Source organism: Uloborus diversus, chromosome 4 (genome assembly GCF_026930045.1).
Source record: "Uloborus diversus isolate 005 chromosome 4, Udiv.v.3.1, whole genome shotgun sequence".
NCBI lineage: Eukaryota > Metazoa > Arthropoda > Arachnida > Araneae > Uloboridae > Uloborus > Uloborus diversus.
The window spans coordinates 86,312,087-86,384,175 of NC_072734.1; the positions used below are offsets into that span (position 1 = coordinate 86,312,087).

The 72,089-nt window shown below is 32.8% G+C and overlaps 2 protein-coding genes across 3 annotated transcripts in view; one reads left to right on the plus strand and one right to left on the minus strand.

The window, feature by feature from the left end:
* The first annotated feature begins 5,615 nt into the window (after positions 1 to 5,615).
* On the plus strand, positions 5,616 to 55,667 carry LOC129220361 (DNA repair protein complementing XP-C cells-like). Its single transcript, XM_054854768.1, has 7 exons — positions 5,616 to 5,733; positions 34,017 to 37,070; positions 43,617 to 43,839; positions 45,718 to 45,886; positions 47,889 to 47,982; positions 49,831 to 49,924; positions 55,276 to 55,667. Exons 2-7 carry the CDS (start codon positions 34,024 to 34,026, stop codon positions 55,363 to 55,365), a joined length of 3,717 nt encoding a protein of 1,238 aa, XP_054710743.1. The 5' UTR covers positions 5,616 to 5,733; positions 34,017 to 34,023; the 3' UTR covers positions 55,366 to 55,667.
* Positions 55,668 to 62,476: 6,809 nt separating this feature from the next.
* LOC129219648 (protein kinase C and casein kinase substrate in neurons protein 1-like) overlaps positions 62,477 to 72,089 on the minus strand; it is a 49,555-nt gene continuing 39,942 nt past the window's right edge. For both annotated transcript variants that reach the window (XM_054853919.1, XM_054853918.1), the window contains 2 exons: positions 69,977 to 70,134; positions 62,477 to 67,353 (listed from right to left, as the gene is read on the minus strand). In XM_054853919.1, the coding sequence (XP_054709894.1) occupies positions 67,241 to 67,353; positions 69,977 to 70,134 (271 nt within the window). In that variant the 3' untranslated portion in view covers positions 62,477 to 67,240. The remainder of the gene's footprint in view (positions 67,354 to 69,976; positions 70,135 to 72,089) is intronic.

Here is a 72,089-nt window from a genome sequence, read left to right on the forward strand (position 1 = left end):
AGTTTTAGAACAAAAAAAAGTTCTAAACTAATTTTCGAGGGATTATGATCGTATGTTTCGGGTGTTAAATTCCATGTTTCGATCAAAAGATACGATCAGATAGCGAAAATATCATTGTTCGATGGTCTATCGAAACCAAAAGTGATCTTCTGACAGGGGCATAGACTAAAAGCCTGAGATACAAATTCTTCGAACAAATTTTTAAAATTCTATAAAAGTTACATTTATTATTTTTGATTGTAAATATTGTCAGAAGAAACAACCTAAATAAGTGACATACCCAGAAATTACTTTTGCGGATACATATCATTACTGTGATTAAAAAAAAAAAAAAAAAAAAAAAAAAACCCACAATTTCCAGAACTATTCCACGGTAAAAACTAAAAAAAAACTTTTTATCCATTATTTTGTTATATCTAAAAGTCTGAGGGATTAATTTTTTCATGAAGTTAAAAATTTGCAAAGATAAATATAATTTAAAGAATTCTAAGGTACTACGACACAGAAACAAAAATTCTCACTAATCAAAATCGGTGAAATCTTCATTAGAATATTTTTAAAAAAAAACTTGTAACACTAATAAATAATTGTAAACACTGTTACGATGTTAAAAACAGTGCGAGTTTATTGAAAACAAAATTTTTTTGAACATTTAGACTTTATGAAGTTACATTTATTCTTCTTTTTTGCTTTCTCAAAATTAAGGGTTTTTTTTTTGTCACAGCTATGTTTTCATGCTAAAAAAATGCATGTGGAAGAGGGCACTCGAGCACCCCTCAAAATATTTGAGGTTCTGGGAAACTTTTTCATATCCATTTTTACGATTAAAAATTTTCCTTTTCACTTATTATTGTTAGAAAAAAGCACCAACAATATTTCATAGTTTTTCTGAAGTACTTTTACTAACATTTATCTGAACTATACAACGAACATTTTATTTAAACACATTTCAGGCGCACTGTTTCTCAACTTATTCCTCTGTTTCTAGTTCTCATAAAAGAAAATCTTCTAAATGCTACGCTGCAGAAGCCCTCCCCTACCTCCTAAAATTTTAAAAAGCCTTGCAACATTTGTTTTTAGAGAGCGATTTCCTGAAAATTCCCGGAAGAGAACCCATGACTGAATTACCTTGACCTCCACAATATGATAGATTATATAATATTCCCTTCAATTTCAAAACATTGCTATGCCTATAACATTAACAAATATGATCTATCTCGAATAATTTTCGGAGAGCGACACCCGAAACTCTTCTTTCTGATATCAAAAAAGAAGAATGAAAATTAAGTTTTTAAAACTACAATTTCTAAAACTTTAAGGAGAAGGAATCTTTTCCAATAACCTCATTGAGGAACGCTCTCTAAGACTTCAGTTTCTAAAAAATTCCAGAGAGCCCTAGAACCTCCCCCTTTCCCTGACATCATTCAAGACTGTCTTCAATTGCGTTTTTAGAACTTCAATTTTGAAATATTGGGAAAGAGATGTAAATCGATCGAGGACAATCCCTGAGTCATATCATTTTTCCTAACGTGATAAATATGGTCTGAATTCGCGTTTTAAAGACATAAATTCGAAAATTTTCCAGGGAGGGCATTCCAACTTTTTCTCTCCTTAACACTACCAAAGACCGTCTAAAACTACGTTTTTAGAACTAAGATTTCAGAAATTTTCTGGGGCTAAAGCCCCAGGGACCCCCCTATTGATACGTGCGCATCTTCGAGAACAGACTGACCCCCTTCCAAAAACCAGAAGTTTTATTACCTCATTCTCTCCATATACAATTGAGGCAGTGAGAAGCAAAAAGATGTAAGTGGCAAAATTAAAAATTTGGAGATAACCAGTTCAAACAGTAGAGGGACCTCTCCTCTGTCTTGGGGCAAGAGATTGTACTAATAGCCCTGGTAGGTGCTGCTGTACAGCATGATTTAGAAAAAAAATCAATGAAGGCTTACTTGATACGTTTTACTCAAAACTTGAAGTCCACTTACATCCCTTTGCTTCTGACTGCCTGAATTTATATATTAGATATGATTGGAAACATTACTGGAAAAGAGAGAGGAAGACGAAAGGATCGACAATCATTTCAAATAAGAAAATTTTTTTCAAGTGCTCCAACCCCAAAAAAAATCTGGTGGTGCTACTGCTTCTGTCCCTTGGATCCCTATCATGAGCCTCAGCTCCCCCTACTTTTATATAGTTCCTACGCCTCTGCCAGTCTATATCATGTTTCAATAATTCATCTGCGTGCCATTACAAGGAAATGTTTTAAAACTTCAAAGAATGATAGAAAACATGTTTTATGAAACTATAGGGCCATGAAAAATAAATAAATAAATAGATAACCATGCTGTAATTAATTGATAATTGCAAACAGCGGCGTAGCGTAATTTTCTGCCGCCCGTGGCAGGCACCAAATTTGCCGTCCCTCTTAAATTTCTTTGCTGAATGCCGCCCCCCCCCCCAAAAAAAAGACATTTTTAACATTTTATAGAACGAAAACAGGATTTTATTATCCAAAATACGTTTTCCATTTTAATATAATATTACGTCAAACAGGAAAAATTGTTGGTTGAAATATTTTTCAAAAATTATTGCATTATGAGCGATAATATTTTCCTTAAATTAAAACATTTAAAACGTGATCAAAAACTGTACATACTGGTATGCTGGTAGTAATTCTGAAACCTCTTATTGAAAAGAAAAAGAAACAAAAATATGATTACAAATTACCTGAGAGATACACATATTTATACTTGAAAATTTTTTTTCTTAACCTAAACTATTAATTTTCTACTTTTCATCAACGGAAAATCTTTAACAACACTATCAATGTCGATTATATCAGTATGTTCTGTAAAATGTTTTATGAAATGTCATTACATAAAATAACCCCTTTAATCCAAATATGACCACCGTTTCCCCCTACCCATCCCATTTTGGAGTTTTGGTGATAGTGATACTTCCTCCCCCTCCCAATTTTTTCTGTTTTTGACTGTTTTAAAACCGTTGTTATTATTTTGAGTGGGAGAGGGCATAGAGAAAAGAAAAGTGTAAAAACATGAACATTTGTCGCAGGGTGGGACCTTCAAGGTGGAACCCCCCCCCCCCCCAAATATTTAAAAAATCATCAAAACGATCTTTTTTCTTTTTTACCACAATTTTTTGTCGATTGTACTTCTCGATGAAAAATCAAAGTATCGGCTTAACTTCTATGAGCGCCATGTCTGAAAAAAATGTGCACGTTAAAAATAAATTAATAAAATAAAACAAATACATATTTAAAAAAAAAAAAAAAAATCTTGAAGCACCGTATCATGAGTCGCATCACAGATCTTTAGTCGCAAACCTTCCCAAATTATTTATATTTACTAAAGTTACAATCACACATATAATTAAGATTTCGAATGAAATTAAATCATGCCTATAATTCAGCATTAGTATCTTTATATAAATAAAACGCAAACTCTAAATTTATATGTATCCGGGGTAAACTCAGAAAATACCTGACCGATTTCGTTAAAATTTTTAGTTTGCCTAGGTTAGTGCCTGGAAGGTTTATAGACCTTTTCGAAAAAAAGTCAATGAATAATTCTTTTTTTATTCGAAATTGACGTTTTGAACCCAAAAACGGATATTTCTACCCCGTTTCTTTAAAATTATCGAAGATCATCTAAAATTGCGTTTTGAGTAGTGATGTTCCGGATATCGGTATCCGTATCCGTGGATATCCGATTGAAAATAAAAATCTGTATCCGTATCCGTTAGTTTTTTGACGGATCTAAAACGGATCTTTTCTATTCTAAAAATTCTTAAATATTTGAGTAAAAGACTTAAATTCCGTTCAAATTAGGTTATATTCCCTACATAAATTATAAGGTATCGTTTCAGAAGCCAATTAGTACCCCCCGTCGTGAAAAGGAAGGAGTAATATAAGTTTTAAAAGTGTGTTTCTGTGTGTCAATTTGTGGCATCGTAGCTCTGAAACATGTGAACCGATTTGGATATGTTCTTTTTTCGTTCAAGAACTGACTTTTTTGAAAGTGTTCTTAGCTTGGCCTCGATTTTTTCGAACTTTAATTACCGGAGATATTAATTAAAAACCGACTTAACGTTTTTCACAATTAGGGTTGTAAAAACTTACCCATACGTTAAAAATATTGGCATAATTGAAAGAACGAGTTTTCTGCGTTTAATATTAGTTTGGAACTTCCAAGTTATACAGTAAGGACCTACTATAATCTTGTTAAGTAAATTTTAAATGCAATTCTAAGTTTTTAAACGCGCGATTGGTAGCGATTTCATAGTCTGAAGATTAGGAGAAAAAGCTCAATGATTTAAAATTTCTATCTGCTATCAGTTCATATTTGTTAATAATGTGTGTTCTGACCCGCGAAATTTATCTTCATGTGAGGTTCTTTTTTATAATGTTTAATTTAATATTAGTTTTTTTATTGATTTGGGGTTTCTGTTATTCTTCATTTTGGTTTTTCTCAGCATCCTTCAAAAAAAGTGAGACTAAATACTCTATTTACTGTTAGTAATAGTAATAGTAGTTAGTAATAGTTTACAGTTAGTAAAGGTGTTCCTGTCTCTGTTATATCGTCGGTCGGAGTAAGTTGGGTGGAATGGGTCAGCACTGCATTTATGCTGATGCGATAAAATGCGAAAAATATTATTTCTAGCCTATCTAGTAGCAGCTTTACCACTCTTGTTCCTGTATCCTACATCTACCGAGCAAGCTAGAAATAATTTTCAGCATTCTATTTAAACATTAAAGCAGAACTGATCCATTCCTTCTAGCTCTCCCTCAGTTTTTGCGGAGATTTTTTTAAGGAGTAAATCATTGTCTTGACTATATTTTCGCCGTAACCGACATTTTTTGAAGAAACAGTGCCATTATTCTGACGGGAATACCTTTTGTAACGAATTTTACACTTGGATAGTTGAATTGTGTAAAAAAAATTTGAGATCCGTATCCGCGAATCTTGCCACTAATGATCCGGATCCGTATCCGCGGATCTACTTTTTTAACGATCCGGCACATCACTAGTTTTGAGAGCTTCGATATCCAAAAAAATTCTGAAGTCTTATATTTCACCCTCTTCCCTTGATATAACACCGTAAAAACTCATTTATGCACCACTTTCAATGCTGTTAAGGCAACAGATGAGGGGGTTTTCGAACTTTGCTCCGAAATCGAAGATTCAAAAAGGTAACTTGCTGCATAAACTGCAGAGTTCCTCGTGTACAATCCCTCTGAGACGCTCATCAACAAAATGTAGCCGTTTATTTCGTGGGCACACTACTCTTTCCTAGGCACTACAATGAAAACTTTCTACGAATCCTCAACGCTGATTCATCAAATCAACCAACCGGTTGCACTCTTCAAACATACCCATGCACTTGCCTTATCTTATAAGGTTGCGTTCGACGAAACTCACCGGTCGACCGGTAAGTAACTGGTTACTAACCGAATCGTTCTATGATCAACCGGTTACCACGATGGTTACCATTCTAAGCAGTTGATTGGTTGATTGGAGCACGTGATCATTAGCTGTCACGTGATTAACTAACCGGTCGCTCTCAGTCGAGCTCGTCGAACGCAACCTAAATATGCTTGTAACTGCAACTACGGTTCATGGAAAAGCGCGCGCAAAAGGATTACATCATTGTTTGCAACTTGGAGGGTCTTTAAAAAATTCTCACACATACTGTTTTCATAATTTTTTCTTGGTAAGTTGTAACAAAAGACATAAAATTTGGTTTGCAAATGAATTTCTTTTAAAATCATTTATGTATATTTATTATGTATCGTGTATTTATGTATATTTTATTTAGTTATATTCATGATAAATGTTAGTAGATGAATCAAACGAGTGTAATGCAATAATAAAACCCTGTTTTAATAATCGTAAGCAAAGGTGGGTGATTAGGACTGAAAAGTGGGTGGGGAGGGGGCAAAAAAAAAATGATAACTAAAAGCTTTAGGACTTTTAGTGGCTGCAAAAAATGTTTAAAAAGAGTAAAAAAGTTTGCTAGGGCTGGTTTTAAGAGTGGATTGATGTAAATCTAGCAACTTAACTCACGTTTTCATTAAGATTTTGATGAATTTTGTAAACAATTTTCCCTGAAGAAACACTAAGACATGAATTAGACTTACATTATTTACCCCAAAGTATTTTCACATGTCACAAAAACTTGGTAATAATTTCATTGAACAAGTATGGCTAGTTTTCAGGTGAAACAATTGAATTTACTGATAGCTTAACAATGAATACATAAACTAAAAGTTACTGATTGTACTAAATAATGTTTTGTAAACATATCCAGAGTAAAGCAAATAATTTATGTTCTGAAAATTTCAACCTTTCTGCTTTTTTTTATAATTTTCATTTTTGGTTTCAAATTTCGAAAATAAAATAAATAAATAAACCATAAATGCTCCCCCCCCCCCCCCCGAATCGCCGCCAATGATTGTAAATGAAAACCAAAACAAATGCAACAAAGTAGAAAGAGTTCATAAGGAAATTCATCAACAATTACTTTCAAGAATTTTGATTGGCTGCTTTGAATTTCTATTAGTGTGGTACTGGAGTACTTGGGCTGAGTTCAAATATCTTAGTTGCGATAAAAAAAAGAACTATTCTGCTGTCTGTGCAAAGCGCCGAAGGTGTTTCTGCATCTGAGTTCAAATTGAGAAATTGCTCTATAAAGTTGGTGTGCCTCCATGTATTTGATACAGATGGCAAGTTTTTCGAATTTTCTAAAACCAAATTTCACATTCACAAATTACTATAAAACATTGTATTTAGAAAAAATATGACAAAGAATCACTTTGTAATTATAACTTAATTTTGATAAAAAGTGACGACTTTTGTGCTGACTTTTGTGCTTATCACGGCAATATTTCATATGTATATATACTTGTGCTGTGAAGAATTTAGTACTAATTAGAGCATTAATGGATCTTGAGCATATATTAATTTTTTAAAATTAATTTTAATTAAGGACCCCTTAAAGAATTTAAGTCAATAGTTTAACAACAGTGATTCTCTTTTTTTTTCTTCTTTTTTTAAATATGGGAAAAAGTGCTGTAATCAAGGTGAATGATAAACTAATTTTTTGATTTACTATGCTTATTTCAAATATAAGCTGTTAGCCAGTCATGATTGATTTTTCTTTGTGATAAAAATTTTGAATAACATAAAAGTTTTATAGTTCTTACGTTACAAAGTTAAAAAAATAGTATAGTATTGTAAAATTAGCGACATGAACAATAACTAAAGGTATAAAGATGTGTAGAAACTAATAATATAATGAAATTAAGAGAAAAAGAGTACATATAGGCAAAATGCTTCCAAATGACACTAATTAATAATGTTGAGTTTAGTTTGAATGAAAAATTATGTTACCAACAAGATCCTTTTTTTGCCATAACTATTTCATTTACTGTTTGATTAGCACATTGTTTTGTTTTGAGTTTGTGGGTTGGTAGTACTAACTCAAAACAAACTGATATGCAAATCAAACCGAAAATTAAATCATTATGTCAAAGAAAGTATCATGTAGCGGACTCGACACATGGATTTTGTGAGTTTTTGCCGGTTTCTGCCGCAAATGTGGCAGAAAGTGGTTTTTGCCATGCCGGTTTTAACCGGTTTCTACCAGTGGTTTTACCCCCCTCGGCAGAAACTTGCCAACCCTGTCACTGCAACACATGTTTTAAGGGCAGGAGGAATCCTTTTTCCATTGTATGTAAACAAGTTTTGAATTTCAAGAGACTAAGCACAATACTGAAAGCTGATTTTTTTTTTCTTGATCAGCTGTATTTGGTGCTCTCCTATACTTGGCGCCCCAAGTGGCTGCTTGTGTTGCTTGCCTCTAGGACGATTTCTGGTCCCAATGCATGTAAAAACTCCCACTCTCTCTCACTTGTCAACAATAAAAGTTTTTTCTAATCTATCTGAGCTTCTTATTTTCAAAGTTCCAGGTTACATTTATCATGAAGAACTAGTATTTCCAATGCTCGTTGGAAGAGTCCAACTACTGTGTACATTGTGAACAGTAGCGGATTTTTTTTTTTTTGGGGGGGGGGGTGCCCCTCAAAAAGGATGAATTTATTTAACTATTTTATTCATTATTTTTAATTGACTTCTCTATGGCATTTTTTTAGTTAATTAAAAAGAATACAAAACACAGAGCGTATTTTAAATAAAAGCATTTTTGTTTGCTAAAGAATAATACTGGAGTCGGAGGCCCAGAGTGGCAGCATACATTTAATTCGCTGGTTTTGAATTCAAGGGAATGCAATATTGTGATTTGTTTATTAATACTTCTTTGATGGAATCAATGATTAACATTCTTCAAAAAATGTGTAGGCGTGCCTAAAAGACTTATTTTGTTCCAGGAAGCTATTTGCTAAATAATAAATTTATTTTTCAGCTTATAAAAAATGCAAAATGAATGAAATCACAGTAGTTTCTTGGGAAAACCATGATAATAATGGAAACGGCATGTTATATCACTATGTTATCTCAACTGTATCATGGCTTCAAGAACAAATTGCAACTGTTTTGAAATTCACACTGAGATAGTCCTGAGTTCTTCAATAAATCTTGTACGTTTAACAACTATGATTTTCTTAAATAATATTTTATAGTTAAAGTATAAAATAGGTAATTTATAAAAACTCAAATGAGGTATGGCTATATGGGTTTATTGAATAACCTTGCCGTCATGTTGTAATCATTACAACAATGTTCGTAATTAAAACCGCTCACCGTATAGCATTTCGGCGACATTATATTGGGTTTTAGTATTTAATTGGCTTGAAACATTAAAATGTTTTATGTCCACATTCAAAGTATAATAGTGCATAATATTTATGTACTTACAAGTAGATCATTGGTCTGAAAAATTTAAAATAAAGTAGTGAGATCTTTGTTATGAAACATCAAATGTGGCAGGGGGGTGCCATCCAATTTCCCAGGTCCCCTCCAAAAGGTTTTTCTGTATCTGTCCCTGATTACGAGTGTACTAAGTTTTGTTTCAATTTTGCTTTAGCTTTACCTTTAAAGCTTTTTTGATCATGTTTTGGAAATTACCATATTTTCCTGTGGATTATCTCTTTAAAACACTTAAAATTAACGAGGTGCAGATTCAGTGCCCAATACAGGCTGATTTTTGCTACCGTTTTTCGGTACCTTCACAAAAATCTTTTTTGAAGTAGGTACTTTCACAAAAATCAAGTAATAAAATCAGTAGCTTCACAAAAACATCGAAAATTTCACAAAAATTTTACATTTTAAAATATAAAACTTTTTTCTCTGTTTAAAACAAAATTTACTCATAAAATAAAATTCTAAGCAGGTTTATATGAACAATCGCTTAAATAGCAACCTTTTTGTAGTATTTTAACTAATTTTTAGCTGTTTCTCGCCAAAGTATTTATGCAATAATATCATCAATTTTTTTAACATATTTTGAGGCACCGTTTTTCTCATAATTTCCGATCATGGGTGCAAGACCTTCCGTCTCAGGACGGATTTCCGTCTTGGACAAAATTTGCGAGACGGAGGTCAGGACGGAAAGAAACTCGATTTTCTTTCAGTTTTACTTAAAAAAGAAAATTGAGTATTTGAAAAATATGCATTAATTACTTGACCGTTCCATAAGCACGAATTTACATTGTCACTCTCGGTTTCCCGCCATGGGCTTGTTTTGTTTGCAACGTGCTTTTGGAGGAATGGCTTTTCGACTCGGGCCATTTGACTTTTTTTAGTTATAACTCTGTTATTTCCAACTCACTGCATTGCAGATCGAGGAGTTGCTCGCTATTCTCCCTGATTTTTCGAAAAAATCGGCTCTAATTGAAAATTTAGCCTTTACTCATGGTATTTTCGATCATCCTATCGTTTTTTTCATTTCCGGGTGTTTTTTTTTTTTGTGCAAACTTTACACGCATAAATGAAAGTTATGTACGCTCTTAAAATGTCTTAAGAGTTGAATCTGAATCATCGATTGAGAGTGATTGCTGACAAGATGAAATGTTTTCTCCACAGCAAAGGGCGTCCACATACCAGGGAAAATGGAAACTATCAGGGAGTTTGAAGATTTCAATGAAAATGAGAATTTTTAGAAATAATTGAGGGAAAATTCCAAGCTGGTTGGAAACTCCAACGGGCAACCGTTCCTGTATTTTTTTTAAAGACTTGAAAAATCACTAAATTCCAATGTCACTGAATCTAACACTCGCTAGAATGGAAATATGGGGGGTGTGGGGGGGGGAGAAAGGAAAGGGAGAAAAATAACGACAGCACGAGTTTGCGAAAAAACGCTGCTCTTGCAAAGAAGGTAATCAGTCTGCAAATTCACCCACGATGAGGTCTTAAAACGTTGATATCTTGGACAATCTAAGAGGGGGGGGGGGGGTTACTCAAGGGGTTCTGATATAAAATATCGAGAAACTGAATTGAAAGCCATTTTTGAAGCTAGGAGTGGTTCGATATTTCTCCTCTGCAAACAATTAAACATTTTAAAAGTCAAAAAGTTTTAGGCTGTCTTTAATGATGTAAAAGTGGGGAGGGGGAAGTTTAAGAGAAAATCAAAAACTGAGTCTTAAAAACACTAATTTAGGCAATCTTTGGTGAACTTATGAGAGATGGTTTTGGTGTTTTAACATGAAAATGTTTTGTAGATGATGTATTAAAAACTATTTAAGGCTATAATTAAATGACTTGAGTGAGATGGCATTTGAGAACCTCTCCCGAAAAGTGTTTGTAATTAAAGTCTTAAAACTTTTAGGTTGTCTTTGGCAATGTCAAGAGGGAGGGAGGGGGCTCTCTTTAGGCGAAATTCCGAGACGGGTAACATAAAAGCGCAACTTTAGACCGTCTTGGGGTTCAGGGTTTCCCTTTCCCAAAAAATATTCAAAGCTGAAGCATTCAGAACTCAGCTTTAGGTAATCTTTAAAAGACGTAAGAAGACTGAATTCGAAGGCTTTCTCTCACTAAGTTTTAGAATTTAAATTCTTAAATCTTCGGTGATGAAAAGGCGAAACCGCGAAGTCCAAGGGGAAGTAGTTGGGGGGGGGGGGGCTCTCTCCCCGAAAAAATTTCTCCATGCTGAAGTATTGAAATGCTATTTTGGCTATTTTTGAGTGAGTTAAGAGTTCGGGAATTCAGGTGTCTTTCTCGAAACATTTTCGAAATTGAAGTCTTAAAACTTTGGATTGGCTTCGGCGTGTGGGGAGGGGAGTTGCTCTCTCAATAGAAAAATAAATCTTAAATAAAACTGCGTTTACTAAACACACTGAGAGAGGGGGGGGGGTATTCCGCACCCCAGTCCGAAATATTTTCATTTCTGAAATTTTAAGGGCTTTTTTTTGGGCTATCTTTGGATGACTTAAGGGGGAAGGGTGTAGGAAGGTTCTTTCAAAAAGTTTCTAAAATTAAAGTATTAAAACTTTTAGGCTGTCATAAGTCATATTTATAGGTAAGAGGGGTACTATTCCTACAAAACAATTTAGACTGAAGCCTTAAAAATTGAAATTTGGGACATTTGTGGTGAACCTATAGAAGAAGGGTTTCGGGAGTTTTCTTCCGAAAATGTTTTGATGCGGAAAATTTAAAGCGCCACTTTAGGCTATATTTGAGTGCCTTAAGAGGGATGTGATTCAGGAACTTTGCCTAGGGTTAGGATTCAGTTCGTCTATTTCTTTTTTTAATTAATGAATATTGGAAAGGATACCCTGTTTAAAAAATATATCTACTTCACTGAAGCGATGTTTTATTGCTAATTTCACCACCTGCTATCTTATAAAAGAATTCTTTTTCAAATGAAGACTGTAGGGGAATGGTGCCAGTTCATTATCATTAGTTGGCCCTACCCTTCCCCCACCTTTCCTTTTTTTCTAGTTTGTTGGCACTACCTTGGGTAGACTTTCGAATCAGAACTGATTTATGTTGCAAAAGTGAAAATCTTATGTCCTAATAGAGGTGTAGACTGGTATTTTTCTTTGGTAGCCAGTGGCTACCAACACCAAAAACTTTGGTAGCCACTTCAAATTTTTGGTAGCCAAACATACACCCACACATATACACACACACACACACACACATATATATATATATATATATATATATATATATATATATATATATACAGAAAAGCACCGTTTATACATTTCTCTTTGGTACGTTTTTTGAATTGGTCCCTGCAGAATCCAATACATTTTAATGCATACCTATTGTACGTTTTTCCCCTTATTACACTTTTTTCATACAGTCCCTTCAAAAACGTATAAACTCTGCTTCACTGTACATATATTTTATATATCTATGTATTAAAAATCTTAGCACAATAAAAATCAGTACCAGTGAAGATTGGTAAGTATTTTCCTTCTCTCATTGAAGAAATCTGAGAAAGATTTGGATTGAAATAGGATGGAGGAACACATTAAGTTAAAAATCTAATATTTGTTTGACCTACTTGTAGTGTCTTAATGCTATTAACTTTAACTGTGACTGTATGAGAATGTAAACTGGATCGAGATCTAACTGTAACTGGGAAAAAAGGGCTTTCACCGTTTTTTAAGATGTATGTAATTTTGTGTGCTTGTGCCAGTAAAGTATGTTGTTCGTAAGCGGTTTCGATGTTCGTTACTTAAGTAAACCCACGCACCACCTTCCAACTAAGATGGATAAGGAAGGATACAACAACTGGCGACGATGTTTGAGAGTATAAAGAGTGCGAAATCAAGTAAGGATTAGGTTTATTAAACTGAAGACAGCTCAAGGTAGGAATTATTAATTCTGATATATTTCTAATTGAGAAAAATCTGTCATGGAGCAACTAGTTCAGCAATTAATTGAGCAAAATAAAATGCTTATGGAAGCTTTACAAACGAAAGAACAACCAGATTCAAAATCGAAAGTAACTGGTGTTCAGTTTGATAAATATGACGAAACGTCAGAATCATTTGATTCATTTATTGAGCGCTTTAAAGCATTTTTAGATATTCAGAATGTTGCGGAAATTAAAAGAGGTAAAACCTTGATTTCTAGCCTATCGGCTAAGTTGTATAATTTGCTAAAAAATTTGCTTGCTCCAGAAAATCCTGCTGAAAAAGATTTCGATACTCTTATTGATATTCTTAAGGAACATCTAAATCCTAAACCGCTCATAATTCCAAGCAGACATATGTTCTTAAACAGAAAACAACAGGAAGAGGAAAGCATAAGTGCTTACATAGCGGAATTAAGATCGCTAGCGGTACCTTGTAATTATGATAAAAACATGTTAAATACAATGCTCCGAGACGTTTTCGTAAGTGGGTTACGGGATAGAACAACCTTAGATAGACTGTTCGAAGAAGATGATTTGGAATTATCTAAAACATTAGCTATTGCTTCGGCTATGGAAAAAGCTTCTCAAAGCTCAAATGCTATTATTGGTACGAAATTGAACGTAATACATTCAATTAAAAGTTATACGAAACAGCCCGTAAACAAAACGAAAGTTCAAAACTCGGCAGTGAAAATTGAAAAACCGTGCTATAGATGCCTTTCGAAGGATCATTCTCCGAATTTATGCAAATTTAAGACTGCAAAATGTCTTTTTTGTGGGAAAATAGGGCATATTAAAGTAGCTTGTTTTGCTGCCCAGAGAACACCAAAAACCAAAAAGAATTTTGTAAAACAGAAGCAAGTGGGGGAAAACAATATAAATAGCGTACCCATGTACGAAGTGACACTAAAGTCAAACTTAAAGGAGGAACCAAAACAACCTCCAATAATGATTTCGGTTTCCATTGATGATACACCAGTGCAGATGGAACTGGACACAGGGGGAACTGTATCAGTCATGAGCATAAAAAAATTCCGGAAAATTTCTGGAAAGGAACTTTCTCCTACTAATTTAGTTTTTAAGACGTACAATGGAAATTCTCTTGTACCTCTGGGATACGTAACAGTAGATGTTAAATATCATAATCAGCAACAAGAATTAAATCTTTACCTAGTAGAACAAGATTTAGACACGATCTTTGGTCGAGAATGGTTACACAAAATTAATATTGACTGGGCAGGCATCAAACATGTCAAAACAACTGGAGCTGAAAATGATCGTTTAAAATTACTTTTTAACAAGTATGCAGATATTTTTGATAATTCGAGTGTTGGGAAAATGAAGAATTATAAATGCAAATTAGAGCTGCAGCCGGATGCAAAACCTATTTTTTGCAGACAACGCGTTGTACCTTTCGCTCTTAAGAATAAAGTTGAAGAAGAAATCGATAGACTTGAGAGGGAAGGCATTATAGAAAAAACAGAAACAAGTGACTGGGCGACCCGAATAGTACCAATTGTTAAGGCAGATGTCAGCATACGATTATGTGCTGATTATTCAGTCACGCTGAATAAAAATCTTAAAGTCCAGCAATACCCCTTGCTGCGAGTAGAGGAAATTTTTTCATCACTCAGTGGGGGTAGAGTTTTTTCTAAAATTGACTTTAGTCAAGCTTATCTGCAGATGGAAATGCAGGAAGATAGTCAAAAACTCCTCACAATAAGCACTCACAAAGGCCTCTATATTTGTAAACGTTTAATGTATGGGGTGAATGCCGCACCAGCGGTATGGCAGCGCTACATTGAATCTGTATTTAAGGATTTAGATGGGGTAGAAGTATTTTTTGATGATGCTCGCATTGCTACGCCCAATATAGAAACCCATTGCCAAAAGTTAGAAAAATTCTTTGAAAGATGTCGGCTTCATGGCCTAAAGTTAAATAATAAAAAAAGCAAATTTTTTCAAAGTGAAATACAATTCCTCGGGTTCAAAATCAATGCTCAGGGCTTGTCAAAAACAGATGACAAAATTTTAGCTATTATGAAGGCAAAAACTCCCCAAAATGTTCAAGAGATTCAGTCGTTTATGAGACTTGTAAATTTTTATGGTCGATTTTCGAAAGATATTGCAACATTGGCATATCCGTTGCATCAGTTGACCCGTAAGGGGGTTCAATAGAATTGGGATGCGGAATGTTCTGAAGCATTCGATAAAATCAAGAAAGAAATATGTTCGGACAGAGTCCTTGCTCATTACGATCCTAGCTTATCAGTTATCTTGTCAACAGATGCTTCACCTGTTGGCTTAGGCGCCGTCCTTGCGCACCAATTTCCCGACGGATCTGAACATCCTATTGCATTTGCATCTCGAACATTGACCCCAACGGAGCAGCAATATTCTCAAATAGATAAGGAAGCCTTGGGAATTATTTGGGGAATAAAAAAATTTTATTTATACTTAAAAGGTAGAAGATTTACTCTGGTCACTGATCATAAACCTCTTGTTGCCATATTTAGTTGCAAAAAAGGTCTTCCTGTATTGTCAGCAACAAGATTATTGCATTATGCATTATTTTTACAAGCGTACCAATTTGACATTATATATCGGAACACTGCTGAGCATGGTAATGCAGACTTCTTATCACGACTTCCTTTAAAATCAGAAGATTTAGATCTGAGAGATGAAATATCTATGTTTCAAATGCGCCAAATTGAGACTTTGCCAATTACTTCAAAGGATCTTGCTAGAGAATCCAAGCTTGATGAAGAGCTAAAGCCCATCTATCATGCCTTAAAATCAGGGAAACATGTAAGAGGGAAGGGAGATGACACTGCCCAGTTTGCTGTAGAAGATGAATGCATCTTACGTGGATCCAGGGTGTGCATTCCAAAATGCTACCAAAGAAGAGTACTTGAAGATCTCCACACAGGCCATCTGGGTATGGTGAAAATGAAGGGCATAGCCCGCTCATACATCTATTGGAAGAATATTGACAAGGATATTGAAGAGATGGTAAGAAGCTGCACAGAATGTGCAAAGCATAAAGCTGATCCCCCAAAAGTTAAAACACACTACTGGGAATATCCAAGTGCACCCTGGGAGAGAATTCATATAGATTTTGCTGGCCCAATCTTCGAACACATGTTATTTATCGTAGTGGACGCGTACTCCAAATGGCTTGAAGTATTTCCTATGAAGAAAATTACTTCTGCAAACACCAACAAATGCCTAAGAGAGTGTTTTTCGAGATATGGGTTACCCATTACCCTTGTCAGTGATAATGGACCGCAGCTTAAATCAGAAGAGTTTGAAAAATTCCTGAAATGCAATGGTATTGTACATAAAACTTGTGCTCCTTATAAGCCATCTAGTAATGGTCAGGCAGAGAGGTATGTATATACCGTTAAACAATCGCTAAGGGCGATGTCTGACTTCCCAGGTTCCCTTCGTCAAAAAATAAACACATTTTTAATGCAATATCGCAAAGCTCCAAACATGACTACAAAACAAAGCCCATCATTCATGTTTATGAAGAGAGAGATAAGGACATTAATTGATCTGCTCATACCCGATGTTCGACACCAGATAGATCTAAGACGAAAAAAAGATATTTGTTTCAGAGATTGATTTTTCAATACCGGTGATCGAGTCGCTGTACGGAATTATCGCCAAGGAGATAGAAGGTGGAAATTCGGTACAGTCGTCAGTAGAGATGGTCACCTGCATTACACCATAGATGTTAACGGACAGTTATGGAAGAGACACATCGACTAGATACGCAACACTGCAGTATCCGAGTCCGAGACGTCACAGAGTACAGTCCCTAGATACAGGGTACAGGAATCGTCCACGGTTCAATCCGAGCCAAATAGGGAGTCCGTTTGCGAGGCTTCCCGAGATTCTGATGAACCCGCTAGCTCCAATGTTTGTCCAAACTCACCTGTGGTGTACCCCGATCCAAAAAGTCCATCCAGAAAGACAATAATGCCTACAGCTGCTCCAGATCCCAAGCCCTTGCCAGCTGCTGAACTAACTCCAGTGCTTCGATGGTCAACTCGAATCAGAAAGCCTCCAAAGAGACTTGATCTGTAGTTATAAGGACTTTGGGGGAGGGATGTAGTGTCTTAATGCTATTAACTTTAACTGTGACTGTATGAGAATGTAAACTGGATCGAGATCTAACTGTAACTGGGAAAAAAGGGCTTTCACCGTTTTTTAAGATGTATGTAATTTTGTGTGCTTGTGCCAGTAAAGTATGTTGTTCGTAAGCGGTTTCGATGTTCGTTACTTAAGTAAACCCACGCACCACCTTCCAACTAAGATGAATAAGGAAGGATACAACACTACTGGTTTCACTTTTCATAGAATCCCCCTTGCCAACATATTTGCAAATTTAAATTTGTAGGACCAAATTTTAAAATTCAAAACCACATAATAAAAACAAACTAGAAAAATATTTGTAGTTTGCGAACAAATGGTTATTTTAAAAGTCTGAATTAGAATTGAACTAATAATAAAGTAGATGTCCACTACTCTAGAAATCTGCCTCTCAACATACGACATTTAGTATCGTTTATAGAAATAATACATTTCAAATTCAACAGCAAAAAAAAAATATGTTTAGATTTAATATTTTAGGATAAATTAAATTGATTAAAATAAAGCCTGTAAAAATAAATATATGAACAGGATTTATTACTTTTTAGTTATTAAAATATAACTTTCAATTATCAAAACTTCTGAAGTATTCAAAAATGCAAAAAGATTAGCAAAACTGGTGTGCAATGTCGGCACGTTTCCCGAAAATAATTGCATTTATTATTTATTAAAATAAAACTTAAAATAAGCTGACAACTTCCAACTGCCAAAAAAATTAAAATATGTTGGTACAAGATGCAAAATGAAATCTAAAGCACAAGATGCAATTATCCTCAAAGTGCGATTCCAAAGTTAGCATGGCTCCAAAAATAAATTCTTTTATTAAAATGGAACATGAAACAAGCTAATCTAAGGTAGCACACATCAAAATAACTTTTGCTTATCAAAAATATGAAGACAATTGTACAAGATGCAAAAAGATTGAAAATTCAACCACGAGGTGCAGCTCCCCGAAGTGCGGTTACAAAGGAAGCATGGTTTCAAAAATAAATTCTTTTATAAAAATATAACATAAAACAACTAATATAAGGTTGCATTTGTCTAAATAACTTTCGTCTGTCAAAAATATTAAGATATGAATAAGATGCAAAAGGATTTAAAACTCAACCACGTGGTTATAGTTATACGCGAAGTACGATTACAAAGAAAGCACGATTCCAAAAATAAATCAAGTCTTTAAAATAAACAAAAAAATAAGCTAATTTAAGGCAGCCTGTGCCAAAATAACTTCCGATTATCAAAAATATTAAAATCTGTACAAGATCCAAAGGGATTGAAAATTCAATCATGAAGAGCAATTCCCCGCAAAGTACGATTACAAAGGAAGCGTGGCTTCAAAAATTAATTCTTTTATTAAAATGGAATATAGACCAAGCTAATCTAAGGTAGTATACGTCAAAATAACTTTCATTTGTCAAAAATATTAAGAAATGAACAAGATGCAAAGCTATTGAAAACTCAACCACGAGGTGCAGTTCCCCGCGAAGTACGATTACAAAGGAAGCATGGATCCAAAAATAAATCCATTCATTAAAATCGAACACGAAATAAGCTAATTAAATTTAGCCTGCGCAAAATAACTTCCGATTTTAAAAAATATTTTTAATATTTACAAGATGTAAAAGGATTGAAATCTAAATCACGAAGTGCAATTTTTCGCACGAAGTACGATTTCAAATTTAATATGGCTTCCTAAATAAAAAGTCATGAAAATTAAACATTAAATAAGCTAATTTAACGCTGCATCTGTCAAAATATTTTCAGATTGAAAAAAAATTATATTATATTAAAATATTCGCAAAAGATGTAAAAGGAACAAGGGAAGCAGATTTTCGCGAAGCAAGTCGTGAAAAGTTTCATGACACCCGGTGTAAGTCGGCCACTTTAAAGTAATTTGGAACTTCTAAAAATTGATTTTTAAATCGATAGCATATTATACAGCAGAAAAATAATGTATTTGGTGCCATGTTTAGTTTGTTACACACGTTACAGTAATCTTTCCAAAAAAAAAATTCTATAATAATGAAAAATGAACTGACTTGATGCTGGTTGTCTTCGTTTTGAAGAACTGAAATAAAGTCTTGGAAGATGTATCCAATTTTATTCTCTTTGAGCTACCTCTACTCGTCATTTTCAACCTTTTAAAAAGTTATCAGAATTAGCTACGCCGCCGTATTTACGTTTCCCCTCCTCAGGCACTGCAGATGCTGCGGTGTTGACCTTGATTGGGTTCAGGGATCATGTCTGCTGGACCGCGGGGAGGTTTCAGTTTTCACCCCCCCCCCCCCCTTCCCGAACAATGCTCTAAGCCCCGAACGCAGTGTAGGTGTAGCAAACGGGAAGTGGTCAACGAATCAGCGAGGAGAGGGGCAACATTTCAACTTTTCTTGAAGGTCAGTAAGTGACCTCGCGTCTAGACGAGTGACTACCACAGCATGAAAAACTGGATCCGAAAGCACAGTGCAATCGATAACTTCAACTTGGGGGGATTTTTTTTCCCCTTTGGTCACCTGGTGGCGATCGGCGCTGAAATCTTTGGTAGCCATTGAAAATTTTTGGTCGCCAATTGGCGAGTGGCGACCTCTAATCTGCACCTCTATGTCCTAAGCGATTTTATTGCAACAACAAAAATGTTTAGGATCGGCAAAAAAGTAATGGTAGGGTGCTGCAAACGCTTTTACCCTTTACATTATTCAACATCGTCTAAAATTGCGTTTTTAAAACTTCAATTTCGAAATATTGCCGAAGGAGGGTTCCTGAACTCCATCCCTTCAATAGTGCATTCAAAGAGCATATAAACGTTATGAAATTTAAATTACAATTTCGTTTTTAAATCTTCGATTTCGGGAAAGCCCATAGCGTCCCCTCCCCCCCCTTTTTCTTTAATATTTTTTGAAGGTTGCCCAATATTGTGATTTTGGGACTATCAGTTTAAAATAATTGATGTAAGAGTCCCTGAACCCCTCCTTTCCCTGAACTTAACCAAAATGGCCTACCACAGCGTTTTTTGGACTTCAATTTGAAAAAATTCCTGGGGGACCCCCAGACCCCCGCCCCCATTTATTGCCGGATTTTAGTTTTTTTGGAATTATGATGTCAAAACATTTAAATATTACAATTTTAAGGCTTAAAATTTAAATCAAACAGATTCCAAAACTGGCATTGTTAAAATCTGCAACATTTATGCATACAAATTTTTCTTTAATCCCACATGCGGGGGGGGGGGGGGCTGAAAATATTTTCCGTCTTGAACACATCACCAAACTTGCACCCATGTTTCCGATATTGTACACATTACATAGCCCATTAGGCTGAAATTACAATGGTATTTTTGGTACTTCTTAGGTTTTTAGCTCCCCTCCCCCCACCCAAAAAACGAAACCTGTTACAAATAACACTGGATGACATTTACACTTTTTGAACTAAAATTTCACTTGTTCTACTTCTCTTTTACAAAAATTAGGATGCCTCTAAAAGTTCACAAAAACAATGCTGATAAAAAAGAACATTCACAAAAATAGAATGATGCAATACTTTCACAAAAATAGGTAGCAAGATAAAAATCCTGGATAGGCCCCTGAGATTATACGCTGCCACGGATGATCTGTGTTTCACGTTTTTTTCTTCTTCAACACTGATGCATTGAACCTCAATATTTACAGCAGGATTCACCAAAACCATTACCCTGCCTGTATCTTACATAACTTGAACAGGATTGGGTTTTGGACTGTCTGAAACTGGTTCAGGGCAGGAAAGGTGGTTTTTACCGTCCAAAACTGCGTAAAAGTGTCCGAAAGTGTCTTAAACTCATACGTACAAATTGAAAATTTTTAAGAAAAATCAAACTGATACGTAACTAGATTAAAATCTGCTATATAAATTAGTTTACATATATATTTAACTTGAATGCTCACATTGAATAAATATTTTTAAAAAAACATAACTTTGACACATTTTGGTTTGTTTTTTGATATTTGCACACAAAATATGGTTTCTCAAAAAACAGTTTTGGACACAAGGGTTTTGAACAGGATGGTAAAAGCCTTGTTAACCCTACTTTCATTTGCACACATGCAAATATAAGAAAATTTCGTTACAATTATCAAAAGAAAAAGTTCAATTCTGCACACAAATTGAAATTTTTAATCAAGAATTCAACTTCTGTGCATCTTGATTAAAATCGGCTGCATAACTAAGTTGAATGTTCACATTGAATAAATGTTCAATGTAAAGCATTACATTGATACATTTTAGAATGTTTTTGATGTTTTCTCACAAAATACAATTTCCCCCAAAAATATAGTTTCACACAGTTTTGGAAACTAGGATTTTGAACAGGAGGGTAAAAACCAGGGTTTTTACCATGGTTTTTACTGTAGTGTCCAAAACCTTGCCAACCCTGAACTTGAATGTTCTTCTTTCGCAATTCAAGCTATGTAAAAAAAAAAACATACAGTAAAGGAAGAAGCCTTCATTTGCACAAGATTCAGTGGCATAACCTTGGGCGCGGAACCCCCACTCCCCCTATCAAAACGCATGTCAAAAAAACTTGCTCAGAAGGAGATAAAAATTCCAAAACTTTTTTTCCTGAAATTAAAAAAAGAAAGATTTTCCTCTGTACAATATGTTAAAATAATCCCTTCCCTCCTTCCCCTCCCACCGCCAACAACATCATTTAAGATTATCTAAATATTGTTTTGGGACATAAATGTCAAAAAAAAATTTATAAAGTTTCGGAGCACCATCTTATTTTGTAATGTTACCAAAAATGGCCAACAATCGCGTTTTAAGGACTTCAATTCAGAAAAATTTCCTCTGAGTGGCCCTTGAAACTCCACTCTAGACCAATCATTTGAGAAATCATTGCGGGTCAATTAACACCCCCCTCCTTTATTTTAAAAGTGTATCGTAGTTAAACAGCTTGCATGCATTTTGATGTTTTTTTCCTATAAAATACATCAAGTACATACACTTTGACCCCCCCCCCCCCTCCTGAAATTTTTTGAAATGACAGTCCTGCTCCCCTCTCCCCTAACATCATCAAACTATCCAGAATTGCCTTTTAGATCTAATTTTGAACATTTTTGGAAAATAATCACGACACTCCTTCCCCATTGCATCATCCAATACCATTGAAAATTGAACTTTTGGAAATTGTGTTTCAAAAAATTGCTGGGCAGTCTCTAAACACAGTAATTTTCCTTAACAGTTCCTAAAAGTCTACATTCGTACTTTGGAGATTTTAAATTCAACATTTCCGAGTGGAGAGCCCATTTAACTCTCGTTCCCCTAACATCACCAAGATTGTATAGAATTACATTTGTAGAGCTAGTTTGAGGAAAAAATTCTTGAAGAGAACTGCAAGCTCCTTAACATTGTTGAAGATCTCCTAAAATGGCGTTTTTGGAACTTCTATTTTGAAAAATGTCTGGAAAGAAAACCCTGGACACTTTTCTCAAATGTTACCAAAAATGGCCAACTATATAGTTCTAAAGACTTAATATTTTTTAGCATTTCTGAGAAGAGGGCCCTCGAACCCCTCCTTCTACTAATATCTAGAGTGTCTACTAACTGTTTTTAGAGCTATAATTTCAGAAAAATTGTAGAGGAGAACTCCGACGCTCCCCCTTTTTTTAAAAGCATTATTTCATATTGCTAATTCCTGTCTTTCTTTATGTGTAGAACTGTAGATATAGATCAATAGATAGATAATCCAGACTAAGAAGTTTTTCTGGTTATGGGAGGCATTAAAAGAAAAAGATATTTTATTCTTTTTGGAAAATTGCAAATAAGTATGAAATACAAAACTCAAACTAGCTCTGATAAAATTAAATAGATCAACTAATAATGTTTATAAATACTCAAAAATAATAGAAACACAACACAAGTTCCAGCTGCCCAAAAAATGCAGGAAATACAGAATTTATGATACGCAAATTTTCCAGATTGTTGAGTATGAAAGTTTGAGAGCATTTAAAAGCATTCTATGTAATAAGCTTACAAAAGCCTTAAAAGCAAAATGGTTTCATACTTATTTCAAAATAGAAGCAAAAATTAACAAAATCCCTATCACGAAATCGGCCCTTTTTGATAATCGCAGTTACAGCAAACCATTCTCATGTACGATAACAAATTATGTGTATGCCCGATCAAAAGTTGTTTCAAAACATTTTGTTTTCATGCTCTTCAAAATATTTATTTGCAACTTTTCTACCTTTGATTTTAAAAAAAATCTTTAAAATCATGTTCAGTTTCTTGAGATTTCCGGAAAACAGAAGTCCGGATTTTCCCATACATACATATTTGAAACACATGGGGGGGGGGGGGGGGGTAAAAAGGGTAGCCCCAAATCCCCCCCCCCCCCCATTCTCCCACGTTTTTAACTTCGTGATGACCCAAGGTGACTCCTAGCCAAAATGATCGGCTAGTTACGTCAGTGACAAAATTAGACTGTTTGCTCCTTTCTTGACTCTCTGTTTTTAAGTCATTAGCGCACTATAATGACAATTTAGAGAATTAATCATCATTTTTTAGATTAGTTTTGAATTTACCTTAAAAGTTATTGCTTCTTCATGTTTTTAATGTAGATGCTAAAATTGTATGTTAAATCAAAATTTCATTTTTTGTGTCGTACATTTGGACCCCAGCTTAACGAATCTCTAATTAACAAATTTTGCGATTTAGCGAATTTTTCTTTTTCTCCTACTAAAACGAAGGCAAAAACCCCTGTTTACCCAATAATAAACCCCGAAGTAACAAACTATTTTAACAGCCAAAAAAAAAAAAATTTTTTTTGCGGCCAATTTAAGTTAGAAAATATTGGATTGTTTTCCAAATGATACATCCATCGTGTCCGAAACACATAAAGACCATTTTTAGGATTATACCAGGATTACACGAAGATTTTTTTTTCAAGCCGATTTTAGTACCTGAGGATTATATGCCACTGCGGATAATACAAAGGGAAAATGCGGTACAATGTTTTTTGTCTTAACCAGGGGCGCACCCAGGATTAAACTAAAGTGGGGGGGCTAATTTCTGGCAATTTACGGACCTTATCCCTTTCATGTCCAGAGGTTATTGAATTAAATTTTAAAAATTGCGATTTTTCTCTAAAACTTCAGGATTTTTTTTTTTTTTTTTTCAGAAATTATATTATAAAGCTTTTTTGATTGTTTCAGGCTGGAAAACACAATGTCACTAAACGGAAAAAAATTGGGTAATAATCTTCAGGAAATAAATCACTTTAAAATTTTACTGAAATGAATTTTTGAAAATGCATCTTTCAAAACACCCAGGGTTTTATTTGAATAGGAGCTTCATTAAAATTTTATGTGAATTTGTGCATGTTATTGAAATTGTAATTATGACAGAAAATAAATGGTGAATACTATTGTACATTATGCTCCAGTGCTTTTGTTAGTAAGTTTTAAGCCCGACAGAAATATCCTAAAAGAAAATATTTCTATGTTATAGATACCAAATTATTGACACTCAGAATAGTCCAGGATTTATAAAGTAAACCAAAATCGATACTTTGCTCAATGATTTCATTTCATATAAAAGGCAAAAAGCAAGAAAAACAGTTACTAGAATTAAACTAGTAAGAATTTATTTTAAAGGTTTTATTGACCAATCACAGAAATAAACAACATTCTTATCTACTTTGATAAAAGCAACTAAAAGTGTTACTGTAATTGAAAAAAATACGTTTTTACACGGCTGTCAAATTAAAACAGAACAGAAATACTGAATAGCATCAATACTAATTTGTACATAATCTCAAAATTGCAAAACAAAATTAGGCTTATTCAGAAAAAAAAAAAAAAAAAATATATATATATATATATATATATATATATATATATATATATATATATATATATATATATATATATATATATATATATATATATATTTATTTATATATAAATGGCAAGTAAATTATTTAGCACAAAGGAAACAAGCAACAAAAGTTTGGAAGATTACGAATAATAGCAAAACTACAAAACAAAATCTAGCCTCCTAGAGGATTTTTTTAGAATCGAAATGACAGCTTTACTGTTGACATCAATTTCTCGATGAATGTTCAAGCTTGCCAAACCATTAAGTCTGTTTTCGCCCATCGTGTTTCTGAGATATGTTTTTACACGGCGCAGCGTAGAAAAAGATCCTTCGGCCGTACTTGTGGACACGGGAAGAGTAGAAAAAATTTTCAATAAAATATAAACATTAGGGAATAAAACCTCATCGCAAATGTTTAAAGCATCAATTGCGTTCTTGGGAGAAACAGACTTTGATTTAAAGCTGTCATACCAAAGCTGTATTTCAACCTTCAGCGCATTGCTGCTTTTGCTTTGAATATCATTTTTGTACAATTCACATAACTTAAGAAATTGTGCTTCTCTTTCACATTCCTGATCATTAGCATTTTCTCTTTCATTTAATCCGTTAGGGGGTAGCAAACATAGGAAACTTATTAAAATTTCTTTGTGTTTCATGAATCGATTTTTCTAATAAAGATCTAAAGGAGTCTATCCAGGGAATAAAAATTGCTCTTTTATAATATGCTTCCACCGTTTCTGCTGGTGGGTTGCTGCGATTTTTTTTGTCTGCACACTATTCTTGGCATTGTAATCGTTGTTTCCGGATGCTCAGCCGCTTTTGCAACTTCCTCAAACAATAATTTAAATTCTTCATCGACATTTTCTTGGAGCGATTTAATCCGATGAGTAACAAGCTCAGCAAAACTAATTGCTGAGAGCAAATCTTCATTGGTTCCCTGCAGCTTTTTACTTAATTGGATTGTGTATCCAAGCAACTTTTCTGAGGAATATAACGATATTAGGAAGTCACTTTGGCTAATAGTGTTCAAAAGAATTGCAGCTCCTGAAGAGGCTTCTTGGTCACTCCAGTGCTTTATGTCATCGAGAGCAACAGCTACAGGCTGAATCAGCTGCATCATAACAAGCACTGCATCATGTCTCTAAACCCATCTTGTTGGGCTAAGTTGCTGCAGTTTTTGCTTGCTTTGGTCACTCTCTAAGGCTTGAATTTTGTTCTGAAGAACATTTTGCCTCTTTGGTGTATTAAAAAAGCTCCATAGCTTTTCAATGACACCAAAACAGTTTCTGATCGAAGTTATCTCCGACGCATTCGTCAAAGCTAGATTCAAAGAGTGAGAAGCGCAGTGAACGTAGAGCGCTGTTGGATGAAGCTCTTGAATATAGGCTTGCACACCTTTGAATTTCCCGCTCATAGCAGCAGCTCCGTCGTAGCCTTGGCAACGTAGATTATTGATATTTATGGAGCTTTCTTCTAGACCTCTAATGAGTGTTTTTGCTAAGTCGTGCCCTGTCGTTGAGCTCAAGGGCATGAACTCCAAGAAATTCTCGCATATGGTGTGTTTTTTGGAACCCGTAACGGTTACATAGCGTAACATAATGAAAACTGCTCTGTAGTTGAGATCTCAGTTGTTTCATCTGCAAGGATGCTAAAAAACTTGGATTTATTTACTTGTTCAGCTATTGTTTTAGTAATTATTTCAGTGCATGCTTCCAATACCTGGTTTTGGAAATTCCAACTAATATAAGTTTCATTTTTTCCACAAGACAGGAAGTGATTTTTTAATACTTCATCTCCAGCTTCAATTCTGGCTCGAAGTAGTGCTCTAAAATTACCTTCATTTTCTAAAGGTCGTGAAACTGGATTAAATTCACCGTAATCCCTGTGGCCTCGAAGAGGGATATTTTGACGCCCGCATAAAATAATAGTATCAATTATGGGGATAATCTTTTCTGCATTATTCTTAGCTTGAACTTCTCTTCCTTTATCCAAAGCTCTCTCAATTGATTTGATTTTATCATCCATAACGCGTTTGAAGTTAATTATACTTATCGTAGCTTCTTTTGGATATTTTGTTTTCGCGTGGTAGTCGAACTTTTCTAGTACTTTCTTCCAGTTCAAAAAGCCTTCCTTAACCAGCTGCCCAGTTTGCTGACAGCTTCTACCAACTTCATCACTGGCAAAAAACATGCAATGCACACAATAAGCGTTCTTCTAGTTTAGAGTAAGCCAACCAGTTGTACTTTTCTAGCCAAGAAAACGAAAATTTTTGTTTTTGGTGTCCATACTTTTTGTAAGGAAAATCAAAATTACTCTTAGGAACCCACTTTTCATTTAACAAAGTCATCTTTTCATCGTCCGTTAAACGTTTAGCCTTAAATAGAGCTATATCCATATCACAAAATCGTCTTGCATTACATTCCGTACTATTTAAAGCAGAAGCTTGAGAGTTTGAATTTTCACCCAAAGTTTCACAAGTATATTCAGTATCAGGGTCGCAACCAGAATATTCCTGAAATGAGCAAGTTTCCCTAATATTTAAAGCAGAGGTTTGTGAGTTTGAGTTTTCATCCAAAGTTTCACAAATATATTCAAATACAAATACAAATACAAATGTGACGACCAGCAACAGGCTCTGGGCCCAGCTAGGCTGGTCCTAGTCAATTAATTAGACCCCAATGAAGATCAATGGCCCTCTTAAAGCTATCCACCCCCTTGCTCATTACCGTCTCTTCCGGTAAGCTATTCCAAGTGCCCACGACCCTGCTAAAGTAGTAGTTTTTCCTGATTTCCAAGTTAGCCTGAGATTTAAATAGCTTAAAACAATGACCCCTTGTCCTGCTTTCCCTACAAAAATTTAATCCATTTACATCTTTCATTTTGATAAATTTAAATAACTGAATCATGTCCCCTCTGACTCTCCTTTGCTCCAGGCTATACATGTTAAGCCTATTAAGTCTGGTATCTTAATCTAAATCTGAGAGTCCCCTTACTAATTTAGTTACCTTTCTTTGAACCCTTTCCAATACAAAAATATCTTTCTTCAGATAAGGCGACCAAAACTGAACAGCGTACTCCAAATGAGGTCTTACTAAACTCCTATATAAAGGCAGAAGAACTTTCTTAGATTTGTTTGAAATAGATCTATTGATAAACCCAAGCATTCTGTTGGCTTTGTTACTAGCAATACTGCACTGTTGACTAAACTTGAAGTCCTGATTTATTAAGATACCCAGATCCATAACATTTTCTGCCTGATTTATGACTGAACCCTGTAAATGATATCTCATACGCTTATTTCCATGACCTAAGTGTAGCACTTGACATTTCCCTACATTAACTGCTGTACCCCATTTATCTGCCCACTTCGTAATATGATTTAAATCCTCTTGAAGCTGATTTACTTGTTCTTCATTTTCGACAATCCCCATAACTTTTACATCATCAGCAAAACAATTTATGCTTCCAGAAATATTTTCATTGATGTCATTCATAAATATAATAAGCAAAAGAGGCCCTAAAACTGATCCCTGAGGAACCCCACTTAAAACATCACTCCAATTAGAATGATTTCCTCTCACAACTACTCTTTGCTTCCTACCAGTGAGCCAATTTCTAACCCAAAGTAAAGTTTTTCCTCCTATTCCTATGTCAGCTAACTTGCTGAGAAGAGCAACATGCAGTACCTTGTCAAAAGCTTTTTGAAAATCAATATAAACAACATCCACACATTTTGTTATCTAAAGCTGAGGTAACCTTGTCGTAGAAATGCAATAAATTAGTAGTACAGGATTTACCTTTCCTGAAACCATACTGCAAACTAGTCAACAGACTATTAGTCTCTAAGAACTTCATGATCTTAATTTTGATCAAAGTTTCGTAAATCTTACAAATCACCGAAGTCAAACTTACAGGTCTATAATTCCCAACAATACCTTTAGACCCCTTCTTGAAGAGTGGCGTTATGTTAGCCAGCTTCCAGTCCTCTGGCACCGTCCCCGAGTTATAAGAAGCATTGAAAATAATCAAAATAACATCCACTAATTCATCTGCACATTCAACTAAAATTTTTGGATAAATATTATCTGGTCCCGGAGCTTTAGTTGCTTTAATCTTTTTCAAATGAAATAAGACCTCCTCCCTGGAAAATACAAAATCCTCAAGCTGTATAATGGCTTGTGTCTTGTTAGTGTCAACTGTTGAGATACAGTTATTGTTAAACACACTGGAAAAAAAGTTATTTAGAACATTTGCAATATCCCTATCGTTTTGGATTTAATTTCCATACTGATCAACCAAAGGCCCAATTTGACTGTTTCGAGCTTTCCCAGAATTAGCGTAAGCAAAAAAACCTCTTAGGGTTCCCATCAATGTCGTCTGCCAGCCTTTGCTCCAATTCCCTTTTCTGAATCCGTACCAAATACTTAAAATTTCGCCTTGCCTTACCATACTGGAGCCTCTCCGCACTCTGACCAGTTTCTTTAAACTTACGAAAAGTGGCTTGCTTATAATTAAGAGCTTCTTTAGTCTCCCTGGAGAACCACATGGGCCAAATTTTGGTACTAACACCTTTTCTCCTAATGGAACATAGTCCCCAACGGTTTTAGCAAGTTTATCCTTAAATTCCGTCCACTGCTGATCTACATCGTTATTTTCCAACCCTGACGAAAAAACCTCTTTCAAGCTCTGCCTAAGTGCAACAAAATCGGTGTTTCTGAAATTGGGCACAAACCTAAAATTATCATCTTTGCACACTTCAAATTTAACCCGGAACCTAATGCTGTTATGATCACTATCTCCAATATGCTCCCCTACACTCAACCCTTGAACAAAACTACCTATGTCACAAAAAACTAGATCCAAAATGGCCTCCTCTCGAGTTCCCTGAGTTACAACTTGATCTAAGAAACAGTCACCAATTACTTTTAAAAATTCCTCTTCTTTGCCATTACCAGGATAAAAATTATTCCAATCAATACCCGGAAAATTGAAATCCCCCATTATGATAACGGATCCTTTACTGGACATGTCACTTATAATACGGTACATCTGTTCATCTTGTCCCTGGTTTGAATTAGGTGGCCTATAAATGTTTCCAAAGCGTAGCTTTTTGCCCTTACTGCTCATCAACTCCAGCCAAACCATATCAATATCAGTAGGCTTATCATTTATGACCAATTCATTGCAGATAAAATTGTCTCTAACATAAAATAAAACCCCACCACCTCTTTTACCTACTCTATCCTGTCTGAACAAATTATACCCAGCAATATGTAATAACTCTGCATCAGATTCGGTAGCCCATGTCTCTGTAATTCCAATAACATCCAACTTCTCATCCATAACTATGCTTTTCAATTCATCCATCTTGTTCCTAATACTGCGAGCATTGGTATAGAAAACTTTAAGCATGCCTAAGTTGCTTTTATTTAACACCCTGAAATTTCCTAAATTACAATTGTTAACATTACTACTCTTGTTCGTCACTTTATTTCCATTCCTAGCAATACCTAAAAAAATTTCATTCTCTCGATACCTGATGCTTGAACCATGCCCCCCATTCCAACTTAGTTTTTTGACTCCGAAGCCCTTAAAATTAATCCACTAACCATTTTGACCCCTGTAGAGCTCAGATGCAGGCCATCCCTAGCAATCCAATCCCGTTTACAATGACTCCATACATCAATGAACCTGATACTGCGCTTTTCGCAAATTGACTTCAGTAGCAAGTTCATACACAGTTTCAAGGTTGCAACCAGAATATACCTGAAATGAATAAAACAAAATAAATAAATACTAATACTTCTGTGACAAAATATTCTTTTAAAATAATAACATGAATTTTTCATTTGTTATTTTATTTTATTTTTATGATTATTTTTTTTTTTTTTTTTTTTTTTTTTTTTTGCACTTGAAAGATTTTAATTTTGATAACATTCATATTTTAACTGCTTGTGTGCCTCTAAATAATTGCTTTACTAAAATGAGGAGAATAAAATATAGTCATAAAGGACGTTTCGCTAGAAAAATACTTAATTTGCTCAACAAATGGTTGGATGTTTTATGTTTAATTAATGTATGGGGCGAGTAGTCTTTATTCGACCTCATCATATAATTCGGTCATTTTAAAAGCCACTTGATGTACTATTTGGGAGATTAATACAGTATTTATAGATTGTCAGCGCTTTAAAATGTTTACTTCAGGCTTGAATCTGTGCTAGCGAAAACAAATTGGTAAAACTAGTTTTAACCGCTAGGTAAAGTCAAATGCTTTAAATGTTACATTTGACAAGGGTTTTCTTTTCTCTATATTAGCTAATTTGTGAATACTGTTCTGAAACTGTATAGAAAAGAACTAAACCGAGTAAAATTTTTAAAATGCATAGTAAATTCCATGTTTCGATCAAATTTCATTCAACTCGATCGAATGATCTTGTTTTTACAAAAACACAGAGATGTATTTTCTGTTTTAAGATTAGAATTTCATGTTTATGTACGCTTAGTAGTTGAGAGTTAAAACAGAGCACAGATAGAAAAACAATTTGTGAGGCGAATAAATTAAAAAGTGTTAATTTTGAGGAGTTAACAATCAAATAAAAAAATCTAGTTTTAAACACAAATTGATAACAAAACTCAATTTCCAAAAAAGTTAAGCTGTATCTGTATCTGGAATTTCTATTTCAAAACAATTTACAATTTTCAAACCAGTTAAAATCGAGCATGACTATAAAATGGAAAAAAAAAAAAAAAAAAAGAAATCTAGGACAATGCATGACTCTTTAAAGATTAAGTTAAAATTAGATTTTGTACATGAAGTTTAAAATAGTAAATTTTTATTTATTCAGATAACTTCTTTTAAATTCGTAGCACGAGCATCGTCGTGCGGGTACTGCTAGTAAGTCAATAAGGTAGCATTAAGTATAATTTACATTACTAGTGTTTCCATATATTATGATCAGAATTTTCTTTTTCCAATAGACGAGTACAAAACTTCCGTATTAATTGATATTATTATTAATATATTTTTTTTATGACTAATGCGGGAAACAATGATAGATGTTTTATTAACACAAAATGGAAGATATTTCCCAAACAAATAGTTTTCTTTGTATTTTTCCTTTCAGCCAAGTTCAATAATATATTTGTGGAGCTCTTTTTTTTTCATTTTAAAGCAATATTTTGATTTATCTCCTTGTGTTTTCGTATGCTTTAATTTTAACCCGTCATTCGAGCTGCAACAAAAAACTGTGAGACATTTACTTTTTGTTATTTTTCAAGAATAAAATGTTGTTTTAAATCTATTAAAAATGTTTAGATAGGGAAAATAAAAAATTTAAAGATACATTAATTGCATTTCTGTGCATTTAAAATTGTGGATAGAAGAAAAAAATAACAAATTTTGTTTTTATTTTATTCCGTGTTCTGTATTCCCTCATTCTTGTATTTTGAATTATTGGACCTCTCACAGAAAATGATATAACAAAAACTTAAAAATTACCTGTTTATCTATTACGCTTGGATCTATTATGCAAGAGGCGATCTCCAAAGGCAGTGTCCGATTTTCAGCAACTTTAAGCTTCTTAAAGCCTCTTCTTTCTTTAAGCCTCTGTATCAAACAGTGTCAATGCAGCTTCATCCATCTTGTCAAGGTCTTTTGGATTTTTGAAAAAAAAAAACGATAAAATAGAGCTGTTTTTTCTTTTTTTACCTTCCCTCATTTTTAAAAATAATTGATGGTCAAAATTAGGCTGTAGACGAAGTTCGTCTACTCAATTCACTCCGAGACTGAACAAAAAGCTTAATCTTAGCTCCGCACAAGGGAAGTCGAAAGCAGGTTTCGCGCGCTTTTGGGCTCTTGGATTGCTGTGTAACTCAGCCCTCCAAATGACATCATTTTCATACGTCAATGAAACAGAGAACCATTCGGAACGCGTTTTTTTTCGCGGCTTTTCTAATCGCGCCAATTTTCCCCTCTTTTAATGTCGGCTTTGCTTTTAGGGATTGAAAGAATCTTGTGCGCGCAAGGGCTAGCTCTCCCTGGCTTTAAAAAAGTTTTTTTTAATTAAAATAAAAATCAATTTGATATTTTTAATTGAAAAAAATATTTTAATTTAGTTTTTGAACAAAGTACAAACTTTAAAATACCTCAACAATAAATTACACCACAAGAAATATTTTGCCAAGTCTATAAGTTGGCAAGGGCCTGAAAGGGTTGCACTTTCACAACCTAGTCGCCAAAAATTATATATAATGAATTAAACAAGGACAAAGGGGGGGGGGGACAAGGGACTTTTATCATTTCTACGCTTCTGCCTGCTAATCAATATCAATAGGCGGTCGAGGAACGATAATTTTTGTTTCTCCATATCTTTTACAACATAATGTACGTATTTCATATGTTACTGTATTCGCTATTTTTTTTTTATTAACACATTATATCCTTCACTTGAACCCAGTCCGAACCTTTGAAAATTTGAAATGTAGTGCTATGCGCTGGCTTTAAGCCCCAAGCCCCGATTTTGCCATAGGGGGGGGGCTTAAGCCCCCAAAGCCCCCCCCCTGGGTGCGCGCCTGGTCTTAACCCAAACCTTTTTGACTATCCAGAAATTTTGATTTTCAGATTGTAGTCAGTCCAAATTACTTCAGATAATCAAAGTTTTATTATGCTTTTCGAACGAAGAAAATTAATTTTTATAAGGATTCCTACATAGTATAGTGCAAACTTTGCAACTTTTAATAATATCAGGGTTGACCATTCCCCTCCCCAAGAGCAATAAGGCACACCTCTTAAATACTACAAAGAACCCTACAAAAAGAGAAGAATAAACCTCAAAACACCTCCCTAAAAATTTCATTGGTACCCCTAATAAGACAGTAAGTTTGATAGAAATTGTTTAAATTATGTTAGTTTTACCTTACAAGCTGTTCTTCCATGACTGATAAAATTGATATGTAACCAAATAATTCATTTTTCAGTGTAGTATGAGAAAATATTAGATTGACAAAATATTTTTCCCACTCTGAATTCTAAAAATTTTAGTATAAGTGTTCTGTTATGTGAGCACGTTAAACATTTTAAAATTGCATAATTTTTTACAGCTCATTGTCTGTCATTCTGTGGAACTGCTTATATATATATATATTTCAGTATTGTATTTATTTTTTAGGCTGACGATGGTTCATACCAGGAAACGAAAGTACCAAGAGGAACAATTGCCTGAAAAGAGGAAATTGAATCATACTTCAGTTCAGATAGCTAGTTCAAATAGTATTAACAAAAAGTTTGCTTGCATTAGATCAAATCAAACACTAACTAAATCAAATTCACCCAACGTTCAAATAAAATCAAAGTCTAGAAAGCGAAGTAGTATAAAAGAGTATAAAAAGAAAAATGGGAAAATTATTAAAGTTGAAATAAGAGAGGACACCAAATGTGATGAAAATTCCAATGATAGTGGTATTTTTTCAAATAATTCAGTTGATCTGAGTTATGATAATACAACTTTATCCAGTAATTCATTGTGTGATGAATACGAAAGTGAGAAATCAATTACTACCAAGCATTGTGAAGTGAAAAATGATTGCTGTGAAAATAATTTAAAAACCTTACAAATTGTATTGATGAAAATGGAGAACGTTGATAAGTACATCACTGGCCAAAAAAATGTATTTTCCTGTCAGCAAAGAAGTAACTTAGATGCTAAACTTGATTCCTGTAAACATACAGGTCCGTTGTCTACTGTATATTTGCGCAAAATCGCCGAAAACGTTAGCTCAGATAGAAAAATACCTTCTGAGACCCAACTTTGTCCAGTTGGATATAAATCTTCAAGTGCAAAAGTGATCAAAAGCAAAATTTCTGGTTCAAGAAAACTGCGTTCGAAATGTCATGCTGAAAATTTCAGTATTGTTACTCGTAAGAGAACCGTAAGTGATGTTAAAAAGATAGGATTTTCTAGCAAAGATGTTAGCCAAGATAAAAAACTGAGTTCTGAAACAAAACTGTCTTCAGTCAGACTTAAATCTGATAGTGCAGAGTTGATCAAAGACAGGAAGTCTTGTACCAAAAAACTGCCTACAAAATGTCCCGCTGAAGAGCTTAGCAGAGTTACTCGTAAGAGAAGCATAAATGGTGTTGAAAAAATCGAATTTTCAGATAGTTCAGAGTTGAATTTACAAAATGACAAGTATTCTGAAAAATTGGAAAGTTCAGAGACTGTTGATAGTATAAAAATTTCAAAGGATTGCAATAGGAGGAAAGATAACAAAACTACTAAAAAATTGAAAAATTCAAATCTTTGTGATATGCTCAAGACATCAATTGATTATGAAGAATTGAAAAACTCAAGTGTTGCCAATTTAGTCAATACATCAAAAGTACCTGGTAAGAGAAAAAATTCTAAAACTGCTTCCAAACTAAAGATTTTAGATAGTGCTCAAAAATTTGATGCATCAAATGTTGAAGATTTTCAAAAATCAGAACTAGATGAAAATTTAAAAATGCCTAGCAAAGGAATGAATGTTGAAGAGTCTGAAATTACTGACAAAATCAAGACTTCAGATATTGTTAATAAACTGCAAGAAGGTGATGGGAATAAAATACAAAATTTGAATGTTTGGAACCTTGTAAATGAATTTGAAAACAAGGAAACCAATGGGCAAGACAGTTCTAGTTTTAATGATTATAAAGAATTGAATTTAAGTGAAAAATCCAACAGCAGTGATTCTGAATGGGAAGAAGTTGAGGAAAAGGTTGAACAAAATCTTGAAGATTATAAACCAGATATTCTTCATGAAGGAGTTGAAATAACTATTGCTTATAAGGATAAGAAAAAAGAGAGATTGAAACTAAAACGAGAGAGAGAATTAGAATGTGCTAGGCTTAATGTAAATAAAATACGTCGAAATAATCAACTTCTTGTACATAAGGTTCATCTCTTATGCCTTTTGGCTCGAGGGTTTCACCTAAACAAAATCTTGAATTCTCCAATTGTGCAAGCTATGACTCTCTCTTTAATTCCAGGTGAATTAATTTCTAAAACTTCAGGCAAAAAGGTCGAAAAAATAAATGTTAGTGGATTAAGAGATATTATGTTATGGTTTTGTAAGTCCTTTTCTTATGTTTCCGAGTGTGCCTTTTTCACTAACATATTTTTTAATCTTGTCAAAAGTTTTCATAATAAAACAGCTGTAAATGTTTCATATTATAATCTTCTGTTTGTAGCTGTGGCCCGTGTGCTAGGGTTTAAAGCTAGATTTTGTATGAGTTTATATCCAGTAACTTTTAAAGCTCAAAATTTACTTCAAAAAAATAGATATGTAGAAAATGCTTCTGTTAAGCCAGAGACTAGTTGTCAAGAAAAATCAACTGTTGATTTGGAAAAAGAAGAAAAAGTTGTATCAATCCAGCAAAAGAAAACTTCAAGTGGAAGTAATAAAAATAAGCAGCCTAAAAGTTTGAAAAAGAGCCCTAGAATAAGAAAATCTGTTAAAAAGAGTTACAAAATTAGTGATGATGAAACAGATGATAGCTTTAAAGATGAAGATTTTAAAGCAAGTGACTTATCTGATGAAGATTCAGATTTTGAAGATTATGGTGGTGGTCAAAAAAGCCGAGAAAGTAAAGCTAAGCATCCCAAAACCATGGTCATTAGCTCCATAGGTAAGACTGAATCAAAGTTAAATGTAAAAAAGCAAAGAAAGAGCTTGACTGCTAAAAATTCTGCAGTGTATGATGATGAAAGTGATGTTGATGATTTTGTACCAGTTAAACTAAAAAGAAATACGAAGTGTAATTCTAGCAGTAAAAGGAGACAAAATAAGCAGAAAAAAACATCTGAGCGCTATGTTTATTCATACGAATCTTTCTATAAGTCTGATAAGATTATATGCTGGACAGAAATTTTTTCCAAGACAGACAAAAGATGGATATCAGTTGATTGCGTGAATAAAGTCATAGGTAATTCTTATGAATTTGAAGCTTTAGCACATCAACCAGTGTCATATATTATAGCCTATGACAACGATTCCTATGTAAAAGATGTCACAAGTCGTTACTGCAGCGATTTCATGATATCTACTAGAAAGTTAAGAGTGGTGTCTGAATGGTGGACAGAAACTATTAAACCATATTTTCCTCCTCGTTCTAAAGTTAGCATGGAGGAAGATGATGAAATGGACATGACATTGATTCATAAACCTATCCCTCAAACTTTAGCAGGGTAAGTCAACAAGTAAAAGTGAAGTTTATATATTGTTGCTCCAGAACAACAGTAGGATATCTTACTGATATTTTGAGGTTTAGATATCTTACTTGCGCTCTGAGAGGACGATATATGTATATATATGTATATATATTTCTTTATTGATACAAAAATGGTTTTTTATGAGTTAGTGATAAAAATGGCATACTTTAATAATTTCAAGTTTAAAAAGTATATTCATGAAATTTGGTATTCAAGCTGACAAGAAAGCTCCGTTAGACAGACAAAATTTTAAGAACGTAGATGAAATAGTTTTTCAAAACATGAGGGGCTTAAGAGTAGCTTGAAATTGTTCATGTAAGATACACATTGAACTAGTATGTTTCTAGTTTCTTTTCTAGTATTTGAACATGGCTGGCACACTTCCATCTCTAAATAGTTAGGTGTAAAATTCTAAACTGTACTTAAAGCAAAAAGAAATCTTTTCTTCTTCCATCATGTTTATTTATTGGTTGTTTTAATATCCTAAATAGACTCTCAGTTCCTAAATTACGATTTTTAACTATATTGGTAGCCTGAAATTCACCGATTTTTAAGTTAAGAGTAAGTAATTGTAACTATCCATACGCTGAAGCGTGGCTCATTTTGATCAGGCTTAGCGAGAAGAGAGAACTATTTTTACAGACTTGTGAATGTCGAGAAATTCTAGGGAAAAACCCCTTATAGCCAATTTGTATCTATACATTCCACTAATGACACACCTCTCTTTTCAATTTGTGTGTTCAAATTTTAATAATGGTCCCTTTAAAACCTTGCTTAATCAGTTCTTCCATATTTTTAGGGTTTAGCCAGTGGCAGGTCCAGCCGATTGTTTTAAGGGGGGGGGGGGGGGGGGCATCAAAAATTTTTGAACAAACACCGAACTCCCCAGAAATTTTATTAAAATGAAGTTCTAAAAACTTAATTTTTGGGGAATCAAGATATTAGGTGAGGGGGTGAGGGGGAATCTCCCTCGAAATTGTTTCATAATTTAAATTTCCGAGTAATTTTTGAAAATTAGGAAACTAAAAATGCATTTTGTCTATTTTTGATAATGTACGGAGAAAGGTCAGGTTTCGGGCGCTAGCCCCAAAGTACTTTTTGAAAATATAGCTTAAAAACCAAAATATTCTGTCATTATACATTGAGAAATTAGATGAGGAGGGGTGCTCTTCTCTAGCTCTTCAGCTGTCCAGCCTAAAAATGCACCTTTAGGTAATGTTTGCTTACATTAAAGAAAGTGTGAAGGTGCTTAGAATCCTTCCTTCCTAGAAATATTTTGCCTTTGAGGCTCTGAACATGGGCGGATTTATAGGGGGTCAGAGGGGGCAATGCCCCCCCAGTTTTGGAAGGACTTTATATAGTAACAACACATCTTCCAAAAATTTAAAAAAAAATCATTATTTTTTCGTTTTTGAATAGTTCAGAAGAGAATGGGTGGCTTTATAGGGGGGGGGGACAATGCCCCCAGTTTTGGGAGGAGTTTATAAAGTAACAACTTATCTTCCAAAATCTTAATAACAAAAAAAAAATCATGATTTTTTCTTTTTTGAATAGGAAATTAAAGTTTATTTTTTCTTTTAAACTTAAAACAGCCGTTTCTTACAAAGTTTGAACAATACTGTACAAGTGCATAATCAACTACTCAAGTGCAAATTATTGATAGGTTCTAAAATCCCAGAAAAGAATTGGCGTAGTATAGCCTACAAGGGCTCTTGAACCAAAAAACCAATCTAACCAACCAAACCTTGAAAATAATTAGACAAGTCTTTGAAACTCCTAAGCAAAGTGTGCTTCAATTTTATTTCTTATCAAGTGTATAAATTAAGAATTGTTCAAATTTGTAGTATGTACTCTCTTGATACCTATTCTCTAAATCTGTGCACCATTTCTTTTAAAGTATTAACTTGCATCACAAAGCACTTTTAAAGCTAAAAACTTAAAAAAAAAATTATTTGCCTATTATTTCCAATTAACCCTTATAAGACTTCAAAATGCAGGAGGAAATTATCTAAAATTTATATCCATTTTAGATAATTTCCTCCGGGGGAGTAACCCCCGGGCCCCCTAAAACTGGAGATATTCTATATCCCACTTAAAAGGGAGCACTGTGTTACTCTCTTAATACCAGCTCCCTCTCTTTTAAGGTCAATTTAAAAAGGACAGCATGATTACACACAGTAATGAAAATGACACATAAAGAAGTAAAGAATGGCCTTACGCATCACAGAAAACAGACAAAAACATAGGAGGGGGGGGGGGGCAATTAAAAATGTTGCTCCAAAAAAAAAAAATCCTGCCCCCCCCCCCCCCAGGAACTCAGTCCTAAATCCGCCTATGGCTCTGAAATTTCGATTTTTAACTGTATTTATACATATTTTAAAAAGGGATGCAAGATTCGTGAGCTTTTCCAAAAACACTCTTTTAAAGCTATCATCACGATATAAAAAAGAGAGAGAGGAGGTCCTATCAAAAATCGTTTGTAATTGAAGTCCCAAAAAATTTCATTTAAGTTGTTTTTGAGCAAGTTAAGTGATAAGGGCTGGATAAGCTAGTTTCCGTTAACATTTTTTCCAAATAAAAGACTTAAAATGCAATAAAGGCATTTGTGAAAACTCATGGGAAAAGGAGGTTCTCCCCCTAGTTTTGAAATTAAAGCCATAAAAACGAAAATTTAGGCTCTCTTTGGTCTTGTGAACAATAGGTATACTCTGAGAACCGCAGCATTTAGACATCGTCCAAGTGTCTGTAGTTGGAATCAAGAAATGATGTAAAAGATGGAGAAAAATTTTGGAAATAAAGGTTTTGTTTTGAGAATAGGGATATAATTTATTTCCCAATTAAGGCCTATACTTCTTTTTCAGTAAAACACATGTACTAAATTTTGTTATCTTCTCATAATATTTTTTCCTTTTTTTTAAAAAAAATCCTACAAGCTTTGGGAGGGCCCATGGCCCCCCCTCTAGATCCGCCCCTGGGTTTAGCACTGTGACAGTTGTCAATTTAAAACAGCTGTACACAGTCGAGTCCCGACTTACGCGAGGGATGCGTTCCAAGACTCTTCGCGTAAGTCGAAATTTCGTGTTGTAGAAAATATGCATATAAATTTTTTAAAGCATACAAAATCCTTCTAGACACTTAGAAACACCCTTCAAACTGCTCTAAATCATTCCTCAACTATACACTACAGTTTCTTGCATAAAGAACTGAGCTTATACTAAATTTAAAAAATAAAAAACTGTTTTATTCAACATGAAAGACTTTAAGATACACAAAATGAAGAATGACCAATGGGTGGGAAAAACATAAAATAAAACAACACGGTACGCACAGCATGTAGTAATAATGAAATGATGCACTATGATGGTACTTTACAGTAGATACAATCATACAATAACAATATTTAAGAGTTAAAAATGAAAATAGTGATGACTTATGCTCCATGATTAGATCGTTATTCTTATCCTATACATTTAAAAATACAATTGCCTTGCCTCCTCTTTTACAACGTTTCAATCTGTGGCAACATCTCCTCTTCCTGATCTCTTTATTAATCCACAATATAAGAGCAGCATAAAATTTCATAATATTTACTTTGCTAGACTGCTCTGCAAACTTCAATGTTTAAACTAAATTCTGAACTTTTATGAATGTTTTTTTGTTTTGACCTTAAATTGTATGTATGGAAAATTTACTCATACTTATTGTCATCAGGGATCTGGCCAGAGCAAATTTGGGTCCGTTTACGGACCCTTCACAAAAATCTGATCAACCAAAACGGACCTTTCACAAAAATCCGATCAACCAAAACGGACCCTTCACAAAATCCCGATCAATCAAAACGGACACTTCACAAAATTCTGATAAACAAAAACGGATCTTTCACAAATTGTTTATTGAAAGAGAAAATCTCAAATTAAAATAATACATCATATTTCCTGTATAAAAACGATAATGTTTGGAACCTTTTTTAAAGTTAAATTAGATGAATCAACTTATACAAAATCAGCTAATTTTGCAAAAGGAAAAAAAAATCGGCACCCTTGTGATGCTCTTGCAAGCCATAAATAATTACTACGGCCAAATAATTATAATGCCTGTTGTTGGTTTCTTTGAAAGAAATTAACAGCTGAAAGTCAGAAAAGCTTGTTTGTTTTATGCATCGGTGTTGTTGTAAACTTCTTTGAAAAAGCGTCAAGGGGGGGGGGGGAGAGTGATCGCTTCAGATAGGGTTACCAAATTCAAACGGTGCGATGTTTAACTGTTTATCACCACTTAGCATCTGGTGGTGCGATGTTCAACTGTTCTTTTGGGAGAAAGTTATATGGGTTTGGTTTTTCGATGCTAAAAAGGATAATTAACTTTAAATAAACTCTTTTATTTACCGTTTTTTTTTCTATAGATGCCTACATTTTGAAAAAAGCAATTTTTTTAACATCCGATATGAGAATCATATTTTTTTTTTCAAGCTAACTTCGCTTTATTAAAATGCAAATAAATGAAAAGTCTCTTTATTTTTGTAACAAATCTTATTTCAAGCTTTTGAAGCGGAATTCTATTTTCTTTTATAAGTCAATAGTTAAAATATTGAATCGATGGTTGTTTTTTTATTTTATTTATTTATTTATTTACTTTTGCTTCAACTGTGTCCAGATATTAATGATATGGTTATTATAGGACTCTAAAATGCAATTCTAAAATAATTTTATGAAAAATATTTATTTTACAAGACGGTTTTATACTTTTGCACTTTGAGGATTGCAATCTCTTTGCATCCGCTATGGGAATCTGATTTTTCAAATTTTCGATGTTTAGTACGCTTAGTTAAGAAGTAAGCAAATGAAATATTTTTCTTTCTTTTTTTTGTAAAAATCTCGAGTGTATAAGTTTTAAACGAAACTGTGCTCTTAAACAGTGTCTTGGGTTAAAAAATTAAATGTTGAACCCCTGCCTGAATTTCTTTTTCTTACAGTTATTTTAAATACTATACAAATAACATTTCTAGTATAATTTAACATGATGTAGAATGGTAGATAAATATTGATACTTGTGGAGTGCCCATTTCTTAGGTAGCGATGCCTCCCCCCCCCCTCCCCAAATACTAGAAAAACACTCAAGAATGATATTCTCAACAGAAAAGAGAGAAAACACTCAACTGTAAGTGTCAATAATGCAGCTTCCACCATCTCAAAAGTCTAAACGTTAGTTTTTACAAAAAAAAAAAATCCAAAATTATTTGATTTTTCGCAAAAAACGGACCCTGTGAAAAATCCTGGACAGACCCCTGGTCATGCTACCATTGATGTTTTCTAGATATTCAAGCACATCGTAAATCTTAGCCTTTTTTTTTAAATCAAACTTTTTCTTCCCATCTTCACAAACTTTAAATGAAGGTGGTACTAAGGTGCCAACATATTTCATTAACTTTAATATTTAGAATGAAAAAAATAAATAAATGAATGGTGCTGAGTGGTTATCTGATGCACTAACAACGCGATGCGTAGACTAGTTTGATGTGGGAACTTTGGCTGTCAGAGATGCTTAAAAGGATGTAATAATGTTCACGAAATCAATATTTATTAGCCAATAACAAAGCTAATACTTCCTTCTAAAAAAAACTCGTGTTATAGGCGAAAAATTCGCGTTAGCTTTAAAATTTGTTACTCTTGACAAATTCCCGTTATAGCCATTTCGTGTAAGTTGAATCGCGCTGTAGCGGGAGTAGACTGTACTTAATTTAAAAGATAGTGGAAATTAATTAAACTCAGTAATATAATTTTTGAACTCAAGCAGAGAACTTAGAAACAACAAACCACTTTTTTGCCAATGGTTAGGGTTCAAGATTTAGCTAAAACATTAGAGCTGCTATATATACAGGCCGATGCATTAGCTTGTTTAGCCATTTTGGATTGGATTTTTCATTTTTGGGGAGCTAGGGTTACCAGAGTGAAGTTTTGAGTTTCGCCAAAAATAATATTTTGTCTAATAAACAATTCATGTGCCACTAATAATTGCTCACAGTGAAAAATCACCTAACGTGAGAACTTGCCAGAAAAGACAACCACTCAAACATGCGCTTTGATCCAAAATGGCTGATGCATCGGCTCATATATATAAGGGCCTTAAAACATATGGTTGAAAGTGCCATCATGATTTCAATTTAGGCAGCGAGAAGCAAAGGGATGTAAGTGGCAAAATTAAAAATTTGGAGATAATCATTACAAATGTTATGTGAACCTCTCCTCTGTCTGGGGGCAAGAGATGGTACTAGTAGCCCTGGAAGGTTCTGTTTTATAGTATGATTTGGAACAAAATTTCAGTGAAAGCAAAGCTAGAACCTTATCTTTAAACGTGTTTTACTCAAACCTTGAAAATGTCCCCTTACATCCCTTTGCTTCTCACTGCCTCAATTGTAACTTGGTTAAAGCTAAAAATTATTCTATTTTTATTCCACTTTTTCTTATGAAATAGATTGCTTTTTACTAGAATGACAATTACATATGAATAAAGTTTTTCCATTCATAGGCTGAAAGATCATCCACTGTATGCACTGAAGAGACATTTGCTTAAATTTGAAGCCCTATATCCTCCTGATGCACCACCAGTGGGCTTTCTGAGAGGAGAACCAATTTATCCTCGAGATTGTGTAGCCAAGTTACAGTCTCGAGAAAAATGGTTTAAGAATGGCAGAGTTGTCCGCCCTGGTGAAGAACCTTACAAGATGTCAACTCACTTAACATGGGATAAGGTATTGATGAACATTTATTTTAACAATCTCGGGGGGGGGGGGGATGTAACAGAAGCAAAAGAAAGACCTGCAAATTCATTTACTTCTTAATGAGCTGAAATAATAATCAAATCCATACCATTTATAAAGTTTAGCATTATGTTTTAAATATTGGTATGAGGTTGATGATTGATTTTATGAACCCCTTATTTACAAACACTCTTGATTTTATAAATAGCTTACCAGTCCCAAATGTCTTTTGGTGAAATAATGCTATTCAAAGTTGTTTTATGGAACACTTTTTTATTCTTCCAAATAGTTTTTAAAATCAAGCGTCAGCTGCATTTTACTTGTGAGAAAATTTTATTTACAATAAAACAATTAAGTGTTGCAATTAGCAATGCTGTGTCAGTCTTTTTTGACTCTAAAATAGATTTTTCACAAAGCGTTCAGACCCAGACGGGCTCCTTCTGGGGTTGTCGGCTATTTACAGGAAAAGGGCCCTAAATTTTTTTCAAAGTATAGGCTCAGAAACATCATATTTGGCTTTACCTAAACTTAAATTACATTTTTATGTATGAAAAACATGTTTTGTGGTTGGACTTTACCTACTCTTTATCAAAAAAAAATCTATTTTCATCAACCTTGCAGTGTGCTTTCATTTTGTTACCAGTGCCAGAATACTCAAGTTAAAATTGGCCGGCTGCCCAAGCCTCACTCAATATTAACGTGACAAAACGATTAAAATCAATTAATTTCTTTGGCCTGGAATACATTTTATTTCTCTTTTTATACACTAGATGGCAGCACCAGTCAATTTTAAATGTAATTGCAGAGATGCAGGAAGGAATTTTAGTACTACTTACCAGATTGTGACTTTGGCCTCTGTATCTCAAGCTTTGAAATTTACCACACAAGAAAAATTTGCTTATCTTTACTTATATTACACAAAAGATTAATAAAATTATTTTTTAATGTTTAAAAGACGTATTTCTTAAATTTTCCCTGCTTGCTTGGGCTTGCTTGTTGACTTTTCATAAAATTTTAAATTTTTTTAAAATTTCAATCTAAAGAACATTGAAAACGAAAAATTGAAAGCACATGTTGTACATACACTTATTTTTATATAATTTTCTTAAATAAAAAAATAGACACTTTTATGATCGTTTTCTTGAAAATTATTCGATTGTTAAGGGGTTAATAAATAAAATCATATTTAAACTGAAAAGTGGCTTAGTATTTTTGCTCAATACGATTTATGTTGAAAACTAATGAGAAAGGTAAAAAGAAGCATGGGTGTATCCAGAGAAGGGCAAGGGAGGGCAGCTGCTCCCTCCAAAATAAAAAAAAATATTTAAAATAAAATTTAAAAAAAATAATTAAAATTGACGGTTGGGGAAATTTCTAAATTTATCAATGAGTTCATCTGTAAGAAAGTTTGACACTGGGTTTAAAACTGTATTATTATTATTATTATTATTTTTTTTTTTTGAAAGCCCATTTAAAAGGAAAAGTTATTGGTGTTTATTTGGGTTAATATCGATATCATTTTAGAATTACATTGCTTCAAAACCCTTGCAGAGAGGGGCAATAGACCAGTCCCCTAATTGTCCAAATGATAGGCCTGTGCAGGAGGGCCCCAAACTTAAATTTTTGGGAGAGCGGGAACTCAATTTGCTGAATTGAGCTCCAAATTGTCACCAAATGATGAAATTTTTGCTAAATTGTCGGAAAGATTTGCCGAATAAAGAAAATTTTGGGAGGTCACAATTTTGGTCAAGGTGGAAAATCCCACCTTACTTTTTCTTTAGTGGTTCCCTGGTTCAAACTTATTTATATTTACTCATAATTTCTATTACATTAAACTAATATTTAACTTAAGACAAAATACTATTCTAGGTAAATCGAGTGATACTGAAAGATGTTCCTCTTGAATTATTTGGATTCTGGCAGACTGAACCTTATCAACCACCTGTTGCTAAGGATGGAAAAGTGCCTAGGAATGATTATGGAAATGTTGAGCTTTTTCGAGGATATATGCTTCCAGTAGGAACTGTTCACATACAAAGTAAATATTTTTGAGTTACATTTTAATCTTTTATCTAGAATAATACTGAGAGTTTTTTTCATTTTCAGTGCAATATCAGGTTGAATTAATGCTGTTAATTTCATTATTAATATATGCACCATAAAATTATCTTAATTTAAGAATCATTATTAATTTTTGGCCAGCTTTTTGAGAAAAATAATAAGAAATATGTAAAAACAAAATAAATTATTTCAGGTTAAACAAAGGTATAAAAATTCAAAATAAGGTTCTAATTAGATAATTGTGTGCATTTTTTCCTTTACCTCCTTCATTAACTGAGAATAATCTAACAAGGGATTTTTTATCCGCCTCCCCTCCTTAAAAAACTTTGTTAAGAAAACTGTCTTGTATTTCATTTTTATTGAGTTAATGGAATCTTAATAAATTTCATTATATTAAATATTTCCTTTTTTTTTTTTTTTTCAATTTTGTATCCTCAACAATGAGCTTTTAGAATGCTGCAACATCTTATTTTTTGCTAAAAAGTATGTAATTAAAATGTTCATGTTTTTTTTTTTCTTTTAAATTTTGTTTCAAATACATTAAAAAATGATGAATAACATTTTAATGCTAAAAATAAATGCATTAAAATATCAATTTCAGTGAATGTTTGGTATTTAAACAAAAAATTTTCACTCTTTAAGATAGGTTTCACATCTAATTAGTACTAAGCTTCCAAAACTGCAAGCAAGAAATTCTTATAATTTGATGCCATTTTGAAATTTTGCATGATCAATTAGTTAAATTTTATAATATTTTCTTGTATAACACTCAAACCTTACTCTGTTAAAATCATGTTTTAAGTCATTAAAATTTCTTAGAAATTCAGAATTGCGTACTGCTTTCATGAACTGCTTTCAACTTTATTGAATAGTTAAATATTTTGATTATTTATGGTAGTAATTTTACAAAGATTTTTCACTCTTCACCATAAATTTTACCTTTTATTGTAGGAGAATGCAATTCAAATAAAATTAGTTCGTTATTCTAAATAAAATAAAAAAATGCCACAAATTATTCTTGGGCTGATGTTTTGTAAACCAAGAGACATTGAGATTTGAAGTGCAAGTTGAGTAATAACTAAATTTGCTATTAAGAGGACTGAAGTTTAATTCTAAAGCATTGGAAACCCAATGAAACACAGATGGGGGGCATACCACATTAATGTTAAATTTTGTCAAATTTTGAACTAATTTGAACATGTTACCTAATTTTTATATTTTTTTCCTGGGAATATATTTACTTGTAGTATACAGGGCTGCAGAATTGAACTAATTTTAAGGAGCTGGGAGTCGAAGGTTTATCATTTTCCCTCTAAGTTTACAACTGAGCTTGTGAAGGCAGAGTCAGACTGATTTTGGAGTAATGGAGTCGGAGTCGAAGCCTCAAAAAGTCCCAGAATCTGAGTCGGTTATTTTTCCTCCGACTCTGCAGCCCTCATTGTATGTCTTGTTATAATACTCCTTTATGGCATCATTTCATATTTTAAAAAAAGGCTATTATTCTAAGCTTTTTGTATTATTATGTTGTCATAATTTTTCTTTCTTTTAAAATGCTTCCTGAAAATTAAACATATTCAAGTCCTGAAGTTGTTTATGTTTTCTATTGATAGCCTCAAGTTAAAAGCAACTAAAACCTCTTTTTGAATTTATTTTCTAATAACATTTTATTCAAAGCTTTAGCAAAAGAGAGAACATAATTTTTGTTTTCAATCTAGATTGTCCTTTTAACTTTTTGCAAAAAATATGATAGTACACTGAACCTTTATTCAAATATAATTGAGAAAAATTAACCCTATCTTAGAACTTCAGCTTCTGAAAGTTGTAGCTAAAGCAAATATTTTATTTGTTCAAATCTAGAACCTACTTTGCTTTTTAATAATTTTTGTATAAAATTATTTTGTATTCTTAGCAAATTTATATAAAATTTTTTGTATTCGAAAGGAAAAGATGTATTTTTTCATTAATAAATGATGTTTTAGTTCCAGGGATAAATCGTATTGCCCAGAAATTAGGTATTGATTGTTCTGCAGCTGTTGTTGGTTTTGAGCTCACCAAAGGGCATATTCGTCCTAAGTAAGATTTATTTCACATCTTAATTTCTTCAGATCACATGTTATCATTCATCTGGATAAGGATTTTGTTGTATGGTGATATCAGTATCCCTTGGTAGCTGGATACCGATTTCAGGCTCTACATTTGCTGTTAGTCATGTTGTATGTTTATTTATTTTTTGAATGCCACCTCAAAACAATGAACTACCTAGGTGTTTCATGTGTTTTTCTTTAAAAACAAATACATTAAAAATAATTTACAAAATAGTTAGATATTTAAATGTTCTTTAATGACACTATTTAAAACTAGCATTACCCACCATAGCTTTACCTGTGGTGACTTTTAAAGAGAGAGATACCAGCGAGCATGTTGTCGCTGCAGTCTCTGCTTTCAATTAAAAAACTTAAAAAATAAAGTTCTACTGCAGCAAGTATAATCTGGAGTGTAATCTTTCCAAACGAGAAGAAGTGTGGGGAAAAGAAGTTTAGTTTGAATTGTTTCTGACAAAGTCAAATCACATTTTCACAATTAAGTTAGTGATCACAATTAAGTTAGAAACCTTTCAAAAGTAAACAAAATTAATGTTGTTGAATTAGACAAAAAGGTAGTTGCTTGGCAAGATCGGCGATAGTTAACAGGGCTTTTAATGTTTTTTTATTATTTTTGAAATGAAATTTTAGCTTTGTTTAATGGTTTGTTTAATTTACTTGGCGGATAATTTTAAGTTGTGATGGACTATTATGTTTCATGAACTTAAGCTTATTGATGAATAACACCTTTATTTTTCATTTTTTATATTTTGATAGTTATAATGTCCTTGAAAAAGTTTTGTAAATAAGCATTTTTGGTTTCTTATTTTAAAAATTGCATATTTTGCATTGCTTACATTTTGATGGCAAAAAAAAAAAAAGAAATTTCGTTCAGCCTTTTGTACCAAGTTAGGCAAAATGTTTGAAAACATGCCAAATCATCCCAATAGACAATTCTCTCAAAATTTAATTGGTTTTTGATGGACAAATTAATAACCCCATAGGCTCGAATGTTTTTTTTTTTTTTTTTTGTGCTGTTTACACTTGGATGAAAAATAGTTTAAATTCAAAAGTGACATATAGACAGACAGACCAACAAACACCCATTTTCCCCATCTCAAAACCTAAATTTTTTTTTTTTTGTTTAATGAGTTTCTATTCTATTCTTTATTTTCTCCCCCCCCCCCCCGCCCCTTTACAGGAAAGAAGGCTAAATACAAAACAACGACTTTATTTGAAGTTGATTTTGTTTTAAAGAAACAAACTATATAGTTAAGAAGCACTATATTTGGCAGTATTTAGTGGCTTATCACTTGCACAGGTATCACAGCAGTTTCATTAATCAGATCTACCTGGATCCTGACTGGTCTGGATGATTAGTGCTCTGATTTAGTCATTGATTTTACCTTTTCTTCAATGTAATATAGTAACTGAAGATCATTCAGATCATAAGATCAAAGTCGACTGACAAGTTGTAAATAAATTTTTATCTTTATAAGAATTAAAGCAATAGTGCAGGAGATAAAACTACAATAACAGTGAAAGGTTTATGTCTCAAATTTCCAGTCTGGCGGAATTCTTAAGATACACTCTAACTGCTGCCAAATTTCTTTTAAAAAAATATCTGATTTAAGTTTTGTCAAATAGTTTCTGAAATTATTGTTTCAATGGAGAAATTTGAGACCAGTAATTATCCAAGATATGAGTGTATGAATTGGGAGGTTTGTTGAACCTAGTCTTGACTGTAAACATTTTATTGCAATTTTAATTAATATTCTAGTGAGCTGATTTTATATCTGCATATGAGAATGAATGTAGACATAATTTTTACAACTTCTAGATTTGATGGATTTGTTGTGTGTGAAGAATTTAAGGATACTCTTATGCATGCTTGGGAAGAAGAGCAAAAACTTGCTAAAAAGAAACAAAGAGAGGTGAGTGTAAAACTGCTTTTTTTTGGGGGCGGGGAGGGGGGTCTTGTGTGCAAAAATTTGTTTTTAGTAGTGTATCTGACAAGATATTTTGTGCAATAAATACAGAAATAAAATGTAAGTTGAAGAACAAATTTATAGCTATAAAACATTGTTACAGGGTGAATGTTTGAAGAATGTTTATGAAATCCAATTATTCTTTCCTTTTTTATTTGTAATATAGTGCCTTTTTTTTTCTTTTTGGAAACCACTAATAGGCCTATACTGTATGTGTACATGTCAGGTTAAATGTTAGCAGATGGAAGTCTACGAGCCCAGAAAATGTTCAGTTTTTGAGATCAAAATTAAAAAAAAATAATAATAATAATTTGAATTTTGACATCTTGAATTCAAATTATGTTTTTCGCAATCACGAGTGTGTGTGTGTGTGTGTATGTAGGCGTGTGTGTGTGGTGTATGTGTGTAGGCATGTGTGTTTGTGTCTGCATGCAGGTATGAGTGTGTGGGTAGTTGTGTGTATGTGTAGGTGTCTGTATGTATGCATGTGTGTATGTGTGTGTGCATGTTTGTGTAGTTGTGTATGTATGTGCGTGTGTGTAGGACATGGATGCAACCTGGAGACGGTTTTCGCTATAGGAGCAGCATCGTGAGGAGCTGGTCGACGGTGACAGGGTGCGGAGGGTGGCGGTGGGAAAATAAAATGATAGGACGCCAAAAAAACAGTCAAGTGAGAACAATAAGCAATCGTGATTGCCCCCCCCCCCCCAAAAAAGCCCCTTATGACGTGAAATTCTTTGCCCTTTTAAAAAAATTTTCAATCTTAAGTGCTACATTTTTTTTTCATGTAGGACTGCCTCTGATGGGAGAATATTGGGGAAGATTACTTTTCTAATAGCCGTAATGTTTTGGAGATCAAAACTTGTAAATTAGAAAACAAAATCATTTTCAAAAAAGTTAGATGATACATACAAATTTAGTTTTATGACAGGGTAAATTCAGGGCAAGGCCGTATCCAGAAATTTTTTTCGGAAGGGGCCCGGATTAGCACATTGCCCTAACACACATGCACATATAGTACATATAGACACACCAAACGCATAAAAATGTTAACATAGAAGACTTTTTGTCTCGATTTTTAACGATTCCACTGTTTGGACTGTTGTTATTTTAATTTCTTATTATTTTTCTTATTCACCTTGTAGTGGTAAGGATAACAGGAGAGTGTCCCTTTAAGTCGGATGTAGAACATCCATAATTTCAGGGGGTCCGGGGGGTTTTCCCCCGATAAATTTTTGGAAAAAAAAATCTGTATTTTGAGGCTTTCTATTAGGTAATTGAGACTATAAAAATATGAAGAGAAAAAAAAGGCAAACAAAGTCTTTTAAAAGTTATACATTCTTTTGCAAATCAAGATCAAACAAAATAAAAATTTCTTGCTTGACAAATCATGGAACTTAATGGACAGAGAGGAAAAACGAGAGAGGAGAAAAGAGAAGCACCCCGCCATCTGCCTATATCAGCATTTAGTGAAGTTTGTTTTTGATCACTCCCGCTACCCCCTTTTTTTTTTCATTAAATGCCCTACAGTATGAAAATTGTACAAAACAGTTTTAAAAAAATGGTGTAGACATTCAGAAAATAAGAACGGAAGAGTAATATTCTGGCCTTTGGACAATTCATACTTTATTTTCTTGATAAGATACAAAATTGAAGAACTTTTCAAGGAATTTCAAAAACTTAAATAATTTTCAAAGACTCTCAAACAGTTGAAATTATTTAAGCTCTTTATTTACACTTTTCAGAAGTTGATTGCACAGTCTTACAAAATGATTATAACTTTGTAGGACACACCTGTTTTAAGTTAAAAATAAATGCAACGAAATATTTCTCGAAAGAAACTTTTTTTCCAATCACAAGTAGTGCAGAAAATGAAAGAGAGTAGAGTAAGTGTTATTTTTTTTTCTCATACTTAAGGTATTAACGGCATGCAGTAGAAGTAAGGGAAAAAAAAACAAGCAATAACCAAAGAACTTCCATGATACTGAATTTGGCATTAAATAAATGCAAGACAAGAAACATATCAGTCACAAAAATGATCTTGAAAAATATGCTACAAAAACGCGAGAATCGTGATTTTTGCATTTTTTATTCAGGATGTATTAAGGAGCTGAATTTGGCACATCTTGGTAACAAGATACTCGCCTAATCAAAAACTAGGGGCCCAGCCTTTGGGGAGTCCCCGGCTCGAAATCAGTACAGTGTTAGTTTTATAAGAGTTTTAGGGGGAGGAGGGCAGGGTCGTTCATAGAGGGGAGAGGGGACATCTGTTGGCCCGGGCCCAAGCTTAAATGGGGCCCAATATTTTTAAACCTAGGGTTGAAAATATTTATAAACAATATGGAGGGGGCCCAAAAAAAGCATTTGTGACAGCCCCAAAATTTCTGTGCACGCCTCTGGAGGAGGAAGTGCACAGAAGTCAGTTTGGTAGACTTGAAAAGTCTACCGAACTGACAAAGGGCCTGCCTTGACCCTGGACTGCCCTGAATTGAATTGGGAAAGACAGCAGGAAGTCCTAATTAAAGGTCTAAATTTCAAGTGTGCTTTGCAGCTAATGAGAACTAGAACTGCTTTTTCTGTATTTCTTCAAAATATTATAAATTTTGAATAATAGCAAAATTAAGAATGAAAACAAAAATTGTTATTTTCCTTTTCTGACATTAGGAATTTAAGAAAAAAGAAAAAACCCTTTCTGTTTTACGGTACAAAACATTTCAGGTTTCGGGGGGGGGGCGTCAGGCCCCCCTCCTCTGGATACGGCCTTGATTCAGGGTGATATTTTTCATCAGGGATTCTGTTGAAACATTCAATTTCCCGCACTTTTCAAATGTTTCTGAATTGCTAGCTTCAAGCACTCTTATAAGATCTTGGTGTACATGGATGCATTCAGTTCAGTGATAAATTTCAAATTTCCAACCCTTTTGCTTAATCATTTTGAAAGGAGCTGGAAATTGTATTTTTCAACAAGACTTTTCACTCTTAATACACCTAAATTCATAAGTAAAATCCAACTTATTTATTAATGATTTTGTTTCTTAATTTACAAGTTTTGATCTCCAAAACACTATGGACATTGGAAAAGTAGTTCTACTCCCTATTATCCCGGTACAGTCCTACATGAAAAAAATCAAGTTTTGGATTGAACTGGGAATAGTCCAGTATATTTATATTTGTAAGCATAAAATTGCTTCTAAGAAACTTGCTACCAAGATAAACTGAAGGTTAAAGGATTAGTCATGAAATTAGTCAGGATGACAGTCAGAAGTTGACATTCTCTATGCTTGATCATTGCAAATCTCTCCCCACAGCTCGTGAAGGATTTAATTAATATTAAAACATTTATCATGAGTGTATACAATCTTGAATACATATGACATAATTTCAGTTGTTTAGAATTCACATTAATTACAAAATTAGTGTATTTATTCTGCATTCTCCTAAATATTGCATTTTCATCTTTTTTCTTCATTAAAGTAGATGAGATTAAATTATTCGTTAATCCCAAAAAAAAAAAGTGATTGAGTAATAAAAAACAATATTTGCAGTTTATTACTTTTTTTTTTGCAAGTGTATTGAAATTAATGAGGGTTAGTAATTTTGGTTAAAGCTGTTGAGACATTTATACTAATACAAATACATAAGTGACGACCAGCAACAGGCTCTGGGCCCAGCTAGGCTGGTCCTAGTTAATTTACAATCCCCAGTGAAGATCAATGACCCTCTTAAAACTATCCACTCTTCCGGTAAGCTGTTCCAAGGTTCCACTACCCTGCTAAAATAATAATTTTTCCTAATATCGATGTTAGCCTGAGAATTAAATAGAGAGAATTTAATTAATTCTCTTCTTTCCTCAAGACTACATTTTTAGCATTTCTAAGCCTGGAATCTCACAATGAGAGTGTCCATTTATTAGCCTTGTAGCCCGCCTTTGAACCCTTTCCAATACATTAATATTTTTCTTCAGATAAGGAGACCAAAACTGAACAGCATACTCCAAATAAGGTCTTACCAAACTTCTATATAGGGGCAAAAGAACTTATTTAGATTTGTTTGAAATAGATCTATTGATAAACCCAAGCATCTTATTGGCTTTGTTACTAGCTCTGCTGCACTGTTGACTAAACTTTAAATCCTGACTTATTAAGATGCTTAGATCAGTAACTTTTTCTGCCTGACTAATGACTGAACCTTACAAATAATAACTTGTACACTTATTTGTACACTTGACATTTCCCAACATTAACAGCCATACGCCATTTATCAGCCCACTTCGTAATATGATATAGATCCTCTTGCAGCTGATTTGCTTGTTCTTCATTTTCTACAATCCCCATAGCTTTGGCATCATCAGCAAAACAATTCATGTTCCCAGAAATATTTTTATGAATATCGTTCATGAAAACAATGAACAAAACAGGCCCTAACACTGAGGAACTCCGCTTAAAACCTCACTCCATTTAGAATAATTTCCCCCTACAACTACCCTTTGTTTCCTTCCGGTCAGCCAGTTTTTTACTCAAATAAAAATATTCCCTCCTATACCTATATCAGCTAATTTGCTAAGTAGAGCAACATGCGGTACCTTATAGAAAGTTTTTTTTAAATCAATGTAAACAATATCTACAGGCTTCTTATTGTCTAAAGCCATGGTAACTTTGTCATAGAAATGTAATAAATTAGTTGCACAAGATTTTTACTTTTCCTGAAACCGTACTGTAAACTAGTCAATAGATTATTAGTCCCTAAAAAATTTGCTATCTTAATTTTTATCAATGTTTCAAAAATTTTGCAAACCACCGAAATTAGATCTCAGGTCTATAATTTCCAACACTCCCTTTAGACCCTTTCTTGAAGTGCAGTGTAATGTTAGCCAGCTTCCAAGCTTCTGGCACTGTCCCCAAGTTATAAGAAGCATTGAAAATATTTACAAATACATCTGCTTATTCCTCTGCACATTCATCTAAAATTTTTGGATAAATATGATCTGGTCCCGGAGCCTTAGTCTCTTTACATTTTTTCAAATGAAGTAAAACGTCATCTCTGGAAAATACAAAGTCCTCAAGCTGTACTATAGCTTTAGTTCCAAAATGCATTAGGAAAGCTGTGTATTAATGTCACTAATTCCTATTGAATGAAAAATAAACTTCACTATACCTTGGGTTCAAAACATATCTCCAAATTTTGCAGTTTAGAAGGGATTCTATTCAAGTTTAACTTTTTCTCCCTTGGTTAGTTCTAATTGCATTGATTCAGTTTTATATATCCTACATTCTAACCATTAGTTTTTTTTCTTCCAGAAAAATGAAAAACGTATCCATGGAAATTGGAAAAAGCTCATAAAAGGTTTGCTTATTCAAGAAAAGATTAAAAAGAAATACTTAAATTAACATGTTCATCGCTCTGAAATAAGTGTTTTAAAGTTTGACGATTTCAGCTAAAAATTATCAAACACTTTATAATTAAATGCATATAAAATGTATGATCAAACTTTTTATGTGTGAGAACCGGTGTTAATAGTGAGATTAGTTTTAGTCAAATTGTATTGTAGCTATTTTTAATACTATGTTATGTTTTTAGAGAAGCTATTTTAATAATTTAGAAATTTTATAATGTTACTGATGTATATGATTGATAACCTTAATTTGATACTTAACAAATTGTACATTTGAGATTTTAAATAAAGTTTTAAAGTTACCAGTTTATTTTTATACAACTTCCAACTAAAACTGATAGACTTAAGTATAGCAATAAAATTTTGTTAAATTAGAAAATGATTGGAAACTGCTATTGCAGAGAAATACTTTTAAATTAATCTCCTAAATCAATGCAGGGTTGCCAACTGCTCTGCATGTTGCGGAGTTGCTTTGTAAAAATGGCGAAACTCCGCATTTTCCAGCAAAAGCTTAAATTTTGCTGTTTTATCACAACAAACATGCAAATATGGGAAATTATATATGCTTATATTCAAAGATTGAAATAGTGTTTAAAGCTGTGTTTTAAATTAATTAAAAATTTTATACTAGTGCTTAAAATGATTATTAAAGCTCTAAAACGATTTTAGATAAGTAGTTTTAGTTATTTTTATTGCTTTTTATACAAAATACTGAACTGCTCCTTGCTCTTCAAATTGTTTCTCCAAGGTTGGCAACCCAGTCATTCCGAGACAAAATATTTTCCTTTTTCAATTCAATTTTATGTGTTTCATCTGGAAGCTAAAAGAGCAAATTAGTCAAGTTGACACTGCTACTTTAACTCTTTGGGTTACATTGCACCATGCATTTGCTTTGCTAAGTAAGGAATGGCCATCCACACATATGAAACTTACATGCAGCATTCCCCCCCCCCCTCCCATCCATACTGAGACAAGTTTTACAGAGCTGTCATTGGGATATTTTTGCAAAACCCAAGACAGGCACTCATTAAATTCCCAAGATCAATAATTCCTGAAATTTATTCATATTTTGTAATTGCTACTAATGTAGCTGGTCATTTTTTAATCAGTGATCTCTATATAAAAATGTATATTGTTAAAATTTGTGGGTGTGTTCCTAAGATCTCAAAAACTCAGATTTGGCTGAAACTTTCAGTTATTTTTGGTACTGAGGAAAGTTTATAGGGCAGTTCGAGAAACCGACCGATAGTTCCTTTTTTATTCCAATTTAAGTACCAATTTTCGCATAAATGCCCCAATATGGGGGCGAAAAAATGTGTACATATTAACATGTGTCCATCGAAAGCGCTGATTTTCCTGCTAAGGATGGCATCTGTTAGAAAGTTTTAAGTTGTATAAAAAATGAGTTATGAGCTTTTTAGTTCTGTGCTCGAAGGCTTTTCTCAACTCAATTCATTATTTAGTGTATCATCTCAACTCCCAGTTGATAGTTAGAATTGTTGTATTGTTGAATATTTTTGGGTTTCATCTGACTGTTTGAGGCTTTTCCCAAGTTAAAGCTTAAAGTAACATTTTTCCACAAGACTGGCTAATAATAAATGGATTTGGCTGATTATTTTCCATTTAAACGGAACTGTAATGTAATTAATGGTTATTATTATTATTATTTGTGCTGATTGGACACTTACTCATACAACATTACATGAAATATACCGCAGAAGTATCCCAAAAATTTTTTCAAAGATTACAGTAACTGATGCATTTGGCAGTTTTTTCAACTGTCGTTGTTTTTGAAGCCAAAGACTATGTAATAATGTTTCTCAGCTTTCACCATGTAAACAAAATATGGCCAAAGAATCTTTAAAACTTTTTTTAATATATGAAATAATCCACCAACTAAATTCAGGGGTGATTGTGACTCCATGAAAAAATACCTGAACTTTTTTTCTCAAGAAGTATTTTGATGAGCATATATATTCACATTACGTACATGTACACATTATATTACGTTTTTTTGTAACTTATATACGTAATTATTTGATGGGGCTAACACTCGAAGCTTTAATTGGACTTAATACATCCATCCATATGCACGAAAGGAATAAAATTCTTTTAATTTTCTCATTTCTTAAAATTTTTCAAAGAATTTAATTTTTCTCCGCTGTGTCTGAATTCTTAACCATTAATTGCATTCATTTACTAAAAGTGCATAAAGATTTCAGAATTAAATCAAGTTTGGGGCAAAAGGGGCAGCTTGTATTATGATCACTGTGCAAGTGACATCACACAATTCAGTCTGAGTGGACTTCAGTGAGCCTTCTAAGTTCAAAAGTCTCTTATGCTAATTTTTAGCCCTTAGTTTATTACATTAACAAATTCTGCAATTCTAATAATAAATTTTGCATTTGATAAGTGACAAAATGTTTTATTTCGTGAATTTTCAAAATTGCACTTCTTTTGCAAAAAAGCTAAATGAATTTAAATCCAAATTGCAAATCCAACTTAAGGAAATAAAACGATTAAAATTTTAAATAAATAATGAAAATATTAAACAATAACACTGGTTAAACTAAGTACTATGTGTTCATTTGCTTGCTATTCAATTTTGAAATGAAAATAAATTATTCGTTTTGAGATAGAAAGATCAAAATTTTGGAAGATTACTTTACAATATACAAAAAGAGAACTGGAAACAAATTGCTAACACTACTTTTTTTACACCTTTCATCCTTCTATTTTTTAAAAAAAAGCACTAAGTTTTGTTTGTTTATTTCTCGCTTTGAAGAAATCTGAAGGAGGAGAACGCTTTTGCCCTGTTGCAGAAGTGGAATTATTTGATGCACTTGCTACACAAGAAAGCTCAAAACTATGTGAAGCCGGCACAATAATTGAGGAAGAGGCATCTGAAGTAGATATATTTTTTTAGTGGTTTCCAAAATACTAAATGTAGTAATAGCGGAAGAGGAAGTTGAAGCAGATATGATGGTGTTCTTGTTGATCAGAGAATCTTGATATATAGACCAACTATTTACTAAGTTGTCTCGCAACTTTTTGTTCAGAAACTTCTTTGTAGGGTTTTTAGAGCCAAAAGCTGCACAAGAAGTTTTTTCAATAGAAAGTAAATAATATTTAATAGTTTGGATGGAAACCAAACTATCACAGTTCAGGGATGTGCGGGATTCGGTGATTATATCGTTCATGAAATTGAAAGTGCCCTCAACAGTCGGTCCATGAAAACATGTTAATACTGCCTTAACTAATTTAGACAGAACCGGATATTTTTTTATCCCGAACTCTTCCATATTAAATACAGTGGTCCAGAATTTAAGGATTTCCCTGTCTTCAGAAGACTCTGTTGATAAATTAGTATCCACTTGGTAATTTCTGATCTCTTGATTTAATTTATCAAGTTCATTGCCATTGACAACATTTGGCAAATAGTCAGCCAGTTTCAACAGTGCCTGAAATGTTGTTGTTTCTCCCCGCAAAGCTGGATTCAAGCCTATAAATTTAACAAATAACGAGTTTTTTAACGGCAGTTTTTTAATCATGTACTCTATACACTTAATATAGCTTTGTTTGAAAACAGATATAGCTTCTTTCAATAAGCGATTCGTTTTTCCCAGACCACGAAGAATTCGAGAAGCATCACCACCAACAAAAATTAAGTTATCAGGCAAATGACACTTTATATCATTAACATTAATTTTCAATATTTGGTCATATGTTGCCAATTTGGCTACCACTTCATGCTTCATAAAATAAACTAAAAATTGTTTTATTAGTTCAAACAATTGAACATGAAGCAAACTCTCCCTGCTCTGCTCTGAAACAATTTAATATATTTGTTCAAATGAGGGAGAGCTGCATTATAAAATCCAATGTAGAGTAGCGTTATTTTTTTGGTGCACAAAGAGCTTCTTTACGATCCTCTCTTTTCTTTTCTTTCCTTCAGCTGTCAAAGGTTTCTTTTTTAATAGACGACTGATCTTTTTGACTTCGGAGACTTCATCTTCAGACAAAAATGTCATCAATAATTTCTTTGTAGATGCTTTGTTCAGCCGTCCACGAAAAATAGAAAACTACTAAGGCATCCCATAAGTAGATAACCCTTTCCCAGAACAGCCAAGATATAGAGCCATCTATGATTTGGTCTGGAAAGGGGCTTTAGGGGTTTCACTTTTAGTAACTTCCATACTTCAAAAAAAATTTGTTTATCGTGACTTTTGAGATCAATATGTATATCATCACATGAACTTTCTAAGTACCTTTTAAAGGGCTTGGAAAACTGCAAAGCACAGTTGTTCACTGTATGGCAAGTATCGCCATCAATATCTAAAAGATTGGTAGCTTTGCTCTTCAATCTTTTTTCAACTCCGCTTTTTTTTACCACGCATGGTATTGCATGAATCCATCAACACATTAATTAAATTACTCCATGGAACTTCATTTTTTTCAATTAGCGAAACTATTTTCAAATAAATAGAAAATGTAGTTGATGAAAAGAGTTGAATGGATGATAGATGTCTCACAATTATTTTATTTTCTTTTTCACATTAGTACTGCGCTAAAACAGCTAATATGCTATCCGAGCCTCTTGTAGTGCTTTCATCCAAATTCAAAGAAAATTTTGGATTCCTTAAAATTTCCCACTGTTCATCTTTGATTATTTTGGCAAGTCCAGCTTCAGTTTGTATGAAACAGTGGTTCGACTTAAGGGAGTTCAATGCTTGCAAGTCTTTTGATAATGTTTTGATTATTTCCACAATTTCTGGAGCTACAGCAAATGAAAGAGAATGTTCAGCAATAAATGAGCACACTAAAGCTTCAGATCGACATTTTCTAGTAAGAAAATCAACAGTTCTGTTGTCTTCTTTCATCTTGTAATCACCATCTGGATAAAAACCACCTAATACACCAGCATTTTTCAATGATTCCCGGTTTCTTTTATGAGTATTTGTAGAAGAATGTTGCAATAATGCCTTTACGCCATCATTAGCATATGTAAAGGGCTTGTTGCAAGAAACACAAAAGCAAAATCCAGCCCTATCATTTTTTTTACACCATATTTCCATTTTTTCATTGTAGGAATCCACTCTGTTTAACCATTCCCAATTAAACTTGTTTTTTCCTGAATCGATGAAGCCAATATCTTCAGATTTATCCAGATACCTCATTTTTTAAATGAGAATATGCAAAGTTCAAATGAATAAATTTATCAAATAAAAAGAGTAGCGAAATGAAAAGTAAGAGGTAACTAGTAAAATTTAATTAAACAAACTAATTTACGAGGAGCCTATTAATAATGATAAAGTATAACTAGTTTAATAACAACAGAACGTACGCACACAAAGATCATAGACCAGAATATAAAATAAAGAAAATATTTGCATACGATAAATTCCTCCAACTGCCATAAAGAACAAAGACAGAGTCAAAGCTCTTATCATTTTCTCTTCCTACCTCCCCCCCCCCCCAAAAAAAATAAATAAAAATAAAACTGGCCACCGATTTGATGATTTGATTTCGCCCGTTCTCAGTTTGACCTTGAAGCAGGTGTGAATGCATCATCTGAAAAATAGTTTCTTTGGCAGTAAAAAAAAAAAAAAAAAGGAAAAATGTTAGGAGATGAATATTTTTCTTTTAGATACACGGCCACAAATTAGAATAGCTGACCTCAGCAGCGGAGGAAAATAGTTTGCGGCAACCCTTCCCAAAGGGGAAAAATATTCTTTCAAGTAACCCTCTTTCCTATTCTTATCTAGTCTTTATTAACTCCCACTCCAGCTGTTCTTCGATAATTACCATAGAGTTTGCAAAACATGACCCTGCTTTATACCAAACAAAACGTCTTCAATTTGGACTTTGGGCGTGCGTTTCATTAAACATCGCCTTAAATTTACAAAAAAAGGTTTTCTGAAAATATAGGAGTTCCGATATTTTCAAAGATGAAGATACCGGAATTCAAGATGAAAATACCAGAAATCCGGTAAAATACCGGAACACAATCACCCCTGTAAATTAGGCAAATCCATAAACAGCACAAAAACTTCCATTAACTTTTCTTTTTGCACAATTTCAAATTTTACTAATTTTGGAAATATTTCAGATGAAACTGTTTAGCACCATTTTATGGTGACCAAAAGTGTCTCAGCATCTAGCAACAATATCTCTGTAACAAAAATTAGTAACATATCGTTTTACAAAGTAAGGAGGGGGAGCATTATCGAAGGTATCCCAAAACGATTCCCGCAAATTTGGTAAAATCGCACCAAGAGCCCACAATGATTGAAATTTCCCAAAATAACTAAAGCAAGTATAAAAGGATGCGGGCACAGCTACATTTCCTTAAACAGTTCATATTTCAATAGCCATACAGAGAAGATTTTAGACTACATGTTTAAAAAAAAGTAACAGATAAATCTTTTTAAACATGTGAAGATTAATTTCATATTTTGGAAATTCTTCCAAATTTGTATATGTTAAATGTCGTGCTTTCGTTTCTAAATGAATACTATTTTGTTCTTTATACTTATTGCTATTTTAGTTTTATGGGTAAAGAAGCTCGATTTTTAATCACATCAAAAAGATGTGTTTTGAATTCTTTCAGTTAAAACAGAAAACAAATGCAAGTAACGATTGTTTCTCATAATTATTACTGACCCAAGGCAACGCCGGGTATTTTTGTTAGTAGTAAATAAATATAGTGTAATGGATCTCTCAAATATTATTTCTTTTCTATTATTTCTTTGGAACAATGTCCTTTTTAGGAAGAAAAGATTTACGACATAGAGACATTAATCACATCTGACCCAATTTTCCAAGCAAAAAAAAAAAGAATGAACAAGTTTTTTCACTTCAACCATTCATCTTGTTAGACTACTAACACCTGCTAAGTTTGATTAGCTATTCAAAAAAGAAATGCATTCATTATGTTCATAGACAAATCAGAAACGGTTTTAACTGCTGAAAATGGAGAGCATTTAAATCAGTACTTAACTGTGTAAAGACAATGCAGAATCAATAATTGAAATTTAGACAATGCAGAATCAATAATTGAAATTTGTACTCCAAAGTTATCTACAAAAACATGAAATTCCAAAAGCTAGATATCATTTCTTTATTTAAACTACTTTATGGTGCAGCTGCCATAAAAATTTGTACAAAAGCAAAAATTGGTCAACAATGTAAAAGTTCGCATGTATATATAAATAATTCTAAAATATTACTCTTATCTCTACACAACCAGATTGTGTGAAAGTTTTATGAAGTGGAAAAATATAAGAAAGTTTCTTTCAGGTAAACTGTGAGCGATGAAATTGTTTAACACCAACTAAACATTTAAATATCTGAGCACATATTCAATAATTAATTACATTTCAATAAACATTGACAGTTCTATACACATTTAATTCACCCAATGCATGAAAGGAGTGGTCCCCAACCTTTTTTTACCCATGGGCTTCATGCTAAGATAAATAGCTCAAGCCTGAACATATAGAAATTTAAATGAATTTTAATTATTTACAGGAAAACATAGAACCGGAAAGAAAGTTGCCAGCAAAGAGTTATTATTACTTGATAATGATTTTATTAATGCAAACGTTTGCATCTGTTTTTTAAAAACTTCAATTTCTGAATATGTTGAACAAAATTTATTGCATTTATTTTAAACAACCAAAAATGAATATTATAGGTTGTTTTGGAATGTTTGTAGAACATAGTTTTCTATTCTTAACATATGGGCCATAGGTTGGGCACCAGTGTCTTAAAGAATTGATCTAAATGGAGAGAACAATGTACAAGGCAGGCAGCCTTCATTTTTTTCCATCATGACAGAGTTCAAATTCTCTTCATTTTTAATGCTAGATTATGTTTGATAAAAAATGAAATTAAAATATCAAATTTCAAAACAAAGATTATGTTCTATTTTAATAAAAATTTAATCTGTTTTATTTCTTATTTCTGCAAAAAGAAACAAAGAAGAAATTTAGAATATAAAAGGTGCATCTTTAGATTTAATTATTAATGATATGTACTCAGATATAACTATTAGAAAAATATTTTTTTTCTAATTAAGCGTGCAAAAGCAAAAAAAAAAGCCAATTAAATTTATGAAAATACTGAGCTTGGAATTGATTTATAGAAGAATATTCAGTGCTTTAGAGAATAGAGCATTCTATTATGAACAATGGTATAAAAAGCATTCTATGAGAAAGAAAAATATAATATACATACAACAATAACATTGATAAAGCATACTCTCGTACATCAACAAAGATTCAGAACAAAAATGGACACTATAGATTAAAATTGAATATTTACATGGCTTTAAATATTTACAGTGCAATCACAAAGATAAAGAGATTCTTTACATTAACCTGCTGGCATTGTCACAAGAAACATAAAATACCAATAATTCCCTGACCACCCTTTCCTGAAATGCATCACTTCAGACCATGTTGAATAAATTGTAGATCCCAGATGGGGAATGCATTCCTAGATGTAAATAACTGTGGAAAGTTTCACAGAATTAATTTAACGGCCAAAAGGTATTTGAATTTATTTTAATTGCAATAGTTTTAAGCACTACTTTAAAGAAATAGGATTTAGTGCAACTCTCTAAATGTAAATTAATGTTTTAATGGCCAGTTCAATATTCATTAAAATATGCTTCATTGTACCTCCTTGTAATATTTGTGTATATCAATATTTAAGAACATGAATTATTTAAAATTAAAAGCTAAAAATTATAGTGTAATCGAACAATGCAACATTTTTGTATAAAAATTAAGCTATTATTTTGTATATTATACATATTCAATTTTGTAACTCAAAAAATTCTGTAGAATTGAAACATTTCATGTAGCACATACTAAAATTTCAGGCAAGAAAAAATTTAGTACTAATTTTGCATTCTTTACCCCTTTTAAATTTCACCACAAAAGTTGGGTTAACATTTTATCAGGGGTAAAAGTGGGACATTTTGGCTCAGATTTTAATTTCAGGATGCAAAACAAATCCTTTTATCACAAATCAGTTTAGAAAGTATCTTACACAAAACTGCCCAATTGAAAATTACTCAATCAACTAAACATGAAAGAATATTTAGTATGTAGATGAATAAGGAAGGAAGTTCTCTCTCTCTCCTCTCTGATGAATAGCATTTTTGTCTCCTAACTATAGATCCAATGATCTATGTTACATTTTGATTGATTTCAATCATTGAAATAATTCTACTTTTCAATTAAAGGATATATTCTACTGTGTGATACCTAGTAACATAGCTGCATAAAATTTCTCTCAATAAGAAAAAAGTCTTAAATTGTAATATTTATGTAACATCAAAATCCAAGTGGCAATTGTAAATTTTGAACAAAAGTATTGCAAATTAAACTACATAGTTTAATTGTAATAAAAATTTCAACATAAATAAATAAGGGAATCTGCTTAAATTCTGGAATATATACTAAACAAAGCTAAGTATGTACAAAAAAAAACATACGAAATATTGCACAAGATCAAACAATATTTACACTTTTTTTTTAAAACTAAGACAGTGCAACTTCCCATATCTGAACCTAGGACATAAAAATATGAAAATATATGTATGAAAAAATACATATATCTGTAATATTAGGCCAACAGAAAAAAAATATTGTTTGATAGCAAAAGTAGCTCCCTTCACTCATAAGTCAGTTTTCAACAGGGAGATAAAATCTATTCATATAAAAATGAAATAAACTGCCAAACATTCCAGAACAAATCAGACTGAACAACCTTCCATTTCTTGTTCTCACATCAGTTAGCAAAAAAAAAAAAAAAAAAAAAAAAATCAATAAATGAACTCCACATACAAAACAGGAATAACATTTCAAAGAAAAAGCACATAACATATCAGAAGCACCGATGAGTGAGTAGTAAAAAAACTTAACGTGCTTATCTAAGCATATGTGCAAGGGAACAAATGTGTTTGAAACCTATCGTTTTCCTATACAAATTGATGTTAAAAACTGTCTAAAGATTCTTTCATTCAGCTTAGCTCTTTTTGTTTCAGATATGGTAGTTAGCACTGTATATATTTAAAAAATATGTTGAAATAATGTACATTTGTTGGAAACAAACTTCATTTCCAAATCAAGGCATTTGCTTAAAATTAGGATTCAGTAATATTTTACGAGATATAATACCTGAAACTTTTATAATACACTTTTTTGAAATCCCCTAAAATATCCATATACAAAACTCTAATAAGCAAACAGCATTCTTATTACAATTTCAATTAGTTTTAAAAACTTAATTTTTATCTTAATAGTGAATTCTTTAGGCATGAACAGCATCATGATTCCTTATTAGAATGACTAGTGTCTTTAAATAGATCAATTTATAAAAAAAAGTCTTTAAAGTTATTATAATATCAAATACTATTTTTTTTTAAACAGTTTACTCTGATTGGAATGTTATTAATATTCAGATAACCTTTTCGGAAAACATTTTAATTGATGACAAAAGCTTTGTTTGGCAACATTATAGAGTGAATGGCAACATGCAAACACATTTTCTCACTTCACTATAAGGTAAAATCAGATTCAGTGGCTCTGTGATTTTTCATATTTCACCTTCAACAGCAATGAATCATAAAAGCATCTTTTGAGGAGGGAAAAAATTCAAAAAATAAGATCTCAAGGAAAATATAAAAATGCATTAGATAACCACTTCATTAAACAGGTTCTAACTCTTGTTTAGCAGCAAAATAACCGCTTTGCAACCCATCCATGTTTTAAAAATTTAATAAAATCTATTTATGCAGCATAGAATTCCAAAGTCAATTTTGAAATGTGAGAAAACCCTAATTGCTGCTATATGAATATCGTTTTGTTTTTACATTTCAAATGCTCATATGAATTAGCATCTACAACTTTTAAAGCCATTCGAGTTTTACTGAAATTAACACTAGCATCAGGGCTTAATTTCTATCTAAAAAGCAAGATCCCTATTGTGTTTGGGCATTTCCCCCAAGGAAATAAATAAAGTAGATTCCATCAACTGCAAAAAAAAAAAAAAGCATAAAACGGAAAAGAGGTACAAGAATGAAGCTCTAACGAACTCCCATGCACATTAAGCATCAGTAAAATTAAAAGTGCTTCTAATATAAAGAATGTATATAAGCTCAATATAATACTTTAGAGGTAATTTTCCAGTATTTTTTTTTGTTCAATATTTCAATTTCTAATGAAACAAATGTTTTGAAATCAATGCATATAAATTTTAACAATTCACAAACCATGTTTCAAAATCATGATTGATATATATTATATAAAAGATCAAGGCAATTTCAAAAAAGATAATCTTTAAACAAATAAAGAATACATTTTAAAATATTTCTAGCTTTAAAAAAATTAAGAAAAACAATATAAAGCTAGTATTAACATTTTACAACCTGCATTTCATATTGTAAGCTGCAACCAATAAAAAATGTTACAAAAATGTAGAAAAAACTGATGACATTTGAACATTTGCTGACAGATTTTCAATTGTATGCAAAGAACATGTTAATAGGTGAAATCTATAAAACTTACAAGATCTATCAATTTCTTCCAGCAAAACAAATATAAATCAGAATATGAATGATTTCATTTGTAACTAAAAAATAACAAATTTTTAAAAGACAGAATGGAGAAACACTTCAAGTATTTAAATAGCTGATAAAATTGGTATTACATGATTTCGATAAAATTTTACCATGAATTATCACTTTTGTTACTTATCTGATGAGATGGCACTTGAACTACTTTCAAAATTCCACAAAAACTTTAAAAATATAAAAGTTCAGATTTCATGGAAGGATCATGTGGAAACATTTAAGAGTCCTAATTATTGACAAGTTCCACATAATTTGCAGGATATAACCCAACTCGGCCATCTCTTCGACCTTTGCACCATCCTTGTTCATCTTCATCCTCTAACTTCTCGAACACTTCTCCTAAAATTAATATAAATATATCACTTCTAAGCAAGGCATAGCCATGAAATACATAAGCTATGTATTATTCATATGATACATAGTTATTATACAAATTACACAATATAAAGATTTTTCTTTAAATTTGAAATCAACTAAAAGTTGATTTGCAACAAGGGCTTTTGTGCATTTTTCATTCCTAATAATTTACATGCTAAGCCAAAAATATATGCATACCACCTTTTTCATCAAAATTTGGCTTTTCTAATTTTTTTACTGTAATATAATGACAATTTTTAGTAAGCCTAAGTATTTTATTCTTCATTGATTTACAGTTTAGTTACGGGGAAGATTGTGCAAATATTAATTACTTAAAATAATTCTTTCTACTAGTGTCAGTACAATCGAGCTCCCTTATTGAAATGTTGAAAAAAAGAAGATCGCACTAATATAGGAAATTTTAAATGTAACAAATCATTGTAATTTGTCATTTTGATCCCAGATTATGGAATATACTGCTTATTAGAATTATTTTCGTGGCAAATTGGCTATTCCATTAAACAAGCTCGATTGTTATTTATTATGCTTACCAGAAAATAGCATTAGTGATTAAAATTATCTTCTTAGTATCATATTCCACTTTTTGTGATGTCAAGATTAAGTCACCTGCCGAGAAATGGCGCAAAAAAAGTGCATTTTGGAGAAAAATGCATTAACTGGGAAACACATTTAGAGTTGGTGACTTGATTTAGATTGCATGTTGTTCATCACTCAGTTCTCCTCAAAAAAAGAATATAGGGAGCATCATGTTTAGATAAGGAACTATTTAGAATCTGCCACTTTTTTCCAAACACATCACTAATATTTAGTAAACTTAAAATTTTCTTTAATGATACTGCTTTTCAAAGCAACTCGTTAGAAGCTGTAAAAGATACTCAAAAATGAAGCAGCATTCAAAAACTAACTTTTGACGTTTGTTGATGTTAACTTGCAACATGTATAACTGCACTAGCCGCCTTAGGCGCCCAGCTAGACTTTGCTGCCTGCGGCGGGTTGTTGTACACCACCTTTGGTGGTGTACTTCAGGGACTTCATCGCTTTCTTGCCGCTATCTGCTGCAGATGCCATTTCCTGGAAGTACTGCTAGTATACGTTTGGGGCTTCGCCCTGTATTTTCTCCCTGAGATAGCTCAAGCTAGGGAAAGAATTTAAATTGTTGTTTTGGGACGTAAATTTCATTCCTTTAGAATAAAAGAATAAAAAAATCAAAGGATCAAGAAACGCGCTTCAAGCCATTCGAAAAGTAATTTTTTCTATCGCTTCGAAAAACGAGCTTCATTAACAACACTCTATAAACATTTGCTTTGCGTGCCTGCTTTCCTGTCCATGCATCACTAATTAGCATCTTGCTAATTAAAGTTGCACAATTATAACACCTAAACATGTAGTCAGGAAAATTGCGAATCTATGGATGCCTGGTTCAATGCTCAGTTTTCTGTCGTTCACCAGAAGTAGCAATGACATAGATAGACACATACATTGACTTTTATTAATTTTACATTCCCAAGCATTAACGGAATTTAACCATGCAACTTTATTAGCGCTATATGTAAATAAGGAATTTATGAAATTTATGTTGACAATTTCTCTTGTAGTAAGTGAGCTTAAAAATGTTTAGTTAAAAATTACCTTTTGTGTAAAAATTAGAGTAAACGTGTATGTTGGATGTACCCTTGTGTCAGAAAAAATTCAGCCAATCTGTGAAGATCTTTGAACCTCTTCATTCCACAAATATCCCATTTTCAAAAATTTTTCGATGTTGATTGAAGCTCAAAACATAATAGATGGAAGAGCTAAGTTGTTCTTTATTTTATTATTGCCTCAATAGAAATTGTTAGATCCTGCGTAGAAAACTATGGCTTTGACACAGCACCAGTGTGATAAACTAAATTTTAAATTTCCCAATTGCAAACATCTTGTATGATACATCAAGCAGACTAAAAGACTAAATGAAGAAAAAAGTGAAAACACAAAAGAGTGGACCAGTCCAACACCACCAGCCTTATTTCAGAGAATATAAGACAACAGATAACATCCATGGATGCAAGTCTATGATATTCAACCCAACTTATAAGTATTTTTAAGAGTGTCAATAATATTTAGTGATTAACAACACTTCCTAATATTTTAATCTTCTCTTCTTTTTAGCATCTTTTTTTAGTTTGTAGACTATGGTGAAATTGAGAAAGATTGAAAATAGGGCTCAAATAAATGAGGAAAAAGGAAAACATGTTTTGGAAATAGAAATTTCAGTTTGGAAATGCAACAAGTGTCAGATCAAGTAAACATGTTTTAATCTATGGAGGTTCAGTTCCCTTCCCCCTCTGACTATAGCTATACAATATCCTTACAATGCATAACTAAATAATTTTTAGAAATTAGTAATCAGTTAGTTACAAAAGTACAATTTACAATTTTAAACTTAAAATGATCTGTATAAGTTATGTAATCACAAGAATACTTTTATAAAATCAAAGAAAATATGCTAGCAAATATGATTAAAAATTAATAGTGATTAAAAAAACAGTCTAGCTGTGGTAAAGTTTTCATAAAGTTGATTTTTATCATTAAACAAGAAACAAACCTGTTTTAAAAGATAGTTCATCCGCTTCAGCACCTTCATAATCATACAAAGCTCGTACAGGAACACCAGGTTCACCATTATCCACTAAAGCTTCATTTGACCCATCATCCCACTCTTCTTGGTCATCGTCAAATGGATTTGAATCTTGCCGGCCATTGCTACAACAGGAGAACTGCAGTTAAACTTTAATTCTTACAAAATATATACACATAATATATTCACCTGCATGAATCAGTATACTGAAAAAAAAAAGTGAGGAAGATCAGCATACTGGGAAAACTTGTACTATCTAACATGTTGGGAAAAAGCGGTTTTATAACTATACCCCAGTATAAAGGAAAAATTTAAAATTTCCAGCAGATCCAGCAAAAAAAAAAAAAGAGTGACAGTTGCTAGATAGACAAACAAAATTCACTTTTCATACATGTAGGTATGCTTTGTCTTAGTACCAATAAGTTTCTCTTTTGAGAACCACAATAACAGTAGAATTTCATAAATAATTAAACAGCAACAGTTTGATAAATAGTAAAATATGACAACCTAAACTCCCCAATGCTCACAAAGTTTTTACAGAACATACAAATGTTTTTAAAGCCCATTAAGATATTATGTAAATATGAAAACTCTTATTAGTCTAGTCAATAAACAATTTGAAAAAACAAAAACAAAAAAAAAAAAAAAAAAAAAAACATGTAGTTTTGCAAATTTGCACACACATGAAGGAAGGGCTCCTGATGAACATACTAAAAGTCCCCGGTGGTAGGGGCTCGCAGGGCCACCTAGGATTTTAGGTATGTGTTTTCAGCTTTCGTCTTATATCTCAAAAACTATATACTTGCGAACAAAATTGTCATTTAATGAATTAAAGAATGTAAAGTTATTTTTTAAAAGTTTTTTTTTTTATTTTTTGTTGTAGTTATAATAGTTTCCGAGTTACTAATTTTCAAAGTTTGTGAATTTTTGAAAAACTGACCATTTTTTGGGCCTTTTCTATTTCTGGAGCCTCCTCAGTGATTGATTTAATGTGATTCTTTTCTCTTTTCAGTCTGAAGTAGGGAAGCTCCTTACTCCATTGTCTCTGAATATTTCGTTCATAACGAAAAGACGTAGCACTGTGGCTGTAGAAAATTAAGTGTAAACTGTAGCATTGCTTGCAAAAACTGCCGGGATTTTTTTTAAAAAAATGACCTTAACGGCTTATCACCAAATAACACGGCCTAACAATCCGAGAAAAAAGATGCCCTTTTTGCATGTTTGAATTTTTTATCATTAATTTTATCCTTTATCCTTACCGCACAAGGGTACACGTTTATTTTTTACATGCGTTAAGGTCTTTTTGGGTCTTAGTTGACATAAATGACATAAGAGTCCATTTATTTAACAACAATTGATTAATATGTACTTTGCAGAATCCCAAAAATGAAAAAAAGGAAATAAGTAGATAGTTTTCAAAATCTCACTAATTTGTAAACACATTGTCTCTGCACCTATTACAGTTATAACAAAAACACATTTTTAAAGGAAATTTTGTATGCTATTTAATTTAACAATTGATGATTTTGCTCAAGAATAGAGATTGTGAGATATAAGAAAGCTGAAAAAACGGAATTCCAAGATAGTGGAATGGGCTCCCATCAAAATCCTACATTCACTGGCGACTTTTAGTATGTTCGTTAGGAAACCAACTTGTACATGTGTACCAACTTTTATAACTAAACGTTTATTTTTTGTCCTCATTTTGGGTCTTCATTTGCTTTACTATGGTGGAAGGAAAAATCAGAATGAAAAGAACACCTGCACATATTTTTGTCTTTCTGCATTACTCGCGTCCTTCCTCCCCCACCTGCCTTCTAACTTCAGGAAATAAAATCCTCTTATAACCTGCACTACTTCGGACATAAAAGATGATAGAATCACAAATAAATCCTTGAGGGGGCTCCAAAAATAGAAAAGAGCAAAAAAATGGTCAATTTTCCGAAATTTCACTAACTTTGAAATTTAATTTCTCGTCAACTATTATAGATAAAATAAAAGTAAAAAAAGCTTTTTAAAGATAATTTTACGTCGTTTAATTCATCAAATATAATTTTGGTTGCAAGCAAATCGTTTTTGA

Coding starts and splice junctions, on each gene's coding strand:
- LOC129220361 (XM_054854768.1), top strand. CDS start 34,024: ATGGTTCATACCAGGAAACGAAAGTACCAAGAGGAACAATTGCCTGAA. Junction 37,071..43,616: donor ATCCCTCAAACTTTAGCAGG/GTAAGTCAACAA, acceptor TTCCATTCATAG/GCTGAAAGATCATCCACTGT. Junction 45,887..47,888: donor AGGAACTGTTCACATACAAA/GTAAATATTTTT, acceptor ATGATGTTTTAG/TTCCAGGGATAAATCGTATT.